This window comes from Hibiscus syriacus, unplaced genomic scaffold, assembly GCF_006381635.1.
Source record: "Hibiscus syriacus cultivar Baekdansim isolate YM2019G1 unplaced genomic scaffold, ASM638163v2 tig00110597_pilon, whole genome shotgun sequence".
Taxonomy (NCBI): domain Eukaryota; kingdom Viridiplantae; phylum Streptophyta; class Magnoliopsida; order Malvales; family Malvaceae; genus Hibiscus; species Hibiscus syriacus.
The window spans coordinates 6,360,141-6,421,088 of NW_024062795.1; the positions used below are offsets into that span (position 1 = coordinate 6,360,141).

The window sequence follows — 60,948 nt, forward strand, 5'->3', positions numbered from 1 at the left end:
TATTTCACTATCGTGAATAGTTCTCTGGAACCTTCAAAGAATGGGTAATACCTTCTTACTTTCTTATGTTGGATGATCCACTTTTTGGTGGCAACCACAAAGACAATAAGTAGATATTACACACTCAAATCTGACTCTTATACTAATTGTTGCGAAAGACGACTATCGGATAGAGCAAAATCGCAACTGATAATTTGAGAAAATAAAAATGAAGATAATGAAGACACAAATTTTACGTGGAAAACCCCTAAATAATATAGGGTAAAAACCACGGGTAACGGTAGAAGAATTTCACTATGAGAAAATAGGAATTACAACTTTTCTCGATCTACCAAGGAGAAAACAATGATAATTCTCTCTTGATAAAAAGGAAAAAACAACTCTCAAGAAACTCTCTAAATTCTCTAGTATTGGAAAAAAGCTAGAATGATTTGGGATGGTTTTGAAGCTAAATGGATTAGGGTATTTATAGTTGAAGCTTAAGGACTAATCTTGTAAATACCATAAAGTATAATGACTAAATTACAATTATATCATACAATAAATCATCAAAATCTTCCCCCTTTTTTACTAAAAATTTTCGGTGCATTTATTATGTACACTTTCGTACAGAGTCAACATGTGGTTTAGTCTGGTTTTTGTGGATAAATTTTGCAGTCCCGGAAACTACCAAAGGCGGCCCACCTTCCTACGTATGCCAACTTTTGGGAGCCAGTCATGAAAATTGGACCTCCTGATTTGAGGTATAATTCTATTTCATTTTAACCCACAAATGTTAAATATATCATATATAATATATTTAGGGAGAGACGTTGTATTTCACCCTAAGAAGTGAATTCTAAAATTTTAGGGGTTAATTTATAAAATTTTAGAGAAAAGAAATTAAATTATTAATAAAAATATATGATAATTTAATTTTTTTTTTATATAAAACGTTTGTTTTTGTCCGTTTCTCCCCAGATCCATCCATGTATATATTATACCAATAATAAATACATATCAATGAATCTATAAAAAGATCATATCAATCACTCTATCTCAATCATCTTATCATATATTTTTTTTTGGAAGATCTCTTCTTAATAGCATTCATTTTTATTCTTTAAATGTTGAATTATATTTAAATTTTACGCTTTCATTTGCGACTTTATGTTTAAAGTAAAAAAAGTTGAATTGTAACCAATCAACACAACCATCATTTCTCTCTTACACATCAACAATATGAAAAAAAAATTAAAATAATATACAAACATGATACAATACACTACACAAATGTCTCAAATTTATATGATACAATACACAAACTTTAGTTTTGGTTTTTGTATGTATACGATCTTATATTCCATGCCTGCAGGCTGACAAATCTGGAGATTTAAGGGTGGAAGTAGCGGCGCTTGACCAAATTTTGGTCGATGAAACAAAGAAGTTGAAGGGACTTTTCCCAGCCTGGGCAGATGTGATTGCTTATTCTAGTTTTATGTCAACCTATGTCTTTTAGTTTTTTTTTAATTTCTTTTAATAGTGTTATCGATCGATTCCATTATTTCATTGTATCTGTTAATACTAGTTTCGCTCTAAGTTAGAATAATTAATTTCAAACTGAATGTAGTAATCATAACTGAAAAAAATTGATGAAATTAGGGAAAAATTTTATCTCTACGAAGCTAATGGTAGCTAATACAAATATTAGTTTTGAAAGAATTTTTAAAAAACTTAATGTAAAGAGAATAAATAGAAGTGAAATATAAATGTTTTGAGATTGTTTTATTCTGAATAACGATAGATGATGAATGATGACAAAAGTTTACATGAAAATTTCATATCATCACATTATTTAATGACCAAAGAAAATTATTATCTGAAATTTAGTGGTAAAATTATATTGTTTAAAGTTTAGTTACGATTGATACACAGACTACGTTCCACGACTAACAGGATAATTTACAGTAAAAATTTCTCCTCTTATCATCATTTTAACCATTTCATATTCGTTTCTTCTCTGTTAGTGAGCTTTCTGTACTTCGTCCCCGCTGATACCCTTTCCTTCCTCTTTTACGTACATTTCAACTCTCGTTTCGTTAGCCCTTTTTATCTGATTTATTTCTCTGGTTTTTTTGTTGTTGCTTTAATGGTGTTTGCATGAAATGGGTTGTTTGCGTTTCGTCTATCTGATTCATAGATTGATTGCTCTTTTTTTTTGGGGGGGGGGGTGTAAAATAGAGCTTAATTTGTATCTATTTGACTCTGTTTTTAGTTTCGAGTATATAGCCTGATTGGTTGTTAAGAATTTTATATTTAATTCCATTAGCTATTTAGTGGTAGAGATCCTCTTGAGATTCATGGAGAGTAGTTGTTTCAGTTCGATAAAGAAAATTTCTATTTTTTTTTAAAAAATGTTATTTTGACTTTAATATATTAAACAAATGGAATATACATGAAGGTTGATGAATTAATGGTATGTTGCTAAGAATTATATTCATGGACCCGCGTACTGCTTTCAATTTGATTCCTTGTTTTTCTCTGCATTTGGTTGTTCACAACTCACTATTCTTGGCAGAGTTGTTCTTCATCCTCTTTTTTCCATTTCCGTTTGTTATTTTGTTCAAGCCCTTTCAACATATACCGTTTCTGAATTTTGTTTTTAACCCCAAATGCAGATCATTGTCGTATGGTTTTCATAAACGTGAAGCCATTTTGATTGATCCTGAGTGAAAGCGGTTATTTCTTCAGGGTTTGAACAATGGTTCTTGGGTTAAAAACTAAGAAGAAAACCCGCGTCTCAGATCAGGATCATTACATTGTAAGCGTTAAGGAAATTAGTCCTTGGTCACCATTGCAGGCTTTGCCCTTACCTCAGTCTATATTGCTTCAATGGGATAATAGTAATAAGAATTCTGGGTCCTTGGTTTTTTGCAATAGGAATGGAAAAATCGAGTTCGGCAAATCTTTCAGGCTTCCAGTAACTTTATCTCCGGAATCATCTCATAAGAGCAGCCATTGTGATAGGTTCCCGAAGAACTGGTTGGAGTTCTACTTGTATGAGCCTCGAAGGGACAAAAACGCAAAGGGACATCTTTTAGGATCTGCTGTTGTAAACCTTGCTGATTATGGGATTATCAGGGAAACTATAAGCATTAGCACTCCTATTAACTTGAAGAAGAGTTCAAAGATAAGGCTCGCAGACCAACCGATTCTTTATTTTAATATCCGGCCATTTGATAAAGGCAGCTCCAGCTCATTGCAGGGAGGCAGTTCGCCAAAAGAACTGTCATTTGACAAGGATGGGAGTAGCTCAGTTTCCGAATCGATAAATGTAGAAACTGAGAGTGCCCCTTTAACTGATGATGATCTTTCCTCACAATCATATCGGACTGTTGCTTCTTCTGTTTCCGATCCTCCAAGGGAGTCACATGGTCAACATGACAAGGTAGTTAAGTTTATTATCCTCCTTTTGTTATTTGCGTCCATTTACATTGAATTGTCTTTGTAATGTGCTTGAATTTGAGGTTTTAAATTCGGTTAGCTTTAAGATTTCTGAAATTGACTTGGCCGACTTAGGGTTCTTAAAGCATTGCCATAAGTAGAATTTTCATGTGAATAAGAAACAATCATGATTTGATGATCCTATATTATGCATTTGGTGTTGTTTGAAATTACGTTTCCCGTGCATATGCATCTTTCTGAATGATGCTTAACTTGAGAACTTTTTCAAGGTAAGACATCGCTGGCAATCGTAGGTCCAAGTTACAATCCCTCTTTAACATTATGAGAGTCTATATGGTAGTTTCGGGCAGACATCGGAGTGCATTTTCCTATGCACTTGCATGATTCCATTATAGAACTGTTGTTGTTCTGGTTAATTTGGTGACTGTCATCATCCTAGCAAAGCTTATATTTCTGAATGTTTAATAGCAAGTCGCCATTGACTACAGATTGGATCAGAACCAGTGGATGGTGGGATAACAAGGCCTGGACACGCTCTTCCTTCTGATGGAACATCTTCAAACCCAGGGGTAAGTCCATTGGTTGAAGGATTCAAGCATAAATGGGAATACGTCTCTTTCATCTTCAATGTCCTCCGATCCAGAGAATCTTGTAACTCATCCGACGGGTAAAGTTTCATCCTCGGAGGCATGTGTTGCCATTCCAGTAGATATGAACTCAGATCATGTAAAAGATAAAGACTCCCAAAGCAAAACAGAGGGTGCTGGAAAAGCCTGGAGATACGACCAAAGCAATGTAGACAGAAATTCAAGTAGCAATTCACTTGCCGGTCATTGGAAGGAAAATGCTGAAAAGTCATCATGCGAAGATGAGCTGGATAGCCAGATTTTAGGTCCTGAGGAATATTCTCTGCAGGATAGGTTAGGTCTCAGACAAAAGAGCTTGAAACCTGTTCAGTTGCATGTTGACGAAGCTAAGAGTAATGGACCCTCAAAGATCCAGTTCATGGAGAAGGCGGAGGATAATTCTTTCCCTGAAAAGGCTTATAATGGTACCACAAGTGATATTCTTGGTGAAAAGGAAGAAACTGAATACAGCTTTTCTAACAGTAAAGTTGACTCAGTTTACAGTTATGGGCTGCTAAAGAAAACTCAGGTCAAGGAGAAGGCAAAGGAAAATGATGTTTCTGATGAGATACATGATAGTCCTAAGTAATATGTGTAATGAAAGAAAAGAAAATGCAAAGAGCTTTTGCAACAGAAATGTTGAACTGGACTCCAAAATTGAAATGCTTGAAGAAGAATTAAGAGAAGCTGCTGTTCTTGAGGCTAGTCTTTATTCCGTTGTTGCAGAGCATGGAGGTTCTACAAACAAGGATCATGCTCCAGCTAGACGACTTTCTAGATTCTATCTTCATGCTTGTAGCGCAAATTCCCAAGATAAGAGGGCAAGTGCAGCAAGGGCTGCTATTTCTGGATTGGTTTTGGTCTCTAAAGCATGTGGAAACGATGTTCCAAGGTGTGCACTAAAACTTTCCATTTCCTTTTAGAAAATGAATCTGGGAGATTTTAGCTTCTACCTTTGCTTTTGTCAAAGATGTTAATTTGGTTTGCATGTTGTTCAAATTTAGTCATCGGTGGAGTAATGCTTCTCTCTTTTGCACCTTTTACCTGATATACATTTGACCACTTCTTTTCCATTTTCATAGGTTAACCTTCTGGTTATCAAATCCAATTGTATTGAGAGCAACTGTTAGCCACACTATTGGGGAAATGCAGGTATGTTTGGAAAGTTAAGATGACTGGGTGGACCTCAAACATTTTAACTTGCGTTGCAAAAGTTTGAAGCTTGGATCTTCTCCAGAATAATCGAATCTGTCTGGTGGCAAACTTTGACACCATAAATTTCCATCTGCTGCCGCAAAGAGCTCAAGATCAAGGAAAACCTCAAGCAGAAAACATGGATTAGGTGATCAAGAGCAGGAAAATTTTTCATTTGAGCTTTGGAAGGAGGCTTTTAAAGATGCCTGTGGGAGGCTTTGTCCAGTTCGAGCATGTGGGCACGAATGCGGCCGCTTAGCTGTGTTGGCTAAATTGGTATTATGATATACTATATAGTTTGTTTTCATGTATGCATACAAAACTTAGTCTTGGATCTTATCCTTATTCGTGTTCATCACAGTGTCGCTTTGTTAAAAGATGAGGCCATGTTCTTGTGTCTTATGATTTTATTATCTAATTGATAATGCCTTTGAAATGCATATTTGATAGAAACATTGTTGTCTGTTCTATCACTAGGTAATGGAGCAATTGGTGGGTAGATTAGATGTTGCAATGTTCAATGCTATTCTTCGTGAATCAGATGATGAAATGCCAACGGATCCCATTTCTGATCCAATTCCTGCAGGCAGATCAAGTTTTGGGGCAGGCGTACTACTAAAAAATTCTGTGAGTAACGGGTTCTCTTTTTTTTTGTAGCTACTTTAATACTTTAACTGCATCCTTGAAGTGCAAGATCTGGTCTTGTTTGACAGTCACAGAACTTTTCCTCATTTAAAGAAGCTAAATGTTTGCACCTTGTGATTTCTTGCTCCAAATGTTATATCAACGGATAATAAAAGAATGAGATTAGGGTTTGAAATTGCTTCAGTGAAGTTGCTTGAATAATGATGTAAGAACGTAGAAGTTTATTACATTTCTAGCATTTTATTGAAAGTATCCTTTTTTTCTGCTGCCCGTGTTACCGGATCGGAAACTGGTCAAGATGGTTATCAGATCTATTTGGTGTAGATGACAGTGAGAGTCCCGAAGATGCAACTAAAATAGGCGAGTGTAAAAATGCTGTATGTGAGGGTTCCTAAGGCTTTTTCCCTTCTAAATGCATTGAGTGATCTCATGATGCTTCCATCCGAGATGCTTGTGGATAGGTCCACAAGGAAAGAGGTATAGTTCTGGAATTATTAAAATGTTTATCTTAATTTCCATAAGCAATATATATATATTCTTTTATATCTCATTCCTCTGTCACTTCTCTATTTCTGTTAATCCCATCTTCCCTTTGAAATTTAATGCTGGAGGTATGTCCCAAGTTCAGTGTCCCCCTGATCATCAGGGTTCTTAACAATTTTGTAGCCGATGAATTCAACCCAAATTCAGTTTCACAGGCAGTTTTTGAAGCACTGGAGGAGGTTTGTCAATAAACAATATACAAAGTTTTGCTTAAAATATAACTTTCCAGTTCATTCATCACTGCAAAGTTGCAAGTTTGTAGTGCTCAGCTTTCGTTTTCCTAGATTGATATTTTTTCTCTCTTATTCAGGACCTTTCCGAGGCCGGGGAAGAGTCTATCACAAACTTCCCATGTATGGCTACTCCTATAGCCTATTCTCCACCTTCTGCAACTTCCCTAACAGACATTATAGGGAAGTCAAGCCATGGAACGGAGTCAATCATCTGCGCTTAGAAAATCATACACCAGCGATGATGTGCTCGATGAATTAGACTCGCCCTTTACAGCGATCATGATTGAAAACCCTCTCGGTTCTCCCACTTCAAAAGAACCCAATTGGATGAAAACGGGAAAGGGAGGCCGGAAAGTTGTTAGATATCAGTTCATACGAGAGATATGGAAAGACGGTGAGTAGAGATGTTTCTTTTCCCTCCCCCCTGTACTTTCACCAAACATGTTTCTGTGTATATATGCATGTGATCAGAGGCTGGTGTATTAAGTTGCCGAGTTTCGTCAGAGTCGAGCAAAAATTGGTATTTTCCGTTACATCATCGTACACATGTTACAAACTACGAATCTGTATTGCCTGTTGCATGGTTGCTAATCTAATAAAAGGAAGATGATTGCCAAGATACCTTCAAATCTTTGCATGTGATGTGGTTTTAAGGGTTCATTTCCTTAATCTTTCCCATCATCAACCTCCTGTTTATACAAAGAATTTTATTTATTATAATTTTAATAGCTTATTATTATTGAGAATCCATGAATGAGTGTAATTTGCACCTGAAAAGAGTTTCATATAATTACATTCTCAAAGGACACTATCAGTACAGAATTCCTAGCATCTCCTGTTTTACAGTGCAATTATCCCCTAGTCATCTATCTTCAACCTGCCAAAACCGGCAACAAGACCACTATCAGTGTCTCGGTAATTTATTCAAAGTCGTTGTTATAGTTAAGAGTGACTGCATGAACCAGTTAAGTTAAGCTTCGGGTTCAAACTATATATAATTCCGATAATCAGAGTATATGAACTTGATTAATATTAGTACTATATGAAGGCTGAAAACAGTATAAAACTAGTGAAGTAAGATATCTTACAGTTTAGAAGAGGCACTGCTTACTGTACTCATCAATACATCATAGTGTCCATAACCATGATACAGAACTCGGATGGGGTTTTCCTTACCGTATTCCTGACCGTACTCGGATATAATTTTAAGGGTACCCGAATTCTTGTCCCTCATGTAAACTGTTATAGGGGTCCTGCAGATAAAATGTATATTTGACAGATAAGAAAAGTTTGATTTACTGATAACAGAAAAGTGTAATTGAATTAAGTTTTGATATAGAAAGCTAAAAGAAAGGAAACTCACTGTAGGACATGTGAGCACATGAGCAACTCAGGTTCTCCTCCCCATATATGAGGCTGCCGCATCTGCATGACATAGTTGTCGAAATCACCCTCGAGGAACCTGCAAAAAGCATGAAGATTTACTTGCTTGTAGTGTCAATGAACCGATAGGGAGAAGCTAATCAAGAACTTGGATCAGTTTATCTCTGGATATAGCCTTAACTGTCCTACTTGTGGCTACAGTAGTTCATATGTGTAGAAAAAAAGCTTACCATTCGGTGTCGGCCCGCCTCTTGATGAATTCGTCAACAACCTGTTGAAACATATAATCTTTTACTGAGTGCCAATGCAAAGTTACAGCAAAGAGATATCTCCAGCTAAACCGAATGCAAAGATGAAAATGGATTGCATAAAAACCAAATGCAGGTAAACCGATCTGCCGATAGGTTGAATGTTTTCTGAAACGGAGATAAAGCAATAAAGACGTCTGCAGGTAACATAAAATGAAAATAGATTTTACATGGAAACAAAATTCTGGTTAACACATTCCAGTTTCACGATGCTAAAAATGTATGCCAAAAAGAAGTTAAACGCAAGGAAGACATTAGCAGCTAACACAAAAACCAAAAACCGATAGCAGAAAAATCAAATTCCATCCAAGTTATAATGAATTCATAGCAAGTACAACTAAAAACCAAATGATGCTTTGAAGTGATTGGGATCAAACACACTGAGAAATAGAATAGAAATGTACTTTAGCTCTGAGTTCATCGGCAAGGTCTTTCTGACAGCTCTCACTCGGAGACTGCTTCCCTGACCTCAGCCAATCACCGTGAATCACCGAGCGGAACAAACATCTCCCGTCACCGGGAATGCCTGCATTCAAAAAACAAGCTAACAAACTCAATAACATGCATTGTGCCAAAACAAATAGATTCTCAATCATGCATAAGTTGGAACATAAAACAAATTTAATGCATATGGAATTAGAGACAAATATGATCATAATAGGTTTTGCAGCCAAAACAATCCGTAAAACATCATCAAGAAATTCACCAAAATGAAGAGAACTATATATATATATATATATATATATTCAATTTTGTAGCATCCCAAAATTCCCTAAGTTAAAACTATAATAAACGAAGCATATGAGAACAAGTTAATCAAACTCTGCTCAAACTTTCCAATTTTGAAAAGAACAGACCCTATAGCTTTAATGTTTCTATTTCGACAAAATCAACAACGCAAAGCAAAAAGTTAAAAGAAAAAGAACCTGCGCCGAATTCCATAATGATTGCAACAATGAACAATGAAAAGGCAGGAAGAAAAAGCCATTATTAATTCAATGCAAACCCAGAATAAAAAAACCATCTCAAACAAGCCACGCCATAAAAGACAAAGTAAAGAATATTACTTAAGCAAACAAATTCACCAAGAAAAGTATCCAAAGGAACTGGAACGTTACCAATCCAAGTTTCCTGTTTAGGCATTATTTTCATTTTCATTCAAAATTGAAAAAAGAATTCCTCAGAATCAATCAATTGATGAACACCCAGGATTTCAGCCATTTTAATGCCACAGTAGAAACAAGTTTTACCGGTAAGGGAGCTTGGAAGCGATAAGAGCAAAGTTGAGAGAATATTATTTTCATGCTTGTGGTTCCATTGCCAGAATCCAATTCCAATTCCATGCTCAAATGAAATGTTTTTATCATTAAACATTCAACGATTATAAAATAGTTATTAAATTTATCAAACAATTATAAAATTTTAATAATTATTTTATAATAATTTAATAAAACTTAATAATTATTTCATAATAATTTGATAAAATTAATTATTATTTTGTAATCGAACGATGATAAGTGTACTTCACCTTTAGCGGAGGATAATTATAAACGGCACTTTATTATTTGGCCACGTGAGGACCAATCATTTGGGACCAAATTGCAAATCCTTGTAATACTTAATTGTTATTCCCGCTAAAATCTGTGCCGTTCATTTGGTTGCCTTGCCTATGTTATTAAATATATAATATTAAAAAAATCAAAAACTACGGAAAATTGTAATATACGTAAACACGAATAGGGATGGGTATGAAATTAGGATTTAGAATAATCTTATCAATCGAGATTTGATAAGGATTGGATGGAATCATGTTTAAATTTAGAATGAAAAATTTTAGATTCGAAATTATAGTAATAATTACTTCTATATATTTAAATATAATTATAATATATATATATATATATATTCAATTAAATATCTATTTTACTTGATAAAGTAATTATATATGTGTGTGGATCCGATGGGTAAGCTTGAATGCAAATTTTTACCCTAAAAGGTCGGGTCAAATTTTGAATCAAATAACAGGTGAATGAGCATAATATTTGGGTTGGGTGCATATCAGTAAAAAAATTAACTAGACCCATGTCCATCTTTGACTATAATTTCATGTTTTAAATTTTTTTTATTGATTACATAACTTTTTTAAAAAAAATAGCATACGTTTTTTTTAATATTTTTAATTTGTAAAAAAATAATGAGTAAATTATTGAACTTAAATAGAGAATTAAAATTTTATCAATAATTTGGGACGAAATTGCAAATCCTTGTAAGTGTTAAAATTTTCAATATTTTTGGAGATCTACTTATTATTTTTTTTTTAAAAAAACAAAGAACTAATGAACTTTTAACAATCTCAATGGGGCTTAATTATAAATATTTGAAAATTTTAAGACTTCACGAAAATTGCTAACAAATTTGAGAAAGCCTAATTACAATTATATTTTTTGTTTTATCTTGAAAACAATATTGTTATGAAAAAAACAATCATGAATTGCGAAAGTAGACTATAAAATGGATATAAAAATATAAAAATAATAATATATATACAGAAATTATGTGAGTGTGACAATCCAGAAAAATAGCCCTTAGATTACAAGGGGGCAGTTCATTTCTGATTTTCTATGATGACCCCCCCCCCCCCAAAAAAAAATCAGTCCAATAGAACAGGACATGAGAAGTGTAGAAAATATACAAGGGAAATTTACAGTACCTTGCCATGCTTTTCAATGGTAAATAAAGTGAGGGTAGCTCTTGCTCTTCCATAGAAATTTCAAGCCGAAGCTCATATTGAAGCCTTTCCCCGCTCTTCTTCTTGATGAAGATATAGACAGTTGCTTGGATTCCGGAGCCAATGGCGAAGCAGGTGTTGTGTCTCGACTGCTTTCTACTAATGTTCGGCATAGGTTTGCAGGCGGATGCGGATGATCTCTTTGACGCTGCTCCCGGAAGAGCGCCAGAAGCCTTTGTGACTTGTCCCTACCTCTTGTTGTTCCGTTTAGTGACATCGAGACTAATGTGGGAATCACGCCTTCTTGAAGGACCAAGTGACTACATTCCTCGTGTCCGTTGCACAGGAGTAAAAGGCATGAAACAGCTTGCACTTGCGCGATGGGTTCCCCGTCTTCCAAAACCGATGCAAGGCCGGTTATGAGACTAGAGGCTGATACCATCTCTTCTTTTGCTGCTTCACTTGAAGCTAAATTTAGCAGAACTGTAATGGATTTCTCTGTCCAGGTATGGTCACCCGAGACCACAAGCGACTGGAGTTGATTGATTATGCCAGCAGAAAGAAGGTTCGGAATAACGGAGTGGTCGGTTGAAAGGTTAAAAAGGGTGTGAAGGGCATCAAGCTTGCATTGTGCGTCAGTTTCACCTCCTAGTAGCCCGACTAAAAATTGAACAGCCTTACTTGAGCCTATGATAGATTTGGCTTGCTGAAGGCAAGAGAGATTAAGATAGAGAGCAGTTGCCGATTCATTGGCATTGGAGTTGGAAATCATACGCTCCAGCAGTGGAATCACTCCAGACGCTAACATCAATTCCTTGTTCCTGATATGTAATGCCGAACAATCATATGAATAACAGTTCTAAAAAGAAAGACACAACAATGCTCTGAAAACGAAGCATTTAGCGCATCCTCGAATGAATCATAGAGTAGCAGCAGCTTGCCAGAGGCTAAGAGAAATAGAAAAACCCGTATTGCTCATAAGTAAGCAAAGACGTACCTGTTATTGTTGACAGCAAGGTTAAAGAGAGTCAGTGCCCCAACTTCTAGAGCTACTGCATTCTGTTCACGCACAGCTGACTCTAGAAATCGCAATAATGCTTCGACAAATCCATTAGCTCCCATAAAAGTCCTGGCCTCTTCATCATCTTTCAGCAAAAGCCTTATTTGTTCCACGACTTTGCAACTCTCCACCAAGTTCTCTTCTTCATTCAGGACAGACAGGACTTCCTGATATCGATCCAACACGTTGAGCTCGGAAACTTCTTCCTGTGGGGATTGAGATTCATCTTCGGCTTCATTTCCTTTCACTTCTTTATTTGTAACACTCTCCTCTAAAGGAACCACCTTAGCCCCCTTCAAGTTGCACGAACCAACACAATCTGTCGATCTAGAATTTGCAGCCTCAGACGCAGAGAAGGCCAATCTCCAGTAGTTAAGATCAAGACACTCTTGGGGGTAACCAGGGATAGGAACTCCGTTCTGTTCACACCAACTAGCAATGAGACCCTTGACACAGTAATTAGGAGTCAAAGAGAGATGCGGGAGCTTCTGTTGAGTCTTCGGACAGGTGTCATGCCCATCCCTAAACCATTTCTCAATACAGATCTTTTCATATGTCTGTCCAGAGACAATTACAACTGGTTCATACATAAGCTGCAATGATATTGGACATCGTAATTCTTCGGGTGGGATGCGTATCTGCCCAGATCTAATGTTTGTCTTGAAATTGAAAGAACTGAGCTTTTTTAGCTGCTGCTCGAATCCATGGCAGTTACCAACAGCCCCTCCATCCTCGAGAGAACCCAAAACAGTGGGGGAACAAGGTGCTGAACCCTGCGAGTCGGTATCATCTGAAACCTCACTTCGAAATACCTCGGAGTATTTTCTCATGAGAGATAGAAGATAAGCCACGATGGACTCCTTCCTCTGGTCCTCCTCTAAACGGGCTCTTTCTATCACCTGCTTGAGAGCCCTTCTTTCAGCTAGGGCTGCTCTAGAAGAAGTGATACCAAGTTTGCAAGCTGCCCGGTGAAAAGACTCGAGTTCACTGTTGTCATTAGATTCTTTAAAATTCCTCCCATTCTGGAGTAATGCAATTATTTCATCACCAACTTGCTTCTCATACGGGTCAAGTGAGAAGACTGTCACCTCGAGCTCATTTATGATCTCCAAAATCTGAAGCCAAACAAGTGAATCGAGAATACCGCGAGCGTACAAGAAAAAGCAACAGCTACTACAGGGTTTCACACAGGAAGATTCATATTGCAGGTAAACCAATATAACCAAGGCACAGAAAACCCTTCTTGATTTGAACCACAAGCATTAAGAAATATAACAATGCACTGGGATGATATGGACAAAACTCATAATTCAACTGCTTCCAGAAAAGACCCTTATTTATTTGAACACACAAAAATTACATAATTTCACTCTCTAACCAAAAGGTAGGAATTAGTACCTGACATCCAATGGACTGTGGAACTATATCTTTTACACGCCTAAGACTATCAATAAGAGCAGATTTTGCCTTCACAAATTTTAAAAGAACAGAATCTCCAGTAATAGCCTATAGGAGAAGAACAATACAGTTAGTAAAAATCTCCAGGAAAAAACATGGTGTAAAACAAAAACATTGAAAAGTAATTTAGTAAACGTATCCAACAAAAATCAAAACCGCTACTCTAAGAATACACGAGTACACATACAACTATGCATACATATATCTTACCAAGTAAAGTTTACTACATGTTGAACAGTACTGAAGAACTTTTTTGGCCTTTTCTAGAGCTATATGCAATGAGCATAAAGCCTGAATCCCAGATTTGCTCCTAGGCCGTGCTGCTTCCAAAGAAGGGAATATCCACGATACTTTGCAATAAATTTCTGAAAGTGTCTTGCACAGTTCTCCATGTAACTGCATAAGAAAAAAAAATAGAAAATAGGTAAGAAAACTGTGGAAATTAATATTTTTTCTGTCCTAAAAAAATGCAACAAGAGTTAAACATTACAACTTCCCAAAAACAGAAGACCATTGTTTTGGAAAAACAGTTAAAAAAAATAAGAGATGTATAGATACCAACAAAAAGTTCTGGGAAAAGTTAAAAAAAATGGCAAGCAAGCAGGCACCTTTTTTGTGAAGTGAATTACAATTCAAAGAATAGCAAAAAAACCATATACAAATGCTATCAAATTCTTACCTTGGCATCACTAACTGCAAATAGATTCTCTTCAAGCTCAGAGTTGTCCATAATCTAGCCTTCAAAGCGGGAAACCACTAAAATGAAAATCTATATCAACTGCAATTCAAGATGAAAATAGAACAAAGTCAGATAGGTTATAAACTAGTCGAAAATAAATATCTTAAAACACAACATAAAGTTCAATATAATGTTCTAAACATTTTTCCTTCTCCTTGAAACAAAATCGGCATGAGTACCGAATGTGCATGATGAATGCCTAGAAGAAAAAAAGAAAATCACAACCCCTCTAGGTTGTATTGCTAGGAATCAACCTTTAAGAACTTCAATTTTCCTAGAATGACACACCCTAACAAAGCAAATGACATATTTGACTCAGTTCTATGGTTCCCTCTTGTTATATGAACAAATCATCATTTAGAGTATATATATATATCAATTCTCTCCTCTATACGCATAGGATTAAAATTAGAAGATTTCATGCATTGAAATGGACAAGGAAAAGGCCTCTCTAGATAATGGGGGGGGGGGAGAAACTAGGCAATATGAGCCCCCCTGAATAAGCTATTATTTGGACATCGCTGCGATCTCGAAACAAAGCATACTAAATAATTTCATCATCAGACACCGTGAGAGGGAACTTGAAATCCTGGAAGAAACAAAAACTTACGGTTGCTGTTAAGAAATTTGGTTTAGACATCTCATTACAATTAAAAGAAAAACAATATTCTCGTAAGAAACAGTTAAACCAAAGGAGAATTGCTTAAAAGGAGATAAATGAATCTACGATTGTATGGAAACAAATGACCTTCGTGAAAGCGATCCGAGACGATACACGACGAGAATCACTATCAGCTTGAATCGATATTTTGAAAACAAGCAAAACAAAAAACAAGAAACTCATGAACATAAACTAAGCAGGGGGGGGGGAGAGAAAAGAACAACATATAACACAAAATGCTAATTTTCCTATGGAGATTGAGAGAAACAGAGAAACAGAAATGCGCCAAAATGGAATTTACAAGCACAACTTTGAAAAAATTATAAAAATAAAAACAAATTCTCCTATTTTCAAACAATGACTATTTTATTTTTGAAGGAAAATTACAATGAGATTGCCAGCAGCCATGTGGATTGTTGGTTAAGTGCTAACTCCTGATAGCTTTCAAGTATAGAAAATGAAAACTACAATGAGATTGAATCAAAGTCGGGGTCCGGAAAACAGGGGGAAAACATACCAGAGAATTCGGAGGTAACTAACTAACCATGGTGGCTCCATATAAAATTTTCTCCAAAAATTACAAGTTCAGCTAGATTCTTTAATTCAAAATTTTCCTCACCGAAGTACGGAGTTTTCTCGGAATGAAGAGAATGAAGCCATGAATGCAGAGCCGAAGAAGAGTGGCTGTTTGGTTCTAGAGGAAGTGAAGGTAAATAACTAAATAGAAAGGGATATTGTACTGCGTGTGCAGATAATTTTTTTAAAAGAAATTGATTAATTAATGTTTAATATTAATTGTTTACTTAATAATATAATAATTTTTTTTAATTTTTTTAGTTTTTGAGGGTCTGAATCGCCGGCCGAAAATTGCCGGCCTCCTCTTAGATCTGCCATAAATGCTATCAAATGACTGAATTGTCCTAGGATTGTTTGTTGGTTTTGGAAGTGTTAAAATATACGTATACCGAAACTATACAACAAAATAAAAAGTAATTTCGAGGGCATTTTGGGGACAAAAAACACAAACTTTGATTTCATTGGCGGCAGAAATGTTTCCAAGGAGGAGAACAGTGGCGGGAATCTCCTACTGTGTTGTGATTATAATAATATGGACCCACCCGCTCATCCACGTGGCATGTTTCAAAGGAGTACAAATTTTGAACTTAACCCGCAAATAATTTGCCCACCACTTTGATCCGATCAACGGTACCCAAACAGTTACGTCATTGCCATTCTCATGAAAAAGGGTCCAATTCTAACTCAACACATTATTTGAAATTAGATTACAAACGACCTTTGTAAATGATGGTTATTCTTCGTCTCGTATAAATATTTCAACGTTTAATGTTAAATGATTACGAATTTTATAAATAGATATCAATTTATAACCACTCAAAACTAATAAAAAAAGTTATCAAATAAAAATAGATCGGAATTTACTCAACTATATTAAAATAATCGATCAATAAATTGTTTAAATAATATGATATAATTATTAAAAAAATTGTAAATTTTAAAAATTTAATAGTCAAAATTATTTATCTGAATCATGTTGTTTTCATTTTATTGAATTTTTTATTTAAAATTGTTTTTCAATATAATTAAACTATCAAATGAAAAAATTGCTCAAGGCGTGGGGCAATAACAGTAGATATGATAACGTGGATTGTATTGTGATTCTCAATTTCTCGTTCTCAAAAGTGTTGGTTGCGCCCACGTTCTTTGCATGAAAACTACAACTACTTGAGCTTTTACGAACCTCAATTGCTTTGATTCTCCACTTGGTTTCCTTTTCAACGTCCATATTTATTTCATCACAACATTTTAGTTGGGCCATTGATTGAAGTGATGGAAATCACAATCCAAATACAACTTTTTCCCCAATTAGATGCATGATTTTAATATAGTTTAATTTGATCCGATTTTGATTCAACATAGTAAAAATATAATATGATCCCAAAGTTTTAACAAAAATATTTGATTTATCTCTGTCGCAGTCGTGTTTCGGGTAGGCCTGGAATTGGGCTTCGATTTGAAAAAACGTTAGAGTCACCACCGAACATTTTAAAAATAATGTTTAGGTTGATCGGACACCATCTTACCTGGTCTGCGTTTTACCAGAAATATGTCGGATTCGAGAGTCGGTTACAGTCAAGGAAGGATTAGCACCCTTGAAATGCCCTTTCAGTACCATTTAATTTGTCGGTTATCGTAATTGCAAAAATTAAAATTTAAAAGTTCAATTCGAATTGCTTACTTTTATTCGATTGAAATTACTACTGAAAAAGTCAAAAAGAATGTTAAATTGAGAAATAAAAATAAATAAATATTAAATAAAAAGAGGAAAAAATGTTAAAAATAAATAAATAAATAAAATCATATTAACAGAAAGAATGAATAAAAAATAAAATAAAAAATTAAAGGAAATAAACAAACAAATAAATAATAAAAAGAGTAAAAAATGATAATTTTTAAAATGAAGAAAAAATGTAAAATTAAATAACAAAAAAAGTAGAAAAATGATGAAATAAAAACTCAAAGGACTAAATTCGAATAAATTGAAATTCATGGATCAAATTGATGCTAAAAATGAGTTGTAAGAGAAAAATAAAAAAGTTAGGGGACCAATTTGCAAAATATAAGAAATATAAACAGTGATTAAATCGAATAAATCAAAAATTCAAAGGCAAAATTGAAATAGATTACCAAAATGAATTACACATCAAAAGTCTAGGGACTGTAGAAATAATTTAACTATTTGGTAATTACAATAAGGTCCATCGATTATAAATATCCAAAAATCGAAAAAAATCATTTTTAACCCATTTCTAAAAAAAACAAACCCTTTCTATCCCAAAAGCTCTCAACCTCCATCCGGTCAAGTGGCCGACCAATGTCCGATGGCCACCTACCGTCCAACCTGTCGCGAGCAGGGGCGAAAAAATCAAAACTTACCTGATAGCTTCCTCTCACCACCCCGAAACCTAAATTGAAACCCAAATCACCTAAAAACCTCTGAACGACGTAGATCTAACTCGAAAGATTCAAGTTTTACCTTTCTCGGCGCATCTTCTCGGCTTCCTGACGATCTCTGCTCCGACGACGCTCCTCTGTGCTCTTCGCTTTTATTTTCGATTCTTGGCTGGTTTTTTTATATACTTACTGTGTATGGCTATGGGTTTTTTGTGTTAGTTGTGTTGCTATATTTTTGTTGATATTCTACTGTTTTCGTTGTTTTTTCTCATGTTTGGTTGCTCTCTGATCGTTCTATTTCGTGAGATTTTGTGGGGTATTTATACCCCGCCGTCGGTGGTTAGTTTCCGGTGATCTCGAGATCATTCCTAGTTATTTCAGGACATTAGTGGATTGTTTGTGGTTGTGGGTTATTTTAGGACGGATCAGTCCCATTGGTGCAACCGGAAAACTCGATGGTCATTTGGAGCGTGGCCACCACGTGCATTGATTGTTTCATCTTATGCGACGCCTTTGGCTGGGTGATAAACCCTAATAGACTTGCATGATTGGGCCTCCCAACGGGTCTGCCTGTTGGGTTAGACTTGCTGGCTCGGTTGAGCTTGGATCTTTGGACTTGACCTGAAAACAAAAAATCGAAAAAAATATTAATAATAATAAAATAATAATATTAATAATAATAAATAAATAATATTAATATATAATAAAAATTAAAAGTAATATGTTTCCACAAAACAAAAAACATTTAAAAAAAATTATTTTCAAAACTATATAATATATATATTTTCAAAAAACATTTTTAAAACTATATAATATACATATTTTCAAAAACTATATATTATATAAGTTTTTTTTAAATGATTTCAAAAACTATATAGTATATATATTTTCAAAAATGTATTCAAAGTTATATAATATATATTTTCAAAATGTTTTCAAATTTATATAATATATATTTTCAAAAATGTTTTCAAAAACTATATATTATTTATGTTTTTTTAAATGTTTTCGAAAACTATATATATATTTTCAAAATCATTTTCAAAACTATATAATATATACATTTTTTAAATTTTTTTTAAAATTATAATATATATATATATATATATATATATATATTCAAAAACCGATTTTTTTTAAAAAGTTTATATTATATGTTTTCAATAATCGTTCTCTAAAAATTATATATTATAGTTTTCAAAAATATTTTAAAAAATTATACTATATAAAAAAATCCTGGACAAAAATAGATGTCTATAATCTCGTCCTTAAAAAATCAATAAAAGACTTAAATATATTTATGAAAATTATAAAAGAAGAAAGGAGTGTTTTCGTAAATATATCACGATGGAATGGGATTCACCTAAACCCAATTCGAATTTATTTTCGACAATAAATGCCCCAACCCACCCATCTCTCATTAAAAAAATATCTCAATTAGGGATGATAATTTAACTTAGATTTGAGAATTTCAATTTGTTCGAAAAGGGGTCGATTGTTTTTTTAAATATTTGGGATAACATTAGATCGATCTTTTTTGTAAAGGATGAGAACGAGTTAGGTTCAAGTTTATGATAAAAAATCTCTTATCTAACTCAACTTGGAATAATAGCATGATTTTTTTTTATATTCAAGGATAATTGTTATAATATCATTCTATCTACATTTTTTCCAATTAGATTCATAATTTTAGAATAAAAATAAGATTTTTTTCATATTCATGTCAGATAAAGTCAAATACATATTTTTATCTCAAAATTCAAATGGAGTTCATATAAAAGTAGTATGCTTCTCAATTCAAATCGAATTTGTTAAAATTATGACCCAATACAATCCGTTACCATCCCTAATTCCGATCAGTTCAGATTTGAAGTCATCCACGTCGGAAAAAAATAGTATCATTCTTAATCAACTTATATCATTGTTACTGTATAAGGTCCGGCCCAACCCATCAGACAGATCTAGCTAGAGCCCAGAGATCTTGATAGGTGATCATGAATGCTGGATTCTGGGTTCATTGCGCGGTGTCGAAACTACCAATCTCCGTTTTGAATCAAAGCTTGGGCCGATCCAAGACGACCCAAACAAGCTGATTTTCCCAGTTTCCCATAGCGCAAGAAAACTGGGAAAGAAAAGTAGAGAACGAACCCTTCTTCCTCATTACAATTTCAGTCTGCTCACTGCTGCAGCTTATTTCTCATTCGATCTCTCGCTCTGTTTTCCCTTCTTGAATCGGAAAGGTTTTCTTCTCAACCTCACACACACACACATATATTGGTATTAATATTTAAAGAAGAGTGCTTATGTTTTTACGCCTAGGGTTTTATGTTGTAATTTGATTATTGGGAAAGAAATATATCATCGGATGCATCGAATTTTCTGATTCTGTCTCACACTTTTGTAGATTTTCTAAGAACCGATCATGAAGTTTGACACTAGCGGTTTAGAATCGGCTGCGCCTGTCTGGGGTGCTCCTAGTGAGCTTGTTGATGGGTTTTCAGCTGCTCCGTCGTTCGAGGTCCCGAATACTACTGATGTGAGTTAGAATTTCCTGTTAATTGTTACCACTGCTTTAATTTTCTGAGTAAATGGAGAGATTTATGCCTTAATTTTTATGTTTGATCGGTGTATTGCAGTTTGATGGGTTCCAAAAAGAAGCTATCCAAATGGTGAAACCTGCTAAGGGTACCACCACACTTGCTTTCATCTTTAAGGAAGGCGTCATCGTTGCGGCTGATTCTAGAGCTAGCATGGGAGGCTATATCTGTATGTTTATTTTTTTTATTTATTTTGTATGTCTATTTTGCCATAGTAAGATATTTTTTGCATAAATTTAATGGTTAGGAAATAGTTTACTTATGGTCATTGTGGATTAAACCTTGATATATATATGTGTGTGTCTGTGTTGAAACTACTATTTTGTTATTGTTGTTGTTGTTTTGGGATAGAAATTGAAAGCACTATTATCGTTCCTTTTCCCATAATTTGGCAGCTTCACAGTCGGTGAAGAAAATTATTGAAATCAATCCTTACATGCTTGGCACAATGGCTGGAGGAGCTGCTGACTGTCAGTTTTGGCATAGAAATTTAGGCATCAAGGTAATGGAACAAAACAAAAAAATTCCCCCTTGTGCCTGTGGGATAGCATCCGTGTCTTTGTTTTCCTCTGTTTTGTGTTTGATTCGTGTTGTTTGCTGTATACAGTGTATTTTTGCATATTGGGCTATTTGTCAATTTGGAATTCTCTTTGCAGTTATCATTGATGCTCATATATTGCAGTTTTCCTAAAACATGGGGTTATACAATATAGAAAGTGAGAGTATACTTCCATCTCAAAGGTTTCAGATGAGATGATTTTTTTTCAATTGGCTTTAAAATTTAAGTGCATATGTACTGCATTTTCTAGCACATATATGATAACAAAAGAATTAGAAAAAAGATTTGGCATTTAGCATATCTTACCAACCACCAAGTATATTCAGTTCCCCCTTCAAATGTGATTTACACACACAGGTTAGCCATTTAAATTTCCAACTAAGGAAAGTTGTTTTCACAGTTTTGATACGTATGCAATTGTTCTCTCATAACCTAAGTGGATGTAGATTTATAATATTAGGTCTTTTTCCTAGTTAGTAAAGAAAACTTTTGACTAGGAAGTATCCAATATGAGTTCTCCATACTTTCTGATTGCTTGGGTAGTTAAATTTAAGGCATTCTGGCTGCCTAATTGCCTTGCTGTCAAAATGGAATATTCTCAAAAGAAAATGGTGCCATTATTTTGTTGAGAAAAATCTTAGGCCCCATTACTGTGTTTTCCCAATTACCCTTACATACACAAAGTGCTAATAGATGACCATTTCCATTGATCTAGTGCCGGCTGCATGAATTAGCAAACAAGCGTAGGATTTCTGTTACTGGGGCATCAAAACTGTTGGCAAACATTCTCTATTCTTACCGAGGAATGGGACTGTCAGTTGGAACCATGATTGCTGGATGGGATGAAACGGTATTTGAAACTAAAATTTGTTCTCTATCCTTTCCCTTGCATTCTAAGACTTTCATGTTTTAACTTGCTCTAAGACTTTCATGTTTTATCTTGCTGCCTAACTTGGATTCTAGGGTCCTGGGCTATACTATGTGGACAGTGAAGGCGGAAGGTTAAAAGGAATGCGTTTCTCTGTTGGATCTGGTTCACCATATGCTTATGGCGTGCTGGATAATGGGTATAGAATTTTTTTCCCTGATCTTTCATTGCCGTTGTTCCATTCATAAATGCATATATGATGATGTAAAGTTATCACAATCTATTCCTTGTGAAGGTATATTTAAAATTAAGTTCATGAAATGATGTCAGTCAAAGATGCTACGTCATTTGCCAATAAACTGCGAAGTTATCATGGTCTCCTTATAAAGTTAGTTTTAAAATAATGACATTTCAGTTGAAGATGCTATGAAGTTAGCCAAGAAGCTCACAGTCTTCTCGTTAAGTCATCGTTGTCTAATAAGAAAGAGACGATTCAATGGAGGGGGAATGTGTTGAGTGAGCCTGCTAAATGCTTTGTTTTAGCTTTTTGGTTCTATCCACTTTTTTGCTCCTGTTGAAACACAGATTTGATAATAAGCATACTGCTGCCTAATCGGAGCTCTGTCCATCAGATAACTCTGCTTCAATGAAAGCGTCTTGATTGCCTTAATCAATCCTTTCATTAATGTGCGTTGGGATGTCAACTTTTCTTGGCTTCTCCCAAGTAAATCATAAATTTTCTCTTGTTCCATGCTCGTTTTATCAGATTATTTGTGACATTTTTATTTCTCTCAGTTTGTGCTCAGCTTTATGCATTCATACTCATAAATATCTTGTTTTGGATGTTGGTGCTAGCTATCGGTATGATATGTCTGTTGAAGAAGCTGCAGAGTTGGCCAGAAGAGCTATTTATCATGCCACATTCCGTGATGGAGCCAGTGGTGGTGTTGCCAGCGGTATTCTCTCTCTCCCCATCTCAAGTCAACATGAATTTTCTCAGTAATTGTTATATATGATTTACATATGCATGTGTGCGATTGTGTGTTCCCTACTTTAACGAACTTAAAATTTATCAGTTTACTTCGTGGGACCAAGTGGCTGGAAGAAGCTATCCGGTGATGATGTCGGGGAACTTCACTACCAATACTATCCAGTGATGCCAAGCACAGTGGAACAAGAAATGGTTGAAGCAGCTGGAGCATAAGTGGGATCTTCTCAACTTAGGCCAAGTTGAAGATGATTGTTGCATTCATAAGATCGGTCAATGCGATGTATTCTTTAGTATTATGAAGCAGTTTCCTCAACCTTAATGACAATTCGACAATGGACATGGGTGCAAGATAATGTTACAAGAACTCTTCCCATCAGTTTGTTATTTGATGTTGAAAATTTTAATGAATCTCTGGTTTTAGAAAAATCCCAATGTCTTTATATTTATCATCCCCTTTCTGGATCTAGAAGTTATTTTATTCTCTTTTGGTACTCTGCTCTCTCTCACGTCCTTCCTTTTCTAGTTTCCTAGCATGTTTTTTTCATGATGATGATAATAATAAGAAGAAGAAGATGGAGCAATCAGCAAAGAGAAACGGATGATGAAATGATTATCAAATAAAAACCTCTCAACTCAGTGAGTTAGGCAGTTAACAGTCAGACTCAGTTCAATTCCCATCTTTCATTTTGGCGGGAGGTTGGGTCCCACCTCGAGTCAAAATCTCTTCTCTTCCTCATAAATACCTTTGTATCGCATCCTCTCTCCGCTCAACCAACCTTACCCGTAATCTCCGGTCTTCACTTCACTGCCAAAGGAAAAAAAAAAAACTCAGTTTCTCAACTATCTCTTCTCTTCTCCTTAAAATCCACATTTTTAATTCTCACAAAAAAACAAAAGCAAAATCCTTTTTATCGAATGATGATGAAGAAACCGCCTCTGTTTCTACTTATTTTCTTCTTCTTCTTGCTGAAACCCGCCTCCTTTCTTTCCCCCGACGGCCTTTCTCTCCTCTCTTTAAAATCTGCCGTCGACAATTCCCAAGCCTTGTCGTCAATGTTCTCCGACTGGAACGAGAACGACACCACGCCGTGCAATTGGTCCGGTGTTTACTGCACGAACATAACGGGATCCCCCGAGCCACGTGTCGTCGGAATCTCACTCCCCGGGAAGAATCTACGGGGGTATATTCCGTCTGAGCTCGGGACGTTAAGCTATCTCCGGAGACTAAGTCTTCGCAACAATCACTTTTTCGGTTCTATACCCGACCAATTGTTCCACGCGACGTCGCTTCGTAGCTTGTTCTTGTATGGTAACAATTTGTCCGGTCCGCTTCCTCCCTCGATCTGCAACGTTTCCGTTTTGCAAAACGTTGATCTCTCCGGTAATTCGTTGTCAGGTTCTTTTCTTGAGAATCTCAAGGATTGCAAGCAGTTGAGGAGGCTGGTTCTGGCTCGGAACAAGTTTTCTGGTGAAATTCCTGATGGAATTTGGCCGGGATTGAACAATTTAGTCCAACTCGATCTTTCTTCAAATGGATTCAACGGATCGATCCCTGGTAACATTGGGAAATTAAAGTCATTATCGGGTACTCTCAACTTGTCTTACAATCACTTGTCCGGTAAGCTACCGATAAGCTTAGGTGACTTGCCGGTTACTGTCAGTTTTGATCTTAGAAACAACAATTTAAGTGGGGAAATACCCGGAAAAGGATCGTTTGCGAATCAAGGGCCAACAGCGTTTCTCAATAACCCTTTGTTATGTGGGTTTCCTCTTCAAAAATCATGTGAAAACCCCATTTCAAGTCCTTCAGGAAGTCAAGATTCGGGTCCGGAATCTGGTGGAACCGATAAAAAGGGGATCAGCCGTGGGTTAATTGTTTTAATCTCGGTAGCTAATGCTGCCGGTGTGGTTTTCGTTGGATTGATTATAGTTTACATTTACTGGAAAAAGAAAGACTCTTCAAATAGCTGTAGTTGTACCGGGAAAACCATGTTTGGACGAAAAGACAAAGGGAAACTCTGTTCCTTTACTTCATTAGCCTGCACTGATCGGTTTCGGAACGATGACTCAGAATTTGAAGACCACGAAAGAGTAGAAGGGAAACTTGTCGCCATAGATAAATCGTTCACCTTAGAACTCGACGAGCTGCTTAGAGCATCGGCCTACGTGTTGGGAAAGAGTGGGCTCGGGATAGTGTACAAAGTGGTGCTCAGCAACGGCGTGCCGGTGGCTGTAAGGAGATTAGGTGAGGGTGGAGAGCAGAGGTATAAGGAGTTTGTGGCTGAAGTTCAAGCTATTGGGAAAGTAAAACATCCGAATATTGTGAGGTTGAGAGCTTACTATTGGGCTCCTGGTGAGAAGCTTCTCATCAGTGATTTCATCCCCAATGGCAATTTGGCCAATGCCATTAGAGGTCAGTTTAAGTTTCTTTACCATTTTCATGCTTCAATTATTCTGCTTAGCTTAGTCACATGTGATTTCGGATATGATATTAATAGCATTGTAGTAGTTTTTGAAGCATAAATGGCAATAATCCGACGTTGAGCATGCTTATGATGGTCTAGAAATGAAGTGGTCCAAAGTGGTCCTAAAGTCATACTACACGTTTAGTGGTAAATCACTGTAGAATATCTAGTTGTTTTTGCCACTGTCTTGTTTGTGTGAAATGAAAGAGAACAAGACTACTAATGGTTAACCGTTAGCAAATTATATCTGTTGATCGATAAATTCGGGTTGTTCAATTCTCGGCCCTAAATGGTTTTTCGAGTTTTGGGTTTTGGATTTTTTGCACAACCCTAGTTGTGGATCAAGGGAGTTGTTTCTAGCTATGTTATTCAAATGAGTGCATCCAAATGGTAGGTCCCCTTACCTATTGGCAAGCCGTGCATCATATGATTAACCATAACAGGTATTGACAGATGATAGAGAGGAAATAATTTTGGCTTTGAGCATTTCAAGGTTTCAATCACAAGGGGTAATGGGTCACAACTCTAGAAGACTCGCTGGATCTTAGATTCGATTTGTTTTGTTTTTTAATCAAAATGATTGGTGCTGCCTTCCCGTGCATGCTTTAGCTTGTCACCAATTGTTTAATATACTAATCTCAAACAAGTTTTGACTTTGAGCATCTTATTGTTTCAGCCTTTGTATACGAACATCAATCTTGAAACAAAGAAACTAGGATACCCGGATTTCGTCCGGTGATGGTAGTTTTGTGTCGGTAGGACATGTTAGTCTTCTAGTTAATGAGCTCTTGTCTTGGTTTATTGCTCGCACAATGCATCGGGTATTCGAATGCTAAACCGGAAAGTTGTGAATAATGGAGTCGGCACCCTCTGTTTCAATTGAAAAACACAGAGTTCATACTAACTTTCGAAGCAAACGCGGTCTAGTAACCACACAGTTGCAATTTGTCACTTGGTTCTAGTACGAGTTATTTAGTTGTTAGCAAATTATTTTTTATTAGTAATCTAGTATAAGCCTAGAACATGCAAGAGAGTGGAATATTAGAACCCATTATTATTATTATTTAGTTTAAAAATGATTCATTTAATTAATAGTATTGGGTTCAAAGTTGTAGATCTTGCATTATTATTATTCACATCAACTTGTTTAGAAGCTCATTTGACTTGAATGCTTTCCATGTTTACCATTTGTAAACGCTTTAGATCATAATTTATGTAATCATTATAAATAGGTAGAGTTTGTAATCTAAATTTTATTGATCTGGTTTAAAAATTTGACGGTACAATTTGGTGAGAAAATAAAATTGAGGGAATAAACAAAGATATGCCGTGGATGTGAAGGAAATATTGTTGAATTAGATTTTTTGTTAGTTTTCAAAGGGATGTAGGAAACCTTGTTGAAATATATTTAGTGTTACTCAAGTTACCTTTATAATGAAGTAATTGATTCTATAATTAGAGATATTGATTAGTTGTTTAATTTGTTCGAATAAAGAGACATAGTAAGGAGATTTAAGGTATTACAAATCATTGTGCATTATATTATTTTCGACATATAGTGATTTTTCTTATTTTTAGACCTTTTTACGATTTTATTATAATCGTGTCCGTAATATACAGGCAGAAATGGTCAATCATCAACAACCCTGTCATGGTCGATAAGGCTGAAAATCGCAAAGGGAGCAGCCTGCGGCTTGGCCTATCTTCATGAATGCAGTCCGAGAAAATTTGTACATGGAGATGTCAAACCTTCGAACGTTCACCTCGATAACGACTGCCGGCCTTACATCTCTGATTTTGGCCTCAACAGACTCATTACCATCACCAGTAGTAATCCCTCTTCAGCCGGCGGCTTCATCGGGGGACTATCTTACAAATCAATCCGAATGGAAGGAACCAACGATTATCGAGCACCGGAGGCTCGAGTCCCCGGCAACCGACCGACACAAAAATGGGATGTGTATTCATTTGGAGTCGTCTTACTTGAACTACTGACGGGGAAGTCTCCTGAACTATCACCGACCACATCAACTTCCGTCGAAGTCCTGGACCTCGTAAGGTGGGTGAGGAAAGGATTCGGCGAAGACATCCCGTTGTTGGACATGATCGATCCCATGTTGGTAGAAGAAGTGCAGGCGAAAGAGGAAATGTTGGCGGTTTTTCACGTAGCTCTTGCATGTACTGAGGTAGACGCTGAGGTTCGACCTAGGATGAAAACTGTTTCGGAGAATCTTGAAGGAATTGGAACATAGTTAAGATGTGAAAAAACAAAACAAAAACAGATCATTGTGGATTTAGTATTCAATGGCTCACAAATTAGGTCCAAAGTTATTGAAGACCATATGCGTCATTAATTTCTTGTCCTATTGTTAAATTAGCTAAATTTTTAATCAAATTCTTTTATTATATATAAAACATGGATTTAATATTAATTTGATCAATTTTAATTGTGTAATTTTTCATCTACACGGCATCTGTTATAAAAACGATTGATAGAATTCGAACTCCAAATAAGTAATTCTCAATACAATTTGACCACTGGAATAATAGAACTATTAGGTAATGATAATTATTTATTAATATGTGACGTATGATTCAATATGTAGAATTTTAATGTGTACTCGAGATATTAATCATAGTAAATTAAATAATGTACTTTCATTAAAAAAAACATAAAAGAAAATATTATTTTAGTACAAATCAAAATAATATGACTAAGTTATATAATTAAAAATATTATATAAAATTAAAATATATATACACTAAATGTATAATTTATGCATAATACAATAATTAAAAGATTAATTTAATATCATAAAAAACTATAAATATTTTGAAAATTAACATAAATATTATAGACAAAAAAGTTAAAATATGATTACTTATCATTTGAGTTTAAATTAAATTTTTAAATTTTAAAAATATAAAATTAAAATTTGATTTTTTATTTATTTTCTTTTTTACATTTTTAAGAAAAAACGGAAGAAATTTGACGTGGCATTAAAGTTGATTATACTTTTTTACCGGGTTAAATTGGACTCGAAGTGATCCGATAACTACAGAATTCAAAAATCCTCCCGGTTTTGGACTGCTGGCCTGCGCCAATTTTAACTTTAAAAAATCAAGTTCGTAAGTCTAGTTTTGATCCGAACCGAAGCAAAATCAATCGATCTAAGAAGGATCCAAAAGCATGGTAAGAAACCTAACCTTTCTAATCTTTGAAATGTGATAAATGGCCTTCTTCATTTGATTTTTTTTTCTTTCTCGAATCACTGATAGTTATAACGTTTTTATTTATGTGAGATATCAGCCGCACTCTTCAATTTCCTTTCATTTTTAACGGTAGTGTTATTGGGAATCTGCACTTGCATTTTCTTGAAGATCCAATTTCCAGCACTCTTTGAACAGAGAACCGGGTTTTATGTCCACTGACGCTCTTACTTTTTTCTTCTCTTTAGTTTATCCATTTGTTATTAGATTGTTTGCGTTAGTATATTTTTCCCATTTGAACTTACATTTCCTTCTTCTTTTTTTATGAAAACTGAACTTGTTTACTGGTAATTGAATGCTTGATTGGCTTTGTAATTTATAATGTCTAAAGAATTTTTAGACGCGGGATGTTTTTGGAATTGGATTTGCCTTTGTATATACCAACTGTTACAAAAAAGAAATAGGAGAGAAAAGAAATGAAGACAGATGACTAGGCTAACATTCAGATTTCTGCCTTCCCCAGTGTTTGAGCATTTCAATTTACTTCTCCTAGCATTGTTTGACCATTAACCCTGTTTAAAACCTTTAGTTATGTTTTGATTCTGATGCAATTTTGTAAATTGAATTGAATCCCATTTTTTGGGTGTATGTAAATATAGCCACAACGATATAGCTATTAGCAAAATATTATCGGTTCTGCTATTGGTAGAGGTTGACATGAAGTATGTGTTTTTGTTTTTGTTTTTTCAATGAAGTGGTTAGACTATATAAAATTATATGACTTCAGTTAATCTAGGCCTTATTTTATCTTAGGTAGAAAAATTGTTATTTTTTTGTTTCTATGTCTAGGATTTATAGGTGTTACTTCAGTTTCATTTCATTCATAAGAAGTGTTGAGAATGGAACTTATGTGGTCTGATAAGCTTATTTGTCAGGTTTCGAGGTTTCTTTTGGAAGGCAGCCAGAATAGGTGGGTCCTTTTCGGCTTGCTTCCTTCTGGTGGCATTGAAATAGTCATTCCTATGTTCTCCCTCTATGAACTTTCTCTTAACATTCATCCATTTCACTTTTGGGTTGGCATTGAAATAGTCATTTCTCTTAACATGCATGGAGCTACTAGATTAAGTTTTGGATTCATTTTCCTTTCTTTTCTATAAAATCAGATCTTGCATATAGGGGGTTGATAGGAGATAGGCATCAGACTGTAGAATGTCTAGTTTTGGACCTTCTGGTTTTGTTGTGATGAAATAAGAAAGTGCCTTGAGCATTTATGCTTCTATTTAATCATAGTTGGTACCGTACATATGCCTGTCCCTTTCCCTTTGCAAACCATGGAATTTTGAAGATATGGAGAGGAATAAAAGAAGAAATAGATCAAACCGATATCAAGGCAGTAGGTGACTAGCAGATAGAAATACAAGCAATTACATAAGCACTGAACCTATGCTTGAATCTCCTCAAAATCATAAGCTTTTCACCACTCCAGTCTCATGCAGATAGGATAATCTTCTTCATAGGCTTCTTTCCTGTACTGCTTCCTTCGGTGACAGTCACCGTTTCTTCATCTTCGCCTGAGCGGAGAGGATAGCTCCGCAAAAACACTCTCCTGTTATTGTAGTCTTCATATCGAAAGCTCCTAATTCTCACCCCATCCTCTTCTTCCATACCTAGGAATATGCTTAATATCAGTGGCCGAGCCTAAGAATGATCAGATTAAGTTAGGGTTCTATATATATTTAGGAATTGGGTAGCTGACTGGATGATAAAGACATAAAAGTGGAAAAGATATAACCCGAAAACGATGGCTAACAAAATCTTACAGTATTTGGTTTTCCCAAGGTTCCTTAAGAATACATCTTCCATTGTTATTACGCACTTCATTTCTACAATGATATCATTGGTGGGGTTTCATTCCTTTGTCTTTGTGAATCAGTTATTCATCATTGTTGCTTTTTTCTTTCTTTTGCATGAGATGTTGCTGAAATTATTGTCCTTATTAGATTTCTTTATTCAGTCATGTTTCATACACACTTTCTTTAATACATTTGTTATTTGTGAAAATTTTTATGATAGCCTTCAGTTTCTTCTACCCTCTATTTGTGAAATATTACAGTAGGAACAATTTTTGTTTGTATAAGATTAGTTCAGGCCTTTTTTTTTTAGCACCATCGGTATCCGACCTATCGGCCGGTTAATTTGAATAGGGTCGTGCATAGGCTTATTATTGAGACGATCCATTTCTCTCAGAATTTGAATTTCTTTCCTTTTCAAGGAAATCCAACTAATGCAAGGTATAGTATCTTTGAAGTTTTGGTATGTTGGAGTCTAGTTATAGGTTTGAAACTTTGATTTGCATTCAATTGAGTTTGATTTTTATAATTCAAGCTCCGGTTGAGATAAAAACCTAAACTTTCATGAACTCATTTAATTTATTTCATTTATTTAGTAAAGATGATCTTGATATTTATATTAGAAGGAATAATCTAGAATTCTGAAAAATAGATAGACAATATAATAATAATAATAATAATAATAATAATAATAATAATAATAAACCACATTTATTTTTTGCAATTGTAACAAGTTACCGAAAAATCCCAACCATGTAACAAACGATTACTTTGTTGCTTCACTTTTACTTTGCTATCTACCACCCACTAATTTCGTCATTATATTCCAAGCCACATAGTGAGAAATCATTAAGTTTTGGTACCCAAAACCTCGATCACTGAACATGTGTCAATTTGTATATGTGGGGTCTGAAAATGTGATTCAATATATCACTCTAAAACGTGTTGAGAATGCTTTAAATCGAACTTGTATCTTTACGATCGTGATCGTCCCTCGTATCCAATGTGCTTAAGGGGTTTAATGTCTCATTTTACTAGATCAATGAGTTGTTGGTATTCAATTTTTTTTCTTCTTATTTTTCAAATAGAAAATTTAAACATTTAAATATTAAAAGTGTTAATATTGTTTAGGATGGACATGAAATTTGAATTCGATGGGTTTTGACTCGATTTGATTTTTTTCTTCAAAATTTGATGCGACTCAAAATAACAGTACGATCAATCATTATATATTTAGAGATAATTATAATTATATCTCTCTTTATATATTTTTTTCAATTATATCCTTAATTTTCCTAATAAAAATGACATATATTGGATCAGATGCAGGTTTTTATCAAGAAATCCAACTCAATTTAATCCATATTCATCGTCCTAAAATTATCTCAAATAATCCTATATTCTCATCGTATCATTTTTTAAAAAATATATTATGTTCCTTAGATCAAACTCCCTCAAATGATAATGACCTTCTACTGTTTAATTTTTTCAATTAAAATGGAAACGAAGTGTAAAAAAGATGATGCAGTATAGATGGTGTTGGAATTGGCAGTTTGTTGTATGGTTTCCAAATGAGTAGTCAAACATGGGATTTAATGTTTTGGAAGGACAAGTGCAACCACCTGAAAGAGACAAGACATGCAAGAAAACTACAGGATCCACCGCTATCATCAGTATCCTCAAGTCGCCTAAACAATTAATACGTGCTGGACCCTTCATCATTGCAGCAGTAAGATTAGGTCACTCCTCAAATAACTTGTTTCACTCTTGCTTTCGCTTTCTCTTGTTCTCCTTTTTGTTAATGCCACAAACCAATTCAATCATACAAATGCTTCAATATGTAAGATTATATTCATTTAATTTGGATGAAAAGTTATAATTGATGATAATTTGGCGATTAATTGGTGTTTGTATCTTCAATCAAGAAAAAAATGCATGATCAGTGAAGAATAATAGTTTCAACATTTTCTCTTGATTTTAATAGAGAGTTTTTATAATGACTTTTAATAATGGTGTTAGATATATAATCATTATGATTATTTGTAAATTGACGAGTCTATTCGATATGACTGGTTAACAATAAATTTATAATATATATATATATATATATATATATTAAAATAATACTTTTAATTGAATAAAATTACATCATATGAGAGTATTCGGGTACCATTATAATTTTTTATTTTTTAGTTTATTTTTTTCATCAAACAAACTATATCGTAATTTTTTACATAACATTAAACAAGGAGCATACTTTTATTGCCTTTTCCAGGAGTCTAGTAAGTAAGAGAAAGATACCAATAATACAAGGAGGAATCCATAGTGACGGATACTAAATACAGTTGATAGACAGAGAACATTGAATATGGACCCACGCCTATAAGTTCTATTTACTTTGCTTTCAAGACCAATCAACTTCCATCCCCCCAGTCCCCTCCCACCATGTTTGGTTTGAGTGAAGTAATGAATTCAAAGCTTAAAATCAAAACCCCAATTTCCCCTGTTTCCTTGCATTGAAGGAAACACGGGCTTAGTTAAAGTGCCTCTCTGTCTGTCTGTATGGCTGAGTTGTAAGAAGGAAGGACATGGGGAATTGCGTTACAGTCTACAAGAACAAAGATGTTGCAGACATGGATATTAGTGTCCGAATTCAATCACCCATTAAAGAGAACAATGTTGGAAAGGAGGTTCCGATTGCTGGATACGATCCCAGGCCTCAGAATGATGAAACTAGTTTTCGAGAAAAGGGTATGTTTCTAAATTGGATTTTTGTGTTTGCTGTTTGATGAACTTCACATTGGGGATTGTGGCACTGTTTTTGAATGACGAAAGCTTTCATCCGGTTCATTTTTTCACTTGGATTTTTGTAAATGACTGCCAACTGCTTGATTAAATGATGAAACGATGTTTTATGTTGTAATAAACCCATTTTGTTGAGTGGAAATTTGATCATGCTTAGCTTCTATAATTGAAGTGTTCCAGTGATTTTCTCTCCAGGTAAAGCAGAGGAGAGGTTTTTTGATTCTCAGCCATGGTTAGACTCTGATTGCGAAGATTTCTTCAGTGTTAATGGTGGTGAGATTTCCCTCATTTTGTTGAGAGAATTATTTATGTTTCCCCGTTATATTCGCTCGCATGTAACTATATACATCTAACCAACTCCTCATTTTCCTCTAAATACACCAGTATAGAGTTGTAGTGAGAAAAATGAGATCATGGCAGATTGTGACTGGTTACTTATTTTAAATTAGACGGAAAGGTATAGTCAATGTCAATGGTTTTATGAAAGGAAATAAAAAAAAAATCTGAAGAAGATAATGAACAGTGAAATGAATTGAGAGAGAACATGTGAAGAGGGAAAAAGATTTCCATGCATGCTGACTTATATATAAGTTTTTACGACGGTGTTAGGACTTAATCATAATGTTTATTCGTAAACTAATATAATAAATAAATATATCTGTTAGATAATATATTTAATTATGACATATCATATAAATTTGTCAACGGTCATGTCAAGATATTGTAATTGGTCAAATTCGTAAATCATACATCTGATATCACCATTCCAACTATCGAGTCTTTTGAAATTCTTAAAATCTTTTTAGAGACTTAAATCTTTCAGATAACTACAACTTTATTATTGACAAAATTTATTACATGATGACCACATCTGTGTTTACCGACCTACAAATAATTTTTTTAATTCTAATTCTAACACTTTAATTAAGGACTCGTATTATTCTTCAGCTCATTGAAATCATCGGCCATTACATTCTACCTAAAGTAAGAAGTGATAAATCGTCTAAAACCATCTTCTATTTACCACCAACAAGAGTATAATGCTTTAAATATGTAAGAGAAATAGACATGCTTGTATCGGACATTAACCCTGACTCCCGGTGCCTGAGTAATATAACGTAACCGCAGATTATTTTGCTGAGTATTTGCAAGTGATTTTTGAGATTGACAAAGCTTGTTTTCATGCAGATTCCGTCTCTTCTTCCTGCAACAGTCCAAACCACCAGAAAAGCTTCAGGGAAAACTCAATACCTCATCAAAATAAATCCCCGGACCATGCAGAGAATGCGGTGCCTGCAGAATCTCCGACAGACACAAAGAAGCTACTAATCGAGTTATTTCGTGAGAGCTTCAACGATGACGATGCCAACAACAACGATACGAGTTCGAAACAACGGTTGGAAAACGAACCTTCAACTTCAAGTCCATATGAATCTATCCCAAACTCCGCTCGCAGTAACGGAATGACACCGTGCCGGGGATGCCTCCCGGAGAACGAAAAATCAGCCCGGTCCGCGCCGCGCTGCCTACCGAGTTTGGTGCGCAACATGAGCTTTGGTGAGAGGAAGAAAAGGCTAAGCCCTGCCCAAAACTGATGGATGGTAAGGTAAGCCAAAAATATTTACTTTCTAAAGGAACTCATGAAAATTGGCACTGCTTAAACAAGATACAATATCGAAAATCTTATTCGGATTTAAGTGTTGGTGTGGGATTATGTATATGTATTCGATGCAAGTATATGATATATTTAGACCGTCTTTGAAGAAATTATATTCTGAAACTCATATTTAAATTATTTAAATGAAGGGCCGGAATACATAAAACTGGAAATTTTGTGCTAATATGTTAAAAAGCTCTTAAACTAGTATGATTTCTTCTTGTTCAAGCAAATCTAGTGTTGGAACCGGAATTGGTTGAATGGAAAATTGATGGACCAATTTATTTGATTGGTTGTATAAAATAAATCTTAATAAAATTAAAAATTGAAATACAATATCGACAAAAAATTGCTTCAACCGATTAATTTTTTTCTGATAATAATAATAATTATTATGATTATGAATTTGCATTTTCTTATTTTATGATCGTTAACTAACATTTCAATTAGTTGGACATCAAATAGATAATTTGAGTTTCGATCTTACAATATTAAGCAATTCCTTACACCTTTACTAAACAAACACCTGTTCTATAACTTTTATCCATTAAACCCATCAACTTGATTTTAATTTTAAAATAAGAGAAGTAGAAGGATTAAATGTCTGATTTTAAAAACTGAGAGATTAAATTTGGAAACACTGAAGAATACAAGGACTGACCATATGATTAGACCCAACTAATATTTCCTGTATTTTCATTTGTCAACTACCCAAAAAGCACAGTAGTTCTGTGATAAAACTTAACATTTAATAACAACATAAAATATTATTATACTTGACATAAAACTTAATACAAATTTATAATACTTTTAATTGTAATTGAAAAATAACATTACGAAAATTTCAAATTTATAACCGAAAATACTACGAAGAATATAACATCTTAAGTTACAACTGAAAATATTATGAAGACGCTAATATTTTAGGTTACATTCAACCGTCCAATTTATCGTTTTTTAACCTTACACTAACGAGTTGTATTTTGAAGAAGACAAAAATATGAGTAAAAGATATTAATATTAGCACGAATTAAGTAATTTCAATGATTAAAAGAATAATTGTTGTCCTTAAAACTTTCGAGTTCAAGCATGATATCTATAATTGTTTATTATTAAATGATTTAGAATCTTTCGAACAAATATTATCTTGTAATCGTCATAACTAATAAAAAAATGAACATTATCCAAGGAAACTTTGGGGGATGGGGAAAGGCATAAGGTAAATTGTAAAACAGAAATCCAATTAACAAATTCAATCTCAAAATAGAAGTCTTGAAACCAAATTAGTCTTAACACGAAGTGAATGAACTTAAAAGAGAGATACATATGAAATTGGTCATTTGAGATCCTTAATTAACCCACAGGCCCTGCTTCTTTCAAGCTTTAATTGTCACACTGCATAGGCACGAACCAGATGGCTTTATATCAGAAGTTTGCCATTCTGAACCCGGAGCTGCATTCGGATCATACAAAAGGGTGTGGTATCCAGGATCTCCTTCCACCGAGAATAACATAAGTTTTCCGTCCAATATCCCGAAACGGAACCCTATGCTTGTGCTCCCTGTCAATGGCACCGGAACCATCTTCCAGGAATTGTCGTCCGGGTTGAATATTGCCAGCTTCCGTTGGTTCTTCCACTCCATACAGAAAAGCTTCTTCTCCAGCACAGCATGGGCGGTGACCATCACGCAACCATTTTTTATCTCGCACCAACTGTGCTTCTCAGGGTTATACACATCGACAAACCTCGAGTTTCCGATAGTGAAGCTTGACCTACCACCCAAGACGTAGAGTTTCCCATTCAATCCACATGCAAAACAACCCCAGCGAGGCCGTCGTAGACTTTCAATAACAGTCCACTTATCTGTATTGGGGTCGTACACTTCTGCAGTGGAGAGGCTCTCGCCTTCGGCCCCATATCCTCCAACGACGTAAACCATGCCGTTCACCTCCGCGCAAGCAAAATCATAGCGCGCAACATTCAAGTCTGCAAGTTTGCTCCAGCTGCGATCATGAAGATGTGTTAAAACCCACGTGAACAAAAACTATCTCAAATCATGTAAAAGTGAAAACACGAAAACAAACCTGTTGAGGCAAGAATCGTATTGGTAAACATCAGCTGACGCAGAGGCAGTCCCGTTGATTACAGAATAGCCAGCTAGGACAAGGAGCTTTCCATTAAGGACAGTTATCCTGAACCCGACTTTTTCAGGGCCAGGCATTGGTGGAAGAAGCCTATGCCTCTGCCCCAAACAATCCAAAACCTCCCAGTGGCTTTCCTTTCCTTCCAAATCCATGGTTAGAACATAAAGCCACTCTTCAAGCATTCCAGCTATCTTTCGCTCCGTTAAGAATTCTTTGCTTTGAATAAACGATCTCCACCTCTTGCATACGCTGCCCATGGCAGGGAAACTGGGACGAGGTACAAGAGCAAGGCAATACTTGGCCACATCATCGGGAAGCCCCGGAAGCAGCGGGCTGCCTAATTCATCAATGGCCAGAGAAGATGGATGTGGATTGCCTTTTGAATGAACTATTGTATCTTGCATAACAGGGGACGTAAGTTCTGTGATTCTCTTCTTTTCACTCACAAAACCAGGCATTTTCTAAACGATTTCTCGAATCCAGTACACAAATATGTTTCCCAAAAGAATGCGTCGATAATTCTATAAATGCTAGTCAACTAATTAAAGAAATTCATGAAATCCATCACCTATAGGGATTTTACAACACCAAGGCATAAGCGACGTAGCAGAACGGATCACTTGAGCTGTTAATGCCGACAATAATCTATTCCTAGTCCATTCTGGTTCATAATCCATGCCAAAGGCCCTGCTCTTTGAGTAGTTATGGACCCTCACACCTGATGAAGCTTTTCCCCCTCCTTTGTATCCGTTCCTTTCCCCACACATCGCCCGAATACCTAATCACGAGATCGAAAAGCATAGGAAACCGATGAAACAGTAGTATAAATTCTACAAGCCATGGTCAAAGAACTCAGAAACATAAATTACCTCTTATGGCCATAAAATTCAGCAGTTTTAGCCCCCGATATCTTCCATTTTGACGACACCGGGGAATCACCAGAATGTATAAAGTAAACTGAAGAAAGGTCAATTAAACTTTTACCACTCACTGTTCATGTAGAACAACCCTTTAATTGTAAAACCCAGATCTTGGTTTCACCTACCCAAAGTTAAAAACAAATTAAATAACTAAAATTATCAGATGGATTCTCAATATCAAATGTATATATATCAGAAAATTAAAGCAATAGGCAGGGCAACCAATTACCAATCCCAGCAAGAAAAATTAAGCTAGTTCGAACTACAGAAAGCCTTATGTTCTTTTCCAACATCATAAGAAACATAGAGAGTTAGATCTGAGTATAAACACAAAAATACGAATCTAAAGAGTTGGAAAACAAAACCAAAATAAGCTAGAAATAAAAAAGAAGCAAATGTAAAGAATAACACAAACTAAATCTGGGTGTAATAAAAGCAAAGAAATGTAAAACATAAAAGGTAGAGGACAAAGATAATGTAAAGAAAGGTTACCTTGATCCTGAAAAACAGGAGATAATTTGTTATAATAATAATAAGAAAAGAGGAAATGGAGGTGGGTGGGATTGATTGATTGATTGTTTTGAGGCGAAGGAACTATGACCGAGGGAATAAATTTATAAGCATAAAATGAGCGACCAAGAATAAAGATAGAACTGACAGGGCGCCACCACGTCATTATTCATTACATTATTTTCTTTTATTTTTAATCCCTCGTTTATTTTAGGTTTAATTTAAAATGATTATTTAAAAATATAATATTTTTATTGTTCTCGCGATTCCATGTCTTGTTCTTATTAATCCAGATTAAACACTCGATTTTGGTAGTTGAGTCTTTCAATGAAGATTTTTTTATATACATAAGACTTCAAACTTGAGATATGTTTAAACAATATCAAGTTGTTTACCACTTAAATCAACGCCTTAGTTAAAATATAATATTTTTGTTTAAATATTTAAAATTAAAATAATTTTATTTAGATATAATTTTTAATTTTTTAAATATATTTTTAAAGTAATTATTAAATAATATTTATTCTAAAAATTTTAATTTATGAACACATACACACGCCCTATAAACGTACGGACTCCCTCTTACCCTGCACACTAATACCATCATTCAACAAATGCGAGACAGAAAGAACACATTTCTTTCTTTGTTACATAAAATTCATATCATTTTTTCACATTTTGAATATTTTTTCCTTTTTTATTTAGATCTTGATTAAAAGTAAAATTAGAAAACTATTTATCATTTCAATAAAGACTGATTTCATAAAACGAATCTTTTTTAAAAAGTGATTTACATGACATTATTTTATCAAAAAAGTGTTATTTTTAGATTTTTTTTATATAAATAATAAAGAAAAATATATTGTTTGTATAAAAATAGCAAAAATATGTGTTATTTTAAGTGTTTTAAGTCTATGCACGAACCAATTGACATCCGTAGTAAAGGAGTTGTTATTCTTTGAAGACCTGAGTTCGAACACCATATATGCCAAAGATGCGAGCGTTCAATGTCGAGAGGTTAAAATTTATCTTTAAACAGATATTGTCTTGTAATTACCACATATTAATAATAATAAAAAATTAAGTCCCTCATCACCTCCCTTTGAAAACTTCATTTTAGTGCTTCGTGTTTAATCTCGTGCTGTAAATTTAATGCTTTAATATACATGATACGTTTAAGGAAATAATTTGATTAAAACACATTAATTGTGTTTAATATAAAATCTCATATGGTATAATTTATCACTTGTTTTTGTCTTTATAAAATTGACATCCAATGAATTCATAAAATGATCTGAGTGAGTAAATGAAGTATTATTTTCACTAAATATTTTAAGTTTGAGCAACTGTATTTATATAATATGTGTGCATTATCAATAAATAAGAAAGAGTGTGAAAGAATTATACTTTATAATCACTATAGACTATTAAAAAAAATTAACATCCAATCTTTTAGAACGACAAAACATGATCTTTATTTTATAAGAATTCTGTATTTGGATAATAGAAATTCCCCAACTAGAATTGTTGGTATGATTTCTCTATTCTTGTAATCCTCGTCCTTACATGATTTTATTATCAACAAAACAAACTATTAAGTCCAAATCTCCAGAGTTTGAATTTTTCCACGCAATTTCTTTGTCGTTTCAAGTTTAAATAATTTATAATATATTATTAACATAGACTAAAAGTCAAAATAATAGTGCAGTAAAAGTACGACGAATAAGAAGCAAAGAATTGCTGTTTCCAAGTCAAAAGAATAGGGCTGATATTTTCCTCTTTGCTATGACCAAATAAGACTATGTTGAGCATCCACACATTTTTCATATAAAAAAGTATAACTTTTGGATTTAAATTATTTATAATTTAATTATAGAATAAAATAATTTAAGCGATCACCCCATACTTAAACAGAATTAATTAACTTTTATGATTTGTAGTGGATTCAGTAAGTTAAACTTATTACGACGAATAGACGCATCACCTTCACTTCCCAGCCCCACCGTCATTCAACACAATCAACTTTAGTTACGGTGCGTTCATTTCCACGAATCGTTGGGCAGTGTGGCGTTTTCGATAGAGGATGATGTGGACAAATGATTTTCCAGATTCCCAATTCTGGCTATCTCCCGGTGCTCACCACATATCCTAAAAATCAACTTCACTGAGATTCCAATTCATTCACGCCGTGTGGTTAAGGATTACTCCCCGGACATGGGAATGTTTCCAAGTCTGGATATGTGCTCCAGCGCGGTCGCCTCTCGACCACCAATTGTGAACAAAACGAATATATCCACTGCTGTGTGGTGTTAGGCTATTGATGTATTGCGTTAAAGTGAGTTTATTTTTTTAGGGTGGAGTGAGCCGAAGCTTACGTAAATGGGTTATTCAGATCTTAATAGATTTTTTTAAATTATTTATTATATAAACTATTCTTTAAATTCAATTTGCTTTACTATGAGTAAGAACGAAATAGATTATAATTTTTTGGCCAAACTGAATTTAATTCAAGTATAATAATACTCTTTTATTATCATTGGATTCGACTCAGATTTAAGAAAACTTCATCTGATTCGAAACTTACTCGATTTTAGGATAAAAGTTTCTATATGGTTCAACACAAATATATATATAATTTTTATTTTTATCACGTAAAGTAGAGATTTAATTGAAAAATTATATATACATGTGAATATTATATAATTGTCTATAAATATGTAAAGGTCAGTCATATTATTATTCTTAAATCAGATAAAATATTTTTATCTTAAATCCAATACGATTTAAACTCAAATTTAAAAAGAAATTAAAATAATATCAAATTGAAATCTCTCCTAAATATTATGAGGGTGAATTGGATCTTTGTTTGTAGGACCCGAGTTTTATGGGGCGGTGTTGGTGTTGCCAATGCTAATGCCTAAAGCTTAGGAGGAGGTAGTCGAACTTTGTGGGTGGGTCGAATAAAAGTCGAATAAAAATTTGTGACTTCAATTTTTCTAAGTTGTTGGTATTATTACGAACAAATTGAATTTAGAGAAACCAAATTAAAATTATTGTTTTATTTAATTTTAATATTATTATTTTTAATCAATTCTTATTTAGTGGAGGAACGAAAAATTTTACTTCCGATGAATGTTGAACCCACAACCTAAAAATTATAAAATATGAACTAAATTTTTTTAACCATATGTTATAAAAATTATTGATAATTTTAATATTATCATTAAGTTTAAGTTTAGGCTTCATTGACTTTTTTTTTTAATATGTATAGATCATCGGGAGCGACATTAAAGGTAGACAATAGTTTTGGCCCACAATGATAAAATTATATTTACGTCCCTCTAAAATTAGTAGAATTCTTAACTTAATACAATAACAAAATGGTATTTTAAACAATAATTACATGTTGACGACTGTAAACATATTTTTCTTTTTAAGCAAGACAGAAGAACTTCAAAATATTATTGTAAATTTCAGTTCAAATCTGTAAATGATTTTTTAGATGTACTTCTCAATTGTTTTACTATTTTTCTCTAAACTTGCCTGAAAGAAAAGCACACAGAAAGCATAATTACATCTAATAACAACAAAAAAAGAACTGTCCGTACCAGAAATAACGCGAAGAAAGCGCTAGACGCTTCTTCACTACCCAGGAAATGGATAAAATTCCACTCACTCCACAACATTGTCTCACTCTCAATTTTGATGAATTGAATTCAACGACCGATCATTTTCTCTACTGATTCCGATGCCAATTACTTCGTTTTCTCTGTTCCGTTACCGATCACCAACCATAACCACCATTCTCCTCCGCTACGTATACCCCAATCGCGGCCTCTTTACCCTTGCCGCCAAACAGTCTCCTTCTGATCCCAGACAACAAAACGCATCCAGAAGACCGCCGCCGAACAAGAATCTCCTCAAAGCCAAACACGTCTTGAAAGATTTCTCCTCCCTGGCCCCTGCGCTTTCTCCTAACGAAACCCCTACCCTTTCCGAGTCCCAAGCTATCGGCACAGTCGCCGCCTCCCAAGCCAACTTCAGACGCGTCATCGTCCAACCGTAACGGAGCAGCTCCGATGGAGGAGATTCTAAAGTCGGCGTGGAGTTGCTGTGCGTGGTGAGGGACGTTTTGAAGAAGATAAAGAGGAAGGTTCTGGTAGGAGACAAGGTGGTGGTCGGGTCCATTGATTTGGTGGATAGACTTGGCGTCATCGAGAATGTGTTTCAACGGAGCTCCGAGATTTCGGACCCACCCGTCGCCAATGTTGATCACTTTCTCGTGCTTTTCTCAATGGAACAGCCGAGGATTGAGCCCTTTACGCTTACAAGATTCCTAGTTGAAGCCGAATCCACTGGAATTCCCCTCACGCTTGCTTTGAACAAAACGGAACTTGTCGATGAAGAGGTTCGAATCCAAACCTTGATGCTCTCTTATGGCACTGAATTGAGTGTTATGTTGCTTGTTGACTATGTTTTCATTGCAAATTACATGTTGAAATTATGAAATGTATTTGCAGACTCTTATGGCATGGAAGAAAAGGTTGAGAAGCTGGGGTTATGCCACTTTTCTGCAGTGTTGAGACCAAAAATGGCATTGATTCTCTTGCTTTTTACTTGAGGGATCAAACGACTGTAATTGTTGGTCCGAGTGGGGTTGGGAAATCAAGCCTTATCAATGTTCTGAGAAGTAATCACCGTTCTTCTGATGCCCTTGAAGGAGATAATTGGTTTGATGACTTTGATCCTGTGGGTTTGTTTTCTAAATTCTTCAAGATTTCTCTCCATTTTTCTGTGTTGAGAATGACAAGTTGTGTATAATCCAATTCCTTAAAATGCATTTCTTTCCTTTAGATTTTGGGTAGTAACTGGTTTGAAGATCAGAGGGTTGGGGAGGTTTCAACAAGAAGTGGTAGAGGAAAACATAATACTCGACATGTTTCTTTGCTTCCGCTATCGGGAGGGGGTTTTCTCGCCGATTCGCCTGGGTTTAACCAACCTAGTTTGTTGAAAGTGACAAAGCACTCCCTTGCACAGGCTTTCCCCGAGGTTGTCTGCTTGCTGACTGTAATATAGTACACATTTTACCCCATGTGTACACTACAGCAACTTCTAATGTGTGTTTGACACTGTCTGATAATTCTTTGTTTTGCTCTCATTTTCAGATCCGGAAAATGCTAAAAGACAGGGAACCTATGAAATGCTCATTCAATAACTGCCTACATATTGGTGAACCGGGGTGCATTGTTAAAGGTGATTGGGAAAGATATCCTTACTATTTCCAACTTCTTGATGAGATCAGAATCAAAGAGGAATTTCAGTTGAGGATGTTCGGGACCAAAAGAGAGGGTGATATTAGGTATGTAAACTATGGTCTTAAAATGTTAATTGCCTTGTAAGAAAATCTCTTTCCATATGGTCCTATATAATCTATAGGCAAAAGGGGGATCATTTTCACATTTCGTCAGTGATTTTCATATATTCGGTATCCTGTTCATACCTGCAGCTATTCTTACAGTTCTGAAATAATAGTCTAGTGAGAAAAGCTTAGATCCACAATATTTTAAAGTCTACATTTGTATACAAGTTCATCCTTCAATTTTGGCATTTTCCCAGACTTCTCATCGTAGATATGGTTTAAGTTAATATGACTAGCTAACTTGTAAACATATGACATCATTCTGAATTTAGAATGCAATTTGCAGGTACAAGGTGGGAGATATGGGCATTCAGCGAGCCGAACCCCGACTAGAACCAAAGAAACATAGGAGGCAATCACGGAAAAGGATTAACCAGTCAATATTAAATGAACTAGACGAACTCGATGATGACGATAGCCTGGACTTAGAAAATGACCCAATTGTAAGAGCAATAGAGAATGAAAACCAGTAGGAAACTCATTGCTCTTTTACGTGAAAATGATAAAGTTCCTAACCTTTTTTCCATGAAAGACAATGTAAACTTGATCTGCCATCTTGATAATAGCCTTGTGCTTTAAATCATCTTCGATTTTCCTGCAGCCAACCAAACAAAGGCTTTCTGGCCTTTGATAGCAAAGCAATAATGTAACATCTTAAAAGGCATCAAGATGCAAATGAAAATGAAAATTCCCTTCAATTGTTTCATAGCAATATAATATAGGCAAAGGAAGAAAGATAAAAGGGATGCATAAGGTGTTCCCCTCAACTAATTGTTTTCAAGAAACCTAGCAGACTACAGTACCCATTGATGTAAATAAAAGCTTAAAAAAACCCATCCATTCAGCCTCCTAGCAACAGAAGACGAAATCAAAATGACCCTACTTCTTGGTGCCTTTCTTCTTCGAACTCACGGCTACCTGTCGCTTGGGATGCTTATCGGCCTCACTGGGATCCAACCAATTGAGTGGGTGGCGGTTGAAAAAAGGCCAGTTTGGAATAGTAATTAAGGCGGTGAGAGTCACGCCACTGGCATATACAAGCATCATCATCTGAAACGATCCCAATACCAAACCAGCAACGAATGAAACCACTGCAAACACCAATAGCAGTACCTGCATTATCTGCTCTACTAGCTTTTGCCCTTGCCAATCCATCTATCAATACAATTCAACACCAATTAATGATAACAAAAACTAAAACGAGACTATAACTAAGAAGACATTGATCTTTGCTAATTTTATTTCCTATTTCACCATTACTGCAGGTATCATATATTCAGAAAAAACATGAATCTCGATCCCCAAAATGGTTCTCCTTCAAGCTTTCTTCGTCAAAACCTAGAGATCGTTGATTGTGTCAAGGAAGCGAAGATCGACAGATCAAACCCTTTAATGTTGTTTGGTTAGCAAGAAAAAAAACAGACGAATAGAGAAGTCTAAATCTCATCAAAATCAATCGCGATCAGAAGGTGTGGAAACAAAAAAAGAGAGATCGGAATTTGAGCATCAAATAGTGAAGGGTAAACATTAGGGCTTCGTTAGATTTCAGAATTATTAAACAAAAAATCATCCTCGCGTTCGAAGCGTGAATGCTCCTCTTTCGTTTTCAACATAATTCTTATACTTCGATCCACGAGCAAATAATACAAATCAGAAATTATTGGGGAAAAAAGAAAGAAAGAAAAGTGAGTTATATCAATTGGATACAGTAAAACTTAAAACAAAAATGAAGCTTACCTGAAAGTGAACCCGATAAGCTAAGAGAGGGAGAGGATGCTTTGAACTGAAAGCCAAGTACAGAACGTGAGAAATTCAAGTTCATATTTTAACATAAGGAGAACTGACGACATCTCACGACCACACGATCCAAACCGAGAATGGATACAGTAGCCGTTAGATCAACTGCTCAAAACTAGGTGCAAGCAAAAGCTTTTTATTAATGGCATGAGATATATTTTTATATAGAGGATTATTTTTAGGATAAATTATACTCACATATTAGTGATAAATTCTTTTAGTAAAATTGTCACGGGTTGGAACTTGGAAATATGTAATTATTTCATGCGATGATTTTAGATGATAGATTTGAATTAATCATGTAAATTATTCTATATAATAGTTTATAAAATTTTAAACCACTATGAACACACTATTAAAGAATTAGATAAACATAAAAGTACAGCACTCAAAAGATATGTATTATTCAAATAATTGATGATACAAATGAAGTGAATTTTATTTTCATTTATAGTTGAAATTTTTTACCGTGAAAAATAAAAGTCGATTTATATCAACAATTAAGATATAAGTTTTATCTAGTATAAATCATCTATTTAAAGAAACCATAACAAATCGTATTAATTAGTTTATTACATTCCTCGAACATGAAATCACATAAAAACAAAAGAACATTGATACTATTTCTTGATAGAATGTTAGTATTCTTTTATCAAAATCAATTTGATCTAACCTTCTAGTATTCTTCAATATCATGGAGCGTAAATTTAAGATGAAGATGGGTGCACAACTATTGGCCCAAAATATTTTGAAAGAAACATAATCGTTAAATAATTGATATAATACCTTATTTGGTTTTTAATATCATCAATAAATACATTTATTAATTTAATCAATTATTATAAAATTTTTCAATATTATCATATTTTTTAAATTTGATCACTTCTAAAATTAAATAAATCTTCAATTTTCACCATATCAACAAATCCTAGAATCAAACACTCGAACCACAAAAATAGCCGGCCCCTTTGCTTATATAATCAGATCATAATAGAAACTGAACCCAATCATGAAAAACAGGCACTTCAGGCTCTCACGAAGGTTGAAATGAAGAGCCCTCAAATATACTAAATTTTGATTAAAGCCTTTGATATCGATATGGCCAGTCAAAACAACCCTCCCCTGCAGCACCACTGGTGTTTGGCATCATTAAGTCTACCACCGTGACAAAGGGGAAAAACAAAAAAATGAAAAGTAACGGCAGCAATCTTTCTACGGACCAAAAATTTTCCACCTGAGAATAGCCTTGGATTGGACTCAGACGAGCCTCTTCGCAAGAGGGAGTCGAAATAGTTGCCCCCATCAAAAGACTCAACTCCCCCACTATCAGATCCACTACTCTACTCTTGAGGTATAAGCAACCAACTTTTGCAACTTAGATCCTTTTTCTAATTATTATTCATGGCAGGGAATTCAAGAAACGTATAAAAACATAGATTAAACAAAAAAATCTCCAAGAGGAATCTCATATAACATTTGACTAGACATGGATTCAAAAGACATCCTAAACAACTCAATTCTGCTTTGAATAATACCAAAACTTCCTCACAAAGAAAACAATGCTTTGCTGGAAAGGAAGCACCTCCTATGCAGAGACTTGGGACTTCTTCGACTTGCTAGCTGCCAATTGAGTCTCGGGCTGGAAGAAGACGAAGATATTTTCAACCAAAAATACAATAGCAGCATAGTTTTCAATCGCAAGTAGATTTAAGTTACAGTTTTACATTACCTCTTTCTTGACAGGCTCTTCTTTCTCGGACAAAATTAACTCAATGTGGCAAGGAGAAGACATGTAAGCTGGCAAAAAGAACAGCCTTATAAATTTAGAAAGACAATAGACCGTACAGAATGATAAGTGCATGGTTCTAAGACATACGATTGATTCTTCCATGGGCACGGTAAGTACGACGTCTTTGTTTCTGAGCCTGGTTAACCTGGATGTGAGAAATATAGAGTGCATCGACATCCAAACCCTTAACCTGAGAAAATAATTTTGAGGTTTATTATGAACAGAAATCAATAGAACTTAGTACCATAAAAAACAACAAGAGTAGGCATACCTCAGCATTACTCTCAGCATTCTTCAGCAAATCTAGAATGAACTTGGCAGATTTTACAGGCCAGCGACCTTGACCATTAGAATGCCTGTTCTTTGCCTGAGCTGTACGTCCAACACCACCACAAAAGCGTCGGAAAGGTATGGCCTGTTTGTGTGCCATAACATCCTCCAAATACCTCTTAGCCTTACCTAAAGGCAACTTCCTGATAGCAAACGCAGTCTCCCTTGTGTTCTATACAGCAATAAGTGGGTACAAAACTTAGTGAAGATCACCCGAAAATAAAAGGCATAAAAATGCACCCTAGAAAACAATAGACATCAAGACACCCCAAAAAACAATTGAACGAATTCTCATGTAGCTAATCAAACACCAACATCTTTCCAAAATAATACAAAATGCAACATCATTTACTGAACCCTCAGTTACCAAGAAGATCCGGCGGTTCACCCGATAACAATGCAAATAATTTTACTGAATTGTACGAGCCTCACTCATGAACGGCAACAAGACCCTACTTTTTCAAAGGGTTTAGGAATCCAGAATCCCAGATACTAAGCCGAAAGAAAAAAGAACACAAACAATACATCCTAATAAGTTTACTAAAAATCACTTAAAGATCCTCCCTAAAGCAATCATGAAACAAAGCAGAGATGTTTAGCAGCTGCCTATAATCTAATTCTTAGCTAAGGCAACAATAGGACTATCCATACATTCAAGAAAACAGCATTACCGAGCTAATCGACATCTAAGTAATAAGCATTCATTAGTATCATATGGTTCATTGGATCTTCAACCGTATATAAAAACAGATCCCCAAGCAACAAGCTAACCAATACCAATAAATTTCATAAAGTTCAGATCAAATTATATTAAAATAACGTTATAATACCTTAAAATGAACCCTGAGATCAGAGCCCCTTGCCTTGCAGGCTGCACAAGAACACAACGCATGATCAGTTTCCAAGAACAAGTATGGGCATAAAGAGAAAGTAAAATGCTCGAACAAAGCGAGAAATGTGGCTTTACACTTGGTGGGATTATCTGGCTCCTTCGAATACTTCACCTGAAAAAAAAATCAAAACAAAATCGAATTTAGTGTTCAATCATCACCAACATATATACATATATAAACGAAGAAGAATGAGTACCATGGCTGCTAAACTGGCTGCCTGAGCTACTTCTGCCGCCTAAAAGAATAATAAGTAACGGAGAAGATAGAACAACATATATATGGTATGATTCTAGGGTTTTTTAAGAGTTTTTATAATTGGGTTTTTAAGTGCCTGTTTCCAGACCCGGATTTTAAATCTTTTACAGACCCGTGAGGCCCACACTAATTTTCTTGGATAATTAAAGGGTAAACTACATAAATGGTTCATCGACTATAAAGTGTTACTTTATTGAGTCTTATACTATTAAAAGTTATAAAATGATCCTTAAACTATAGGGCGTCATTTTGTTGAGTCCCCGACTATTAAAAGTTATAAAATAGTCACCCGACTACTCATATATTCCAAACTCATCATTTTCCATTAAAAAATTAACGATAGTTTGAGCTAAACGTTAACTTGTTGACTAAGATATGTTAAAATTTGATATCAGAATCTCAAACGATTATCATATCTCATTCAACATTTTAACGTCTATCTCATACGATCATCATTTTTTTACCAAAAAAAAGTTAGTGACATATGAACAGTCGGGTGACAATTTCGTAACTTTTAATAGTTTAGGGACTCAACAAAGCAAGGGATATTTTTGTACTTTACCCATAATTAAAAGATAAAATTAATGAGTATTTTAAATATGGGTAAATTACAGTTTTGTATAAAAAAGGGTAAACTACGCCAATGGTCATTGATGTTTGGGTAAATTTTCGTTTTCACCACTAATGTTTCAAAAGTTACAAATCGGTTACTAACGTTATCGTTTGTGACAAAATGATCATTGGCAGGTAAGTAGGTAAGTGCCGCTCTAAAATTCAAATTTTATCAGATTATTTATTTATTTTATTAATTGTGTTTACCTTAAAATTTTATTTATATTTATCCCACATTATAATTGTGTTATTAATATATAGAGAAAATCGCCTCAGTGACCAAAAATGCCTTATAATATACGATTTTAACCAACTTTTTTTGGATTTGCCAAAATGACCAACAAAATCGCAACGCGAAATAAAAATCGCAACGCGATCCCCAGAATCGCAAATCAGTTTCCAAAATCGCAACGCGATTCTTGACAATCGCAATGCGATAGTACAAATTCGCATTGCGATTTTCAAGAATCGCAACGCGAATATGAAAATCGCAACGCGAACACATAAATCGCAACGCGTATCCGTAAATCGCAACGTGTATCCGTAAATCGCTACGCGTATCCGTAAATCGCAATGCGTATCCGTATATCGCAACGCGTATCCGTAAATCGCAACGATAATCAGTAAATCGCAACGCGTATCCGTAAATCGCAACGCGATTTTTAAAGCGCCATTATAATCGCTACGCGTATTTTATTTTCAAATTACAAAAAACGAATATTAAGACAAAATCCCGTAATCACAACTCATAACCTAAAACCTAAAATCACAACTCAGTCCCATCTCCATCTCTCACTCTCTACGGCGAAATCCGTCCCCATCTCCGAAGATTTCCGTCCCCATCTCCGGCGAAATCCCTCACAACCATTCACGGTCAGAAATCCCTCACAATATTCAGAAATGGAAAATCAACCTCCGAGGGTTAGTTTTTTTTAATTATTTTTATTTTGAATTTTTTGCATTATTGTAGGTTTTTTATATTGAAACTGATGATATGTTTACTGGTCATTTCAATAATAGATTAACCATTTCACTTAGATTTCATTTCGCGTTACGATTCTCTCGTTGCGATTTTCATTTCGCGTTGCTATTCTCTCGTTGCGATTTTCAAGTTAGTATTTGTCTTTGTCTTTGTTCTGTCTTTTGGTTGAAGTAATGCAATCCATTCAAGTTTCAATTTGCAGAAGAGTCGCAACGAGAAAAATGAAAATCGCAACGAGAGAATCGCAACGCGAAATGAAAATCGCAACGAGAGAATCGCAACGCGAAACCAAAATCGCATTGCGATTTTCATTTCGCGTTGCGATTCTCTCGTTGCGATTTTCATTTCGCGTTGCGATTCTCTCGTTGCGATTTTCATTTCTCTCGTTGCGACAGTCATTCTCTCGTTGCGATTTTCATTTCAACCAAAAGACAAAACAGTGTTGCAAATTTTAGTTTCAAGAATAAACTACTACTTTTTATGTTTATTGTTTTTGGTATATCTTCACAGTGTAGTTTTTGGTATATCTAACTTGGTATGTTTATTGTTTTTGTAGAAATTTTTTTCGGCTTCATTGACATTAAGGAATAAAGTTAGCCTAGCCACTACAATTGCTTCGAAGCTTTCACCTGCACAAAGACAATTGTTTGAGGAAACCTGCTTCGGGCCATGGCTGAGAGTACAGCATCCGGGTGGAGATGCTAATTTGATCCATTTGTGGCTTCAGACCATGACATCAAATCTACCCGACAGTATACAACGTGGTGAGGAAGAGATATGGTTTCATTTTCCACCAGCGTATACTTGTTTTGGGCGGAAGGAGTTCTGCTTAATCACTGGTCTACGATTCGGACACGATGATGTAGGCTGGTACACTCGTCATATCGCCCGCCCATCATGGTTATCCCGGGTGTTTCCGGATGAGTCAATGGAGAAGCCGAACCTACACGTCGACGACCTGAAGAAATTGTTTAATAAGAAAGCTGGTTTCACTCGGATGGATGACGTCGATGTTGTCCGAGTATGCCTTCTACTACTTGTGTATGCCGGCTTTTTAGGCAGAGAGGCCAGACAACCTATTCCTCGGGAGCTAATAATATTGGTAGAGGACCTGAATGCATGGAATCTGTTTCCGTGGGGTTCGTATATATGGAAAGCTACCTGGACTAAGTTGTCTACTGCCTTTGATGACCGCAAAAGTTTGCGTGGCGATGGGTCGAAATACACTTTGTCAGGCTTTGTTTGGGCCTTTAAGGTAAGAATTTCTATATAATGTTTCTAAAATTATAATTAATTATTTAACAATTACTAATTTTGTTATTATATTGTTTGTAGATTTGGATATTCGAGGCTTTCCCCAGCATGCGTACATATGCAATAAAAACGTCAAATGATATTCCCAGGGCTATTTCCTGGAAGAGGAAAAATCTGTTGGATTGGGAAGACTTAATACCATATGCGACAATAAATAATGTAAGTTAACACAAATACTTTCATATAATATATAAACAAGTTATTAATAGTAGACGTTTAACTTTGTTTGAGTTTTTATATTGTTAGGAGGCCAACATTCCATTACAAAGACTGACACCCACGGAGGAAGAGCTTGCCACTGATTGGTGGCAAGCTAGTCAGAGTTTTTTTGATGGCACGGATGATGAGCATCATCCACTTCCTCCAATTCGAGAGCCATCACCTCACCACCCAGAGCCATCACCCGATCGACCCGACTATACACCTCTAGAACGAGAGCCATCACCTATCCCGTCACATCATCGAGCCTCTTCTCCACCATCACCTCATGATAGGCGACCGGTAAAGAGGCCACGACATTTATCTCCTTGTTCTCCACCTCCACGGGATGAGTTACGTGATGAGGTCAATGCCTTGCGTGAGGAGATCGGTACTCTACGCGATAACGATGGTGCATGGCGTGTGGAGGTGTCAACTTTACGTGGTGAGGTTGCCGCTCTACGTGAGATGATAGTATCGTTGCAGAATGAGGTTCATACTCTACACAACGAGGTAAGTTTAAGATTTTCCATATTTAACTTAATGATAAATTTACTCGTAATTTCACTTAGATTAGCCATTTCACTTAGATTGCTTAGTAAATTTATTCGGTTGCTGCCAATTCTGCTAAACTGTGTATTCTTTAACACTGTGAAATAGTCTTTGTCTTTGTTTTGTCTTTTGGTTGAAAGTAAATTTGTTCGGTTGCTGCCAATTCTGCTAAACTGTGTATTCTTTAACACTGTGAAATAGTATTTGTCTTTGTTTTGTCTTTTGGTTGAAAGTAAATTTGTTCGGTTGCTGCCAATTCTGCTAAACTGTGTATTCTTTAACACTGTGAAATAGTATTTGTCTTTGTTTTGTCTTTTGGTTGAAAGTAAATTTGTTCGGTTGCTGCCAATTCTGCTAAACTAATACCCTGAAGTCAGTATTTATCTTTGTTTTGTCTATTGGTTGAAGTAATGCAATCCATTCAAGTTTCAATTTGCAGAAGAAGAAATAGTTTACTTTCGCAACACGAAACTTAAAATCGCAACGAGAGAATCGCAACGCGAAATGAAAATCGCAACGACATAATCGCAACGCGAAACCAAAATCGCAACGACAAAATCGCATTGCGATTTTCATTTCGCGTTGCGATTCTCTCGTTGCGATTTTCATTTCGCATTGCGATTCTGTCGTTGCGATTTTCATTTCGCGTTGCGATTTTGGTTTCTCGTTGCGATTCTCATTTCGCGTTGCGATTTTAAGTTTCGTGTTGCGAAAGTAAACTATTTCTTCTTCTGCAAATTGAAACTTGAATGGATTGCATTACTTCAACCAATAGACAAAACAAAGACAAATACTAACTTCAGGGTATTAGTTTGAAACATATTTTTCTTTGTTATCTGATGCATTTTGTGAACTATGATAGAATAATGACTTGGGTGAATACAATGCAAGTTTGAAACATATTTGTCTTTGTTTTCACTGTTTAAATATCATGTCTGTTTATTTACTGATTTTTGTATTTAATTATTTAGCGGCCCGATAGAGTGGATGCTTTACGTCGGGTTATGCTTGCACGACGGAGTTCACGCATCAGACAGCGTGCACGTGCTATTAAGTCTCCGTACACCCCAATAGTGCGAAGACACCGCAAGAAGAAGCCCGACTCTCCTGTCATCCCTCAAGAGTCCACTCCTATCGTTGAAGAGGCCCCCCCTATCATTCCTCGAGAGTCCCCTCCCACCGTTCAAGAGGCCACTGTCATCATTGAAGAGGTCCCTCCCACCATTCAAGAGCCCGATTCACATGGCGTCATATGTAGGCTTCTTGAGAAACCCTCTGACGTGCCGGACATGATGGATTCAAGTTGGCTCTCGTATGAGTTACCGGCCAGTACCATACCGGTATCTGAAGAGGAGAGGGAAGAACTACCGAACACAATTCTGGATAACACCCTTTGGGCTAAGACCGCAGTTGATTTTTATCTACATGAGCTGAGCCAGGGGTGTTTCACTGACATATGCAAGCTCACCGATGATATCTATTTGTTGCTTGATCGGTCTTGGTGGGGCGTATTATTAGGGGTCGAAGACAATGGCTATTTCGATGGGGGGGGTAAGTCTTATATTTTTCTTATATTTCAATTTGATTAATTTTTTTTTTAATTTATGTAAGTCACTAATATATGTCTTTTTTTGTAAAACAGCATATCGATGCGTGGGTGACACGTCTTCTAATAATAAGAAACTTAAGAAAAATAAAAATATACGATATACAATTATGTCGACGTCTTTTAACGCCGTTCACTTGAAGAATGCACGAGATGAATCATTTGATTTGGGCAATGGACAAGCTAAACTTTATCCTGCATGGTGGGAGGTCGATAAGGTTAGTATTTATTTTAGATTGAGTTTAAAGGTTTTAAGAAATAAGTGCGCAAATGAATGAATTATTACTTATGATTGCAGGTGTTTATCCCTGTTTTGGAACGTAAACATTGGATTCTCGTCGAGCTTCAGCTCCCATCCCTTAAGACAATAGTGTATGAAAGCATGATAAATTACATATCATTGGCTGATTTAAGAGATATTATTAAGGGATGGAGCTCTCATTTGGCTAAATTCTTGGATGCGATCAATTATTGGACTCGTTATGGAAACAAGAAGCCAAAGAAGCTCAATATTACAGTTATTAGAGACGAGACCGCGCCACAACAAACGGGAGGAGCCAGAGGAGATTGTGGTCCTCTCGTATGCTTGGCGTTGGAGCGTTTGACGACGGGAAGCACCAAGTATCTACCTCCCACCGATAGAGATAGAGCTGCAGTAGGCTTGTGGTTTCGGCATTATATGGCTAAATCGATATATACGAGACGCTGCCTACCTGCATCCGCGTTATAAAAATGTCCATAAACAATTGGTAAGTTTATAGACTTTTGGTTTGAAAATGTTTGGTTAAGTACCTAGAATAGAATAATTTGCTGTTTGTAGGTTTTAGATGTGTATAAAGTGTTGTTTGAGCAAATGTTTGGTTTCTGCAGGTTAATCTCAGAAGTGAACTGCGTGAAAATGATGTATGGCTGCAAAAGTTGATTCAATAGTTTAATTGATTGTTTTTTGATTGTTTAATTGATTTGTAAAAGTTGATTCAATAGTAGATGATTGGAAATAAGAATTATTGCTTATTTTTTGATTGTTTAATTGATTTGTAAAAGATGATTTGTAAAAGTTGATTTGTGTAATTGATGCGAACATAATTCTTATTTGTGCTTGTTTAATTGATTGAAATGTAATGGTTGATTTTGTTGATTTCAATCTGCATTATGTTGAAATGAAAATCGCAACGAGAGAATCGCAATGCGAAATGAAAATCGCAATGCGGAAATGAAAATCGCAACGAGAGAATCGCAATGCGATTTTCATTTCGCATTGCGATTTTCATTTCCGCATTGCGATTCTCTCGTTGCGATTTTCATTTCGCATTGCGATTTTCATTTCCGCATTGCGATTCTCTCGTTGCGATTTTCATTTCGCATTGCGATTTTCATTTCGCATTGCGATTCTCTCGTTGCGATTTTCATTTCGCATTGCGATTTTCATTTCCGCATTGCGATTCTCTCGTTGCGATTTTCATTTCGCATTGCGATTTTCATTTCGCATTGCGATTTTCATTTCCGCATTGCGATTTTCTTATTGGGATTTTCATTTCGCATTGCGATTCTCTCGTTGCGATTGTAATTTCCGTGTTGCGATAGTCAAATGCATGCCTAATAAGTGATAACAACTGAATAACAAGAGTTGGTTTAGTCAAAATGGTTGGCCTGAGTCATTAATTCAACTGAAAATGTTAAAAGTTCACACATAAAATCCACATAATACAACGTTTGCATTTAAAAATCACCTAAGTTAACAGTCCCAAAAGGTGAAGCCAATTGTGATTGGGATTTTAAAGATGATTGCCTTTTGCTTGACACCATATGAGCTTTGGATTTTGATGAGGATCCATATTTTGGTAGAGGAAAAGATGATTTTGATGGCACTGGTGATCCACATGTCAACCTTGTATGACCACTTTCCTTGCACCGACTACATATCGATCTCTTCTTCTCTTCACCCTTAGACGGTATACGATCGTGACTTTTTGGTCGGCCAGGTAGCCTTCTGTCCATGGCTGGTGGCAAAACTGTTTGTAAGTCATCTGGTATGTCCCACTCAGAAGGATGTGGAATAGGGTAGACAATCTCGGCATAAGTCTGTCGATAAACTTCTGTAGTGTAGCAATCCATAGCGTATGCGCTTGAATCATCTTGGTTTAGATGAAAAGCAACTTTTATAACATGGCCACACGGATAACCAGATGTTTGCCATTTCATACAACTACACGTCTTTGCATTTAGATCGACTAGCCCATTTAAGTTATTATCCAGTACTTGAAACAAAGTGTTTGAACATGGTTCAACTCTCCATGACGTTGACTTCACAACACGTTTCGTTATCTTTTTTTCAGTCCATGGTGTAACACGATGTTCCAATGTTCCTGTAAATTTAAATAAACAATACTTAGTAAAATATATAAATATGATAAGTTACGAATTCAAAGAAATAATACCTGCATGGTTTCTTTTCTTGTAGTACCACTATTGAATAGAGGCTCGAAAAAACTCCATTAACATAGTAATGGGTAATTTCCGGGAATGACGACTTAGAGCGTTGATTGATTCTGCACTATTAGACGTCATGAAACCATATCTTGCTCCAAGTTGATGTACTCTTGACCATCTTTCAAACCCGACATCATCTAGTGTTTGAGCACACTGAGGCAAAACACGTCTTAAACAATTTATATGCTTATTGAAATCCACTTCCCGATAAGCTTTTACAGCCTTCCAGTATGTCCATTTGTGCTTTTTTATACCAGCAGACCTTGATTTTAGATTTCTATACAAATGAACACCACAAAGTCCATGAAAAGCATCTGGGAAACACCTTCTAACAGCGTTGTCAATTGAGTTTGCCCTATCGGATATGATTGTCAGATTGCTAATAGGACCTATGCAATCCCTAAGATGCCCCATAAACCATGTCCATGAATCAGAGGTTTCAGATTTGCCAACCCCGTAAGCTATTAGCAATATCCCATTGTTAGCATCCATGGCTACTGCTAATAAGTTTACTCCAAGGTATCGACCTTTCAAATGTGCTCCGTCAACTATAATAATTGGGCGCATGCAAGTAATAAACGAACGAATCTACAAAATAATATACACAAGAAATATAATCATTTAAATGTGAAATGCATGTAACTAACAAAAATGAGTCAACAAAATTATATTGATTTACTAACCGTAGCACCAATGGCGATAAACAGCAACTCAAAGTGTCCATCTCTATCTGTTTTGATATGAGTTACCGACCCAGGATTTTTCAGCTTTAAATTGTGACAATAAGCCGGCAGTTGGGCAAACGATGCTTCTGGCGACCCCCTCAACAATTCCAAGGCATAACATTTGGCTCTCCAAGCTTGAGAATATGATATACTAATCTTGAATCGAGCATTCATGTCAGTCATAATTTCATGTCCCCGATATACCCTGCCATTCAAAAACATTAACTCAGCCAGAAAACCACCCAACACCTTTTTGTTTGCCTGTCTATGGTGAGGAAAAACTTGGGTTCTTGAACATGTATGTTTATCAATAAAAGTCCTAACTTGAAACATTTCGCAATCTTTTATTCTCTTTGCAATCATACGCCACGTACAGTTTTTGTCAATCATACACCTTGTTTCGAAACGATCTTTGCTTGATTTGTTAACTTTTAGTTGATAGCCATCTTCCACACATTTCGTATACAAAGCTATCTTCAAGTCTTCCTTTGTATCAAAACAATCATCTTTCTTGATACGAATAACTTTTGTGTAACAATCAACTGCTTTCTTTACCAACTCTTCTTCTGGTATCTGAAGTAATTCTGGCATATTCCAGTTATACGCCCGTGGCATTTTCTTTTCTTCGGGGACTTTTTCTTCTTCTTTTTCTTCTTCAGGATTATATGAATTACAGAATGGATGTTCAACATGTTCATTCACAGTCGTAACTTCCTCCTCATTATCATCAACAATACATTCTTCGACAACGGCTGTTTCATCATCAAAATTCGGGTATTGACCAATATCAAAATCATTACACGCAGGGTCTGTTTCTTCTTCTGAAACATCATCAAAATCCGTGTATTGACCAATATCAAAGTCCGGATATTGACCAAGACCAAATTTCGAATACTGACTAGTACTCACAATTTTTTCTGTTGGCTCATCATCGTCTAACTGGTCAATACGAAAACCGGAATTTGGTGCTTAAAGTTGATTGGGATTTGGATTAGAGAAAGGTTGTGGGTTTTGAGAAAAACTTAGTTGATTACTACCCGCTACTGACCCAACAATACTACTTCTAGGTTCAACAACATACAATGTAACATCATCTTGTGAAACACTAATGTTAGCAATGAATCGTTCAACATCTTCATTGTCGGTTAACAAATAAACTTTACCATTTCTCTGATAAGATAGCCTAAATCCACTTAGGGGCTCTAAATTCAATTTATTTGAAACACGTAGCATTAGAGTTTCATAAGTTAACTTTTGTAAAGACAATTTTAGTTGAAGATTCATGGGTAAAGGCATATATTGTAAAACACCATGAACATTATCCCATGACCCTCCAAAACACAAATCTATCCAAACATGATCAACATTAGATGATTTCATGGTTGTAAATTAATTTACTAAACAGACGAGCTGCGAAACTAAAACATGTTGCCGGATTGGGAAGGATGTCGTTGGATATAGGAACGGATGTCGCCGGAGAGAGTGATAGATGGAGATGGAATGAGTTGCGATTTATGGATTTAGTTTATGATTTGCTGCTGTTGCGTAGTTATATACCCAAAATTTCAGTGTTGTGATTTACAGATTCTCGTTGCGATTTACGGATTATCGTTGCGATTTACAGATTCTCGTTGCGATTTACTGATTATCGTTGCGATTTACAGATACGCGTTGCGATATACGGATACGCATTGCGATTTACGGATACGCGTTGCGATTTACGGATACACGTTGCGATTTACGGATACGCGTTGCGATTTATGTGTTCGCGTTGCGATTTTCATATTCGCGTTGCTATTCTGTAAAATCGCAATGCGAATTTGTACTATCGCATTGCGATTGTCAAGAATCGCGTTGCGATTTTGGAAACTGGTTTGCGATTCTGGGGATCGCGTTGCGATTTTTATTTCGCGTTGCGATTTTGTTGGTCATTTTGGCAAATCCAAAAAAAGTTGGTTAAAATCGTATATTATAAGGCATTTTTGGTCACTGAGGCGATTTTCTCTAATATATATGTGTTCACCCTAAAAACATTTATGGATTTGCGACCATCGATTATTATACATGTTTATTTGTGAGTGGCAGGTAGCCACTCTTCATTTGTGTGGAAGGCTTAAAATTCATTTACAATGAAGTTCAATGAATTTGTTTGAAGCAAAGTGTTACTTTTCTGTAGTTAAATGTGATTGCTACACTGTTTTTTCATGAATGTAATCTGTAATTCTCATTCTTTTATTATCTTAGGAAGCTTATTTTCTTTGCTTTCTTGTGTATAATTTGGAAGCAGTATCGTTTTCAGCTTATTCTTTTTGAGAATATCTTAGGTAAAGAGAGAAATAACATATGAGTTGAAGGATCTAGCCTTCCCACTTTAAGATTGTGAAGTTTCCTAATGATTTCCGTTCTCTTACGGAACTTCTTACAAGATGGCTACTGCATATTGAAAATTGCAAGGTCACTGAGCCTGATATCATTTATATGTTATCGGTACAATATTCCAAAAGATATTAGATCCTTACTGAACTTGATCAAATATCACATAATTCTGGGTAAATTCAGGGCTTTATTTAACTTCATATTTGGAACGAAATGCAAGGATAATGATTCTCATGTGACTGCCCTTTAACTATTCCTGAGTTGCATGGGAAGGTATACACAGATAGATTTCAAGTCGGTAATGAATGCAGCAAAAGCAGAGCTAATGAATTTTGTTGGAAAAGATGCGCCTTCGATCCATATCGACATTATTTTGTACTTCTTTCCGATAATGCTTTGGCGGTCCGGAAGGTTGATTTGGCACAAGTATCAGCTGCCAAAGTAATAAGAACTAGGGCTCTGAACTCAAAGGATAGTAGGAATGCACGTAGTTACTAGTTGCAAACAGGCATGCAGCATCATGGACTTGTCTCATTTTCAAAACTGACAGTACTAAATCTGCATTTAGTATCCATTATTGCAGGAAATAATCTAATTTTTATGTTTTCTGCAGTCTGCATGAATGATATATACTGTAAGAATTATTCGAGTTTTGAAGGTTAAGTAGGAAGGGGTGGTGTTGGTGGAGCTGAGACTGAGAGGTGCCATAATATTTGTATTTAATTCTTTATATTTATTGGAATTTATATGTATCTATGGAAAATGTTTCCTCAACAGCCTCCGAATAAAATAATGATAGGGAGCTTTATGAAGGAACAATGAAAAGGTTAGGAATCTGGATTATGCCCAGCATATAGTGGTTTTTGAGGAATAGTGATATTAATAAGGGTAAAATATACCAGGTCACTCAATTATGTGTTTAAACAAATCATTTTTTAAAGTTATAATTTAGTTAGTTAATTAAAATATTGATCGCTTTGTTGTATATTTGGTATAAAAGCAGTCCTTAAAATTTTAAATTTTATATATTATATTAAT

At 35.3% G+C, this 60,948-nt stretch overlaps 8 protein-coding genes, 1 non-coding gene and 2 pseudogenes across 11 annotated transcripts; 5 read left to right on the plus strand and 6 right to left on the minus strand.

Moving 5' to 3' along the window:
• Positions 1 to 4,660: 4,660 nt before the first annotated feature.
• LOC120134038 lies at positions 4,661 to 6,392 on the plus strand (annotated as a pseudogene).
• Positions 6,393 to 7,441: 1,049 nt separating this feature from the next.
• Positions 7,442 to 9,629, minus strand: LOC120134596 (OVARIAN TUMOR DOMAIN-containing deubiquitinating enzyme 4-like). Of its 2 annotated transcripts, none has more exons than XM_039151034.1 (6): positions 9,495 to 9,629; positions 8,781 to 8,902; positions 8,299 to 8,339; positions 8,049 to 8,147; positions 7,774 to 7,938; positions 7,442 to 7,562 (listed from the first exon to the last, which is right to left on the minus strand). In XM_039151034.1, the coding sequence occupies exons 1-6, from the start codon at positions 9,532 to 9,534 to the stop codon at positions 7,544 to 7,546; spliced, it is 486 nt and encodes a 161-aa protein (XP_039006965.1). In that variant the 5' UTR covers positions 9,535 to 9,629; the 3' UTR covers positions 7,442 to 7,543. The 2 variants fall into 2 exon arrangements, with proteins under 2 accessions (XP_039006965.1, XP_039006966.1); XM_039151035.1 differs by lacking the exon at positions 9,495 to 9,629 and adding an exon at positions 9,303 to 9,388.
• A 47-nt stretch (positions 9,630 to 9,676) lies between these two features.
• On the plus strand, positions 9,677 to 35,141 carry LOC120134594 (uncharacterized protein At3g27210-like). 2 transcript variants are annotated; one of them, XM_039151031.1, is made up of 5 exons: positions 9,677 to 9,687; positions 17,626 to 17,637; positions 33,114 to 33,286; positions 33,536 to 33,613; positions 34,529 to 35,141. In XM_039151031.1, exons 3-5 carry the CDS (start codon positions 33,124 to 33,126, stop codon positions 34,933 to 34,935), a joined length of 648 nt encoding a protein of 215 aa, XP_039006962.1. In that variant the 5' UTR covers positions 9,677 to 9,687; positions 17,626 to 17,637; positions 33,114 to 33,123; the 3' UTR covers positions 34,936 to 35,141. The 2 variants fall into 2 exon arrangements, 1 of the variants encoding a protein (XP_039006962.1); XR_005517178.1 differs by lacking the exons at positions 9,677 to 9,687; positions 17,626 to 17,637; positions 33,114 to 33,286 and adding an exon at positions 29,022 to 29,032 and having other exon boundaries at positions 33,521 to 33,613; positions 34,529 to 34,583.
• On the minus strand, positions 11,085 to 15,220 carry LOC120134589 (U-box domain-containing protein 6-like). Its single transcript, XM_039151027.1, has 6 exons — positions 15,089 to 15,220; positions 14,302 to 14,400; positions 13,833 to 14,018; positions 13,563 to 13,670; positions 12,102 to 13,279; positions 11,085 to 11,925 (listed from the first exon to the last, which is right to left on the minus strand). The coding sequence occupies exons 2-6, from the start codon at positions 14,350 to 14,352 to the stop codon at positions 11,100 to 11,102; spliced, it is 2,349 nt and encodes a 782-aa protein (XP_039006958.1). The 5' UTR covers positions 14,353 to 14,400; positions 15,089 to 15,220; the 3' UTR covers positions 11,085 to 11,099.
• LOC120134593 (proteasome subunit beta type-5-like) lies at positions 20,132 to 23,438 on the plus strand. Its single transcript, XM_039151030.1, has 8 exons — positions 20,132 to 20,235; positions 20,400 to 20,531; positions 20,632 to 20,761; positions 20,988 to 21,094; positions 21,867 to 22,001; positions 22,115 to 22,218; positions 22,875 to 22,975; positions 23,096 to 23,438. Exons 2-8 carry the CDS (start codon positions 20,418 to 20,420, stop codon positions 23,221 to 23,223), a joined length of 819 nt encoding a protein of 272 aa, XP_039006961.1. The 5' UTR covers positions 20,132 to 20,235; positions 20,400 to 20,417; the 3' UTR covers positions 23,224 to 23,438.
• LOC120134590 (receptor protein kinase-like protein ZAR1) lies at positions 23,822 to 27,740 on the plus strand. Its single transcript, XM_039151028.1, has 2 exons — positions 23,822 to 25,423; positions 27,096 to 27,740. The coding sequence occupies exons 1-2, from the start codon at positions 23,926 to 23,928 to the stop codon at positions 27,725 to 27,727; spliced, it is 2,130 nt and encodes a 709-aa protein (XP_039006959.1). The 5' UTR covers positions 23,822 to 23,925; the 3' UTR covers positions 27,728 to 27,740.
• A 1,128-nt stretch (positions 35,142 to 36,269) lies between the features above and the next one.
• On the minus strand, positions 36,270 to 38,099 carry LOC120134591 (F-box/kelch-repeat protein At1g67480-like). The gene is made up of 3 exons (XM_039151029.1): positions 38,012 to 38,099; positions 37,083 to 37,920; positions 36,270 to 37,001 (listed from the first exon to the last, which is right to left on the minus strand). Exons 2-3 carry the CDS (start codon positions 37,598 to 37,600, stop codon positions 36,374 to 36,376), a joined length of 1,146 nt encoding a protein of 381 aa, XP_039006960.1. The 5' UTR covers positions 37,601 to 37,920; positions 38,012 to 38,099; the 3' UTR covers positions 36,270 to 36,373.
• Positions 38,100 to 42,287: 4,188 nt separating this feature from the next.
• Positions 42,288 to 44,464, plus strand: LOC120134598 (annotated as a pseudogene).
• Positions 44,465 to 44,661: 197 nt separating this feature from the next.
• LOC120134597 (probable signal peptidase complex subunit 1) lies at positions 44,662 to 45,835 on the minus strand. Its single transcript, XM_039151036.1, has 3 exons — positions 45,729 to 45,835; positions 44,851 to 45,146; positions 44,662 to 44,796 (listed from the first exon to the last, which is right to left on the minus strand). The coding sequence occupies exon 2, from the start codon at positions 45,144 to 45,146 to the stop codon at positions 44,871 to 44,873; it is 276 nt and encodes a 91-aa protein (XP_039006967.1). The 5' UTR covers positions 45,729 to 45,835; the 3' UTR covers positions 44,662 to 44,796; positions 44,851 to 44,870.
• Positions 45,836 to 47,345: 1,510 nt separating this feature from the next.
• On the minus strand, positions 47,346 to 49,114 carry LOC120134595 (60S ribosomal protein L17-2-like). Its single transcript, XM_039151032.1, has 7 exons — positions 48,997 to 49,114; positions 48,875 to 48,911; positions 48,738 to 48,778; positions 47,849 to 48,079; positions 47,665 to 47,767; positions 47,518 to 47,585; positions 47,346 to 47,427 (listed from the first exon to the last, which is right to left on the minus strand). Exons 1-7 carry the CDS (start codon positions 48,997 to 48,999, stop codon positions 47,374 to 47,376), a joined length of 537 nt encoding a protein of 178 aa, XP_039006963.1. The 5' UTR covers positions 49,000 to 49,114; the 3' UTR covers positions 47,346 to 47,373.
• LOC120134785 lies at positions 48,242 to 48,369 on the minus strand. The gene has a single exon (XR_005517189.1). It is a non-coding gene; the product is annotated as a small nucleolar RNA snoR74 (small nucleolar RNA).
• Positions 49,115 to 60,948: the final 11,834 nt, after the last annotated feature.

Coding starts and splice junctions, on each gene's coding strand:
- LOC120134589 (XM_039151027.1), bottom strand. CDS start 14,352: ATGGACAACTCTGAGCTTGAAGAGAATCTATTTGCAGTTAGTGATGCC. Junction 14,019..14,301: donor TTGCAGTTAGTGATGCCAAG/GTAAGAATTTGA, acceptor TTTCTTATGCAG/TTACATGGAGAACTGTGCAA. Junction 13,280..13,562: donor CACAGTCCATTGGATGTCAG/GTACTAATTCCT, acceptor GTTTGGCTTCAG/ATTTTGGAGATCATAAATGA.
- LOC120134596 (XM_039151034.1), bottom strand. CDS start 9,534: ATGAAAATGAAAATAATGCCTAAACAGGAAACTTGGATTG. Junction 8,148..8,298: donor AGGCGGGCCGACACCGAATG/GTAAGCTTTTTT, acceptor TGCTTTTTGCAG/GTTCCTCGAGGGTGATTTCG. Junction 7,939..8,048: donor ATGTGCTCACATGTCCTACA/GTGAGTTTCCTT, acceptor TTTTATCTGCAG/GACCCCTATAACAGTTTACA.
- LOC120134591 (XM_039151029.1), bottom strand. CDS start 37,600: ATGCCTGGTTTTGTGAGTGAAAAGAAGAGAATCACAGAACTTACGTCC. Junction 37,002..37,082: donor TACGATTCTTGCCTCAACAG/GTTTGTTTTCGT, acceptor TCATGATCGCAG/CTGGAGCAAACTTGCAGACT.
- LOC120134597 (XM_039151036.1), bottom strand. CDS start 45,146: ATGGATTGGCAAGGGCAAAAGCTAGTAGAGCAGATAATGCAGGTACTG.
- LOC120134595 (XM_039151032.1), bottom strand. Junction 48,779..48,874: donor GCCAGATAATCCCACCAAGT/GTAAAGCCACAT, acceptor GTTCTTGTGCAG/CCTGCAAGGCAAGGGGCTCT. Junction 48,080..48,737: donor ATCTCAGGGTTCATTTTAAG/GTATTATAACGT, acceptor ATTGCTGTATAG/AACACAAGGGAGACTGCGTT.
- LOC120134593 (XM_039151030.1), top strand. CDS start 20,418: ATGAAGTTTGACACTAGCGGTTTAGAATCGGCTGCGCCTGTCTGGGGT. Junction 21,095..21,866: donor ATAGAAATTTAGGCATCAAG/GTAATGGAACAA, acceptor CCATTGATCTAG/TGCCGGCTGCATGAATTAGC. Junction 22,002..22,114: donor TTGCTGGATGGGATGAAACG/GTATTTGAAACT, acceptor CTTGGATTCTAG/GGTCCTGGGCTATACTATGT.
- LOC120134594 (XM_039151031.1), top strand. CDS start 33,124: ATGGGGAATTGCGTTACAGTCTACAAGAACAAAGATGTTGCAGACATG. Junction 33,287..33,535: donor AACTAGTTTTCGAGAAAAGG/GTATGTTTCTAA, acceptor TTTTCTCTCCAG/GTAAAGCAGAGGAGAGGTTT. Junction 33,614..34,528: donor TTTCTTCAGTGTTAATGGTG/GTGAGATTTCCC, acceptor GTTTTCATGCAG/ATTCCGTCTCTTCTTCCTGC.
- LOC120134590 (XM_039151028.1), top strand. CDS start 23,926: ATGATGATGAAGAAACCGCCTCTGTTTCTACTTATTTTCTTCTTCTTC. Junction 25,424..27,095: donor TTTGGCCAATGCCATTAGAG/GTCAGTTTAAGT, acceptor CGTAATATACAG/GCAGAAATGGTCAATCATCA.